The sequence below is a fragment of the Phalacrocorax carbo genome, chromosome 2 (genome assembly GCF_963921805.1).
Source record: "Phalacrocorax carbo chromosome 2, bPhaCar2.1, whole genome shotgun sequence".
Lineage (NCBI taxonomy): Eukaryota > Metazoa > Chordata > Aves > Suliformes > Phalacrocoracidae > Phalacrocorax > Phalacrocorax carbo.
The window spans coordinates 156,862,561-156,923,508 of record NC_087514.1 but is presented as its reverse complement, the minus strand read 5'-3'; the positions used below and the strand labels follow the sequence as shown (position 1 = coordinate 156,923,508).

The 60,948-nt window shown below is 38.2% G+C and overlaps 1 protein-coding gene across 3 annotated transcripts; it reads right to left on the bottom strand.

The window, feature by feature from the left end:
• Positions 1 to 1,940: 1,940 nt before the first annotated feature.
• On the bottom strand, positions 1,941 to 59,799 carry VIPR2 (vasoactive intestinal peptide receptor 2). 3 transcript variants are annotated; one of them, XM_064445009.1, is made up of 13 exons: positions 59,530 to 59,791; positions 55,877 to 55,979; positions 43,789 to 43,896; positions 39,973 to 40,070; positions 24,163 to 24,260; positions 19,284 to 19,425; positions 16,662 to 16,812; positions 15,669 to 15,729; positions 14,271 to 14,340; positions 8,207 to 8,298; positions 4,899 to 5,028; positions 4,771 to 4,812; positions 1,941 to 3,095 (listed from the first exon to the last, which is right to left on the bottom strand). In XM_064445009.1, the coding sequence occupies exons 1-13, from the start codon at positions 59,578 to 59,580 to the stop codon at positions 2,922 to 2,924; spliced, it is 1,320 nt and encodes a 439-aa protein (XP_064301079.1). In that variant the 5' UTR covers positions 59,581 to 59,791; the 3' UTR covers positions 1,941 to 2,921. The 3 variants fall into 3 exon arrangements, with proteins under 3 accessions (XP_064301079.1, XP_064301081.1, XP_064301080.1); XM_064445011.1 differs by having other exon boundaries at positions 19,284 to 19,365; XM_064445010.1 differs by lacking the exon at positions 4,771 to 4,812 and having other exon boundaries at positions 59,530 to 59,799.
• Positions 59,800 to 60,948: the final 1,149 nt, after the last annotated feature.

Here is a 60,948-nt window from a genome sequence, read left to right as displayed (position 1 = left end):
TATGATGTGTATCTGTGTGTGAAAAGGCAGCTGAAAGTCAACCAGGTGATGATGGGGTCGATGCTGTAACTTTCCATAAAATTATTTGGAAAACAAGAATTTTCTGGGAGTCAAAACAAGACAGCACAATGCCCTCTTGGCTTTTACTGACATCAGAATACTTGCACAAAGCATTATGAAGTTAAACTGTCTCACAGAAAACATATTTTCTGTATTTAGATTCTATGATTTTTAATAGAGGGATGGGGTTCTACAAGGTACTGCACTTTTCACTGGTTTGAAATAAAAATATGTGCAGCACCTCTCTCCCTTCTGTGCCATTCTTTGCATGCACACATAGTCCTTCACAAACTTTGTGATATCTTCTATGTTATCACTCTGGTGCAACTTCATTGTCTCAGATGGCATTACTCCCTACGTGAAAGTAGAATCAAGTCCAAATAAATCTGTTAAAGGAAACTATGCCGTTTCATTGCAACTTAAAATGTATTTTCTTATTTAAGCTTTTCTGTCTTATAATCCAGAAATCATTGAAATGTGGATTTTCACCATGCTTACCTAATTAGAACAAAGATACTTTTCTCTGGGATACAATAAACTATAAGCACGTACAATTCATGATGCATCATGCAGAACAGACTGATGGAACTGACTGCTTGAAATCTCTATTTCTATACCATCATTCTGTGAGTGTGCCAACACACTCAAGGAACCTCCTTTGAATGTAAAGATGAGTATGCTTGAGTGCTTGTCAAGTGTGCCTTTCTACCCTAGAAATTTGGGGAAAAAAGTACATCCTGCATGTCACATCCCAGGGAGCTTAGCAGTCCCAATGCTACTTCAGACAAAGCAGCCTAAAGTGCACAGATGTATTTAATTTAGGTATAGAAGCAGGCCCCAAAGCTCCAAAGTGTCTTCATATATTTGCAGCTAAGAGCTTGTTGATAAGGTTGTTCAGAGATCCAGGAATAATACCAAAGTTTAGCAGTGGTTTTGGAGTCTAAAGCCTTTAGGAATATATTTAGTGTAAGTACATGTGTAGGGGTGTATCTGTAGTCCCCATGGGACTATCACCGGGCAGCCTACTTCACTCCAGAATCTCATAGCTACCGAGAGACAGCAGAAAACACTCTGAATGACTGGAGGTGATCAGTAGCTTCTTTAAAGTCAAAGGTGACATAGTAACAATTCATCAGATGATTACTGTTTAACTCAAATGATACCTACTATGTAAAGCGTCGTGTCACGTAACATCACAGAGTTACCTGTTCTGCAGTTTGCATGTGACCCGTGGGGCCTTTTCTATCTTTGGTCTGACGTAACTTTGTACCACTCCAGGGTACTCCCAGTAAAATAAATTGTGTTTGACTGATGAATAGCTAAATTAAATCAGACGAAGAGGTGTATGGACACTTTGATGGCTGCCAACAATATACCCAGCACTGGTAGTATATTCAAGAACGTACATGTATGCCTGCCAAGACATGCCCTTGCTGCTGTTCCTCCATTCACATGGTGAAATTATGGACTTTGGATTCTGCTAGCTCCATACAATCTGTTATCTGAAATATTGGGGCAATTGCTTTTATGGATCAGAGGTACTTAGGCAAATAGATATTATTCACATTTGGAATTTAGAGTGGACATGGTTAAACGTGACATGGGAAGTAAACATCACTGGGTTTATTTGTTTTGAAGAGTGCAAACATTCTGTGTATGTTTAGAAGAATCTGTCAGTTCTATGTCTTTTTTTTTTTTTTACAAAGCGGCTACATAAGAGGCTTGGCACTGTTGAGAATTCCTTCAGTTTATGCCTTTTATGGTGATTTTTAGGGATTCTGTCTAATTTTTTTGAGTCAGGGCCAGGACTAAATTTTAAATCAGCTCAGATGGATACAGAATAGAATTAAGATAAAAGAAATTACATTATCCCTTAAATGGGAGTTGTAACTTTATTGCAATCTTCCTTGTTTTAGCTGCCAAGTATGTAGTTCTAGAGACATATTTCAATGAAAATATTATATAAAAATTATATTTTCAATGGCTAATATGCCATCCAAGGGTGTTTATCGTACATCAGCCTGTTCTAGCAATAAAGCACCTCTTCAGAAAATTGTTTAATAAAAGATCAACACAAATACCTGCTTTGAAACAGAAGAGAACAACTGGTGATTGCAATAGCACTATTGGAAAATACTGATGTTTTAATCAAAACCATTACAGTAGCCTTCTCTGTATGGACTGCAAAGGTAGCCCTACTTTCTGCACCTAAACATAAAACCAGGCACTTTTGAAAGGAACAACAGGATTGGAGTGAAACTCTGTAGAAGGTAATCTCTGAAATTTATACAATTAGCTGAGAAGTACTACCTTCTTCCCTCTGTATGAATAATGTTAATGATTTCCTGGACTGGCACACTAAGGTCTCAGTACGGTTAATTATAGTCTTACATTTCTTTATTTTTATTTTGTTTTCCATAATTAGGAAAGAATTTCCTAATCCTTAAGGAAAGAAATGTTTCCTTAAGTATAAATAAAGTGTAAAAAATTTTCTTGCTTCCCATCTTAACCTTTTCAACATACACCAAAGCAGTCTGCATTGAACAGGATACCATACATCTATCTTGTAGACATGTTGGAGGGTAAAGGACCATTATAGTATATGAGGGTTTAAACAATTATGGCTCGCAAATGGCAAGAGAACATCAGAATTAATATGAATACCATTTAAAAAAAAACCAGAAAGCATCCATGGGGCAGGTGTCTCTGTTATTAACTGGTTGGCTGCACAAACCAATTTCCCAAATACCAACATGTAGAAAAGCAAAGCACTGAACTGTACATTTTATAAAATATCACATCAAGCTGCATAATGAATGATATATCCCACAGGTTTTCATGTTTTGGGGGACCTAGCTGATTTATATCATGATGGTCTCTGTCTGCATAAATGACTGAGCCCTTGAATTCTGGTGGAGGTGAGAAATGCTTTCTGATCCATTTTGAGAAATCGAAGAGCTGTGTAGTCTATAATCTCTGCGTGCTGTCTGCTTCCAGCACAAACTCCGCCATTTTCTTTTCAGCTCCCCTTGCACCTGTGTTGAAAAGAAAATGCACAAGATGAGCTGAAAATGTACTTTTAAGTGAGGAACTTTTACATGTTTATTGGCTGTCAGATGGGGACCTCTAGGAATAGAATCACAGAATGGTTTGGGTTGGTAGGGACTTCTGAAGATCATCTAGTCCAAGCCCCCAGCCATGGGCGTGGACATCTTTCACTAGACCGGGTTGCTCAAAGCCCCATCCAACCTGGCCCTGAACACTTCTAATGATGGGGCATCCACAACTTCTCTGGGCAACCTGTTCCAGTGCCTCACCACCCTCACAGAAAAAATTTCTTCCTTAAATGCAGTCTAAATCTGCCCTCATTCAGTTTAAAACTGTTACCCCTTGTCCTGTCACTTCAGGCCTGCTAAAACGCCTTTCTTCATCTTCATTTTTAATCACCCCTTTCTTACACTGAAAGGCCACAGTAAGGTTTCCCCAAAGCCTTCTCTTCTCTAGGCTGAACAATCCCAACTCTCTCATCCTCTCTTCATAGCAGAGGTGTTCCAGCTCTCTGATAATTTTTGTGGCACTCATTTGGACTCACTCTAACAGGTCCATGCCATTCTCGTACTGAGGACAATCACCTCTCTTGACCTGCTGGCCATGCTTCTTTTGATGCAGGACACGATTGCCTTTCTCAGCTGCAAGCGCACATTACCTGGCCATATCCCATTTTTCATCCCCCAGTACCCCCAAGTCCTTCTCTGCCAGACTGCTCTCAATCCATTCATCCTCCAGTTTGTATTGATATTGGTGACTGCCACGAACCAGGTGCAGGACCTTGCACTTGGCCTTGTTGAATTTCATTAAGTTAGCATGGGCCCACTGCACAAGCCTGTCAAGGTCCCTCTGGACAGTACTCCTCCCCTCTAGAGTATCAAATCAGTTTTGACAAAGACTACAAAACTGAGGTGAAGACTGTGTCTACGCTGTCTGTGAGGAGACGCCCCAGGGCCACTTTCAAAATCAGTTTTGTATCACTTGTGCTGCAAGATTAGCTTTTGCTATCTAGCTATTAATCACATGTACTTAAAGCATAAAATCAAATTATAAGCCCCAAATCAGGTATCTCATGAATATTAAAGACCAGAATAGCACTCAGGAGACCTGCATGTCAATTCCCTGTGCAAGCAGATGTCTTCAGGCAGATTCCTCCTGTCAGAAACTGCATGCTGTTTAATGTGCATTCTACCTTAAAAAGTGGCTGACATCAAAAGGAATTCCTTGCATCTTCCTGAGTTGAGATTAGGAAAGCTGCTACATGCTGAGCACTTCTGAAAAATCTGCTGCTGTTCTGGGGGTTAGATTCTGTCAGAAGATTACTCCTAAATACTTACTAAATGGCGCTTCAAGTCTTGGATAAATTTCTAGACTTGTTGCACCTCACTTGCACAATCCACATCGCTTGTAACAGAACTAGGATTAGATCACATTAAACAACACAAGACACACTAACACCGCGGTTTGCAAGGAATTAGGTTTCAAACAGCTCTTAACTCACTAATTTCTGTTGTTGCACAGAAACTGCCACATATATATTCTACCAATAGGAATGCAAGCATTTTCTAAAACAGCTTCATGTATCACAGTGGAGTTATAGGGGCACTTATACATTTACTGAAAACGTTATTTAACATCCTCAGCAGGAAATGTGAGACTTACTTCACTGTTCAAAAAACAGTACAGGACTGCAACAATCAACCCCTGGAAAGAGACAATATTCCTTAGTTAGTAGGCAACACCAACCTAGGTCAATAAAACTGCTTTTGAATAAAAGCTTTAAAATTTACCTGAAAAGATCCCAAACACAACTCAAAGATTATTTTATAATTACTGGAACTGCGGTCAGGAAATAGAGCAAAGACTGTGTAGTGAACTCCAAATAACGGAATAAGCAACAGCGTGGATTTTGCAAGTCTCCTGGGTAAATAAAAGAGAAAAAGCTGGAGTTTAATGATAAGCTCTTGTTTTACTAAGATAAGAACCTGATGCAATGTCGTTTACATAAACCTCATATGACTTCAGATTTATAAACAGTCTTAATAAGAGCCATTTATTGCAAATTGTTTTCCTTCCAGGCTTGCTGTGAGATTAGTCACATAGTAACCTCATAAACTGATGTGTGCAATTCCATGTTAGACTTGATCTTGTTGACCTTGCAGTCTTCCAAAAGCTGGCAGAAGGCTGCAGGGCCTCTCTAAACCAGAAGACCCTTTTTCAGTTGCCCTCTGCTGTGTCTCTTTGACAGACGTTGAGCTCCCAGCCTGGTTTCATGGCACAGTTTTTGGGGGTGGGGTTTTACTGCATTATTCCACAGGACCACATTTGACAAAGTGTCACGAGCTGCCATTAGATCTCTCAAGATATTTTTTCCCTGGCACAAAGGGTTCAGAGTGGAAAGGAATAATGCCTTCCTGCAAAGCCACACTGACAGATTCTCTTGTGCGGAAGGTAACATCTCGCTCTTGAAATTAATTTATGTCAATTTCCTTTAAATGTGCGACTGTATGGTTAGTCTGTACATTGCACATACACAGTATGCAAACAGTACCTAGGAAATGTAATCCAGAACAATCTCAGTTGTGAGATTTTTCATGAGTAATTTCAGATTTACCCCCAAAACACTGAAATCTCATAACTATACTAGTGGTACTAAGCATACACCATTAACTAATTTTTAATGTGGTCAATTATATAATATATTTTAGCACAAAACACTACTGAAGTTAAGAAGGAGAACTTTAAATTATTAAGCAGAGCAGCTCTGACAAACTGCCCGTGAAACCACTGAAATGATGAGTTGCTAGTTACCCCTTATCTGCCACTTATTTCACTCTAATATCATCAGTTTTGTATACTATACAGGGCCAGTCATGCACGATTATGGATGTCTGATATCAGATAAAATTCAAGAAGTTATAATGTTGAGACCTATAATTCATCTCTGTCTTGATGAATATAATGTGATTCAACAATGAAAGGATGCTGTTGTGAATTCCCCTATTTTAACAGAAAAGTCAATGTACTTCACGCAGTTTTATTTTTTCTGTGTGAGCCTTCATGGCCTTTCTTTGTTCATAATGTCCCAGAGGCTGCATCCCTTTACATGGAGATAATCAGTTCTGACAGCAACATCCCTCAAGAATAGTAAAGCCCTCCCATCTAAAGATGATACCAGCAAGCGGGAAAAATAGGATTTCCTTAGCAGAAGAAATTCATTTACAACGGGAGTAGATGACGATGGCAGCAAATTTCCTGGTTTCCCAAATGAAACGGAAAACTGATTTTATTTGAACTTAACCTTATCCACTGCAAAAGTGAAATGAGCAACAAAAAGGATGGAACCAGGTACAAGCAAGTGGGACAGAGGAAGGGAAGAAAAATGGTGACTTGCATGAGTAGTATTCATTTTAGACTCACACTTCACTTCCACTCCATTTTTGTTTTAATAATTTTTGTCCAGCTGATGTTACTTTCTCTATACTGCACTTACATTTTAGTGAAGGGACAGACAGAATAGCCTTATTCTTCTCTGTATTTTAAAAAATGCATTTGCATTTTGAAAAATGAACCTTCCAGACCTGTAATTTGCTCTGTAGATGCAGTATTTCTTGCGGGGGCTAATCTACTGTTCCCATGGGTATCGGCTAAAGACCATCCAATCCAAACGTAATCAGGCAATCAAATGCTAAAAGCAAAGAATTCACAGGGCTGAATAATGAAGGACACGGTTGTTATTAATGAACATTTTATACTATGAAGTGCTACAGTGATCTGTGGAAAATGATGGGAGTGAAAGGAAGGGAATGCCTTGTTTCCATAATATAAATAAATACCACATGGAAACAAAGGAGAGTTCCTGTCACAAGAAGTAAACCAGAGGGGATTTCCTGCCCATAGGTGGGTCACTGTGCTAAACAATAATGTGGCAACTGCACAATTTCATCTAGGTGGATTTGGTTCTCCCACATGTTTAGTTAATTCAAGCAGCAAACACAAAAGAGCAAAGCCTTATGCCAATCTAGTTGTGTCACCTTTTCCACGGCGAATCAGAATTCTTCACTTTTTGCATCAAATGTGTCATGTTTACAAAACACATAAGGTTCTTTTGGCTTTAAAGATACGCTTTACTTTAGCACACCATGTTTTATCTGCTTTTAGGACAGGAATTCAGAATTTTTTTAAGTGAAGAGAAGGTGTCATCCAGGAACACACTTTCAAAGACCACTTGCGTGATTTTGCATTTTCAGTGTTCATGTTAGATGTTGTAATTGAAATATCATATCAACATCCTGAAGTGTCAAATTCAGTGCCTATATCTGGTCTTTAAAATAAAACCTGCTACAACAGACTCTTGATTCTGGATTACAGTATCCAGCAGCTATTACAGTAACAACTTATATGGCAATATAATAAAGAATAAATCCCATCTGAGCAATGTATTTAAATTGCTCGCCAACATTCCTTGATTCTAAAGCTGTGGAAACCATGGATGTTAGGATTTGATATTCAAACCAAAACACAAAAGAATGAAGCCTAAACAGAAACGAAGTTGATCTAAATCAGAAACGCTTGTTTTCCTCTAGAAAAACAAAGATGCGATTTTAAATCAACATAAAACATTATATTTAATTTTTTACTTTTTGGGAACAACATAACTTCTTTCCAGCTCTTAAAATGCATGTAAATATTAGAACAAAAAGTATTTTAGAAATTAAAAAAATTAAAGAGGTTGAACCAAAGTGTTTTGATTTTGAAACTTTTGTTATGTTGAAATGAAATATATATACATTAAAAGAAATATATTCTCTCCATATTTTTTGTATCAGCATATTCATTCATGGATTAAACTCAAATTCAAGAATAGCTTATTGGTCTTTTTGAAATCGCATGTTTTTTATTGAATTTAGTTTTTGACAAAAAAAAAAATATCTTCATCTCTATTTCAGCATAGTGAGATCTTCATTAAACCACATCTAAAAGTACTTCCAAATTAAAAGTAATTATAGTATGACAGCAATTTTCGGTAACAGGTTTCAGCAGAGGAAATCTTACAGAGATTTTTGTTATGCATATAATATCTAAAAATATGACTCACTTGTACTGTGACTGGTCATTTCCTCCAACATCTGCAGATCTTAACTTTTGCAGTAAGATTCTTATAATACTAATGAAAAGTATAAAATTCACCTGTAAAGAAAACAAATATAATGGTGATTTCTGACTTTTCCACTCAATACACAGCAAAAAGAAATGCTTATCAAGTCAGACAAGTCAATTCAGCAGTGGGTGTTGTGTACCTCCTGCCAGAACCCAATGAGCTCTACACCGTCAAACCTACTGTTGGTTTTCTGCCTTGCTAGGTTTGTTATGGCCAGTGTTCCTCTGCATGGCCATGACTTCTAGTCTGGCTGGCAAAAGCCTTTGAAAGCCCCAGTTGTCAGAAATGCCCTCCTTCCAAAGTCTCAGCTGAAGACAGGTTTCCTAGCAGGATGGGACATTGGCTGTGATTTGGTGCAGTCGACAATTGTCCTCAATTGTCATGTGGATTCACGACTGGAAGCCCAAAGGAAAATCTGAGCCCCATACACAGTTTTGACCCTCTCTTGCTGCTCGCCTTGACTTTTAGTATTTTGTCTGAATTAGGGGAAGAAGATTGTTGCACAGGTGATCTGTCCACTCCAGTCAAGTTCAAAAAAGGTCTCTCACAAGTATCTGTCTGTCTTGAGTATTGATGCAGACATTATAACTGGAGGAACTGAAACCTTGAAGTCTAATTCTCCTGACAGCCCTCTGAGATAAAGCAGTAGTATTATTCTATTTCATATTTTATTTCATAGAAAGGCACTTGCATAAAAAAAGTTATGATCAGATCCTGATCAATCTAGAAAATTGAAGTATAAAACTCAGTAGATCCTAGAGCCCCACTCCCATTATTTCTTCATCCTTGGCTTTTGGCATCCTGTGTTCACCAGCCCTTCTGGTGCTGGTTTGTTTGCTGCGGTCTAGAAAACCACACACTAAATATAACATGTCCGTATTAAAATGAGAGAACACTTGGAATCCATACCTTCACAGCAACAATGTGAGCTAAAAACTACAGCTACATAAACAGCCACATCAAATGCACACATTTTAGAAGAAATCAGCCTAGAGAAAAATTTCTATCACTGTGAAAGATGAGAATTTTATTGCTTTTAACTAACCCCATCCCAAAGCCCAAAAGCAGCAGGTTGGCTACTCAACCAGGCAGTGCCTGCCTCACTGCTATAAACCTTCAGTCTGCCTTGATGCATTGCTCATCTTTTTCCAGTCTTAACAATTTGGCTGTAGGCTTTTCAAGGTCAATGGATTTCTGTGTCTCTGACACACCCAGTACAGCTTGTGACATTAATAAATAAACTATGATCATAGCAACTGCATGTCCCTCTGTATTTCATATTTTGTTTGAAATGACAGGTGAAGGGAAGTGACAGGAAATGACAGGGATTAAATAAAAATTTAGGAAAATCAACTCTAATATTTTTGAAAAAAGAAGAATAAAAAAGAAATGTTAGAAAATATAGGCCTTTACTGAACTTAACATATATTTTTCAGGCAGATGATGACTTAGAAGTTTTCCTTGATGCAAGTCTCCTATAAAAGTACAGGCAGAAGCCTGTTATTGCTGATCGTATCTACAGACTTATCACAGCAGTGTACAGACCAAGGGATATACATTTAGTTTGCCAGCTGCACTGGAGCCAGTATTAGTGCACAAGGAGAGAGCTTACATTCCATTGTGTATTTGGTAGCCACAAAATAGGAGAAGGAAAAAAATCTTTATTCTGTATTTGCAAAGGGATTGGCATAATAAATTCCTGTTCTCCACAAGCTTCCCTAGTTTCTACCGTAGCAGAATAAACTGTCATCCATTTGGTTTCTGAAGCATCAAATCACCTGCATAACTATACTCGGGTGACTCACATTCTTGACTGACATTCAGGTATTACTTTTAAGTCTGTTTTCAAACACATACCTTTCTGTCTGTAAGCACAGTCTTGGATTAATGAAAAACATACATTCTTGTTTGGAGTTTGTAAGAGTCCTTGGCTCTGCTGAGCTTGTAAATCCAGCCAGCTGGAACTGGGTATTAAGATCTAAAGGTGGCAACTGCCACTGACTTACTACAGTGGAGGAAATTAATTTCTCTAAGATTATTATTGATAATTTCTTAAAATCCTTTAAAGTATATTTCTGATTTAGAATAGTACGTTTCAATAAAACATGAAACAACTAGTGCCCTGGAATTTTACTTCTAGTATTGTAGATGTTCAGTCCCACAAAATTGTTTGAACATAACGTCTTTAAACAAATAGGATAAGTTTACTGTTCAATGAACATCTAAGAACAGGAAAATGAGAAAATAATGTGAATGCAGCGAAACTGCAAGACAGTGATGACAAACGATACCTCTTTAGTGGAGTAACAGCAAGATGCTGCTGGGACCCTTTTCTACCAGTTGACTTCTGACAATTAGTTTTTGAGTCTAAACACGCTGCTTGTATCATTTAAACTGCAGCATGTATCATTTAAACTGTCTTCATGTCACTTCTGTCTTGCTATTTAGTCCCTTACAGTACCTGCAATGTGAGATAACTAGATAAACATTTCTCAATTACTTCGATGTGACCAAGTCCTGTTTCCTCACAAACATAACTCCTTCCCAAATCAGAGCAGTTTACGCAAGTGGAAGTATGGGGAAGGCAGCTGTGGAGGCATTTGCTAAATGAAGAATATGGGTAACACCACATTAACTGCTCAGAATGGCCACTCCAATTAGATAACTCTGAAATGTGTACAGCATGAAGTGTGGAAGCCTGCCAAATAATTTTTCTGAAGCCAAAATTGTCAGGAGAAGATGTCAGGGAAGGCTTCTGACACACTGAATTAACTGAAGCCATTCCCACTTTGAGAGATGACTTCAGAACCTGCTCTCACAATACTGTTTATTGTTGGATAATAACCTTATAGAAAGTATAACCTTCTAAGCAGTGAGAATGTTTGGAGTTAACACAGAAATCGATGGAAGAGATCGGATATGGTAGGAAAACTGAGCAGACTTCCTGTTAAATCTAATGCAGTTAAACCATTGTTCCTTAAAACCTTTGCTTGATTTACTCTGTCTTTCAAAAGTATATTCATGGTATCATCCTCACAATCAGGCTCTATTCTACTCTTCTTTTCTACACTCTCCATCTGCCTTTTAAAGGTTTTCAATATCAGACATACTCTCGGCTTTCTTTCATGCCATTATATAAAATCATAGAATGGTTTGGGTTGGAGGGGACCTTTAGAGGTCATCTAGTCCAACCCCCTGCAGTGAGCAGGGACACCTTCAACTAGATCAGGTTGCTCAGAGCCCCAGCCAGCCTGACCTTGAATGTTTCCAGAGATGGGGCATCAACCACCACCTCTCTGGGCAACCTGGGCCAGTGTTACCACTCTTATTGTAAAAAATTTATTTCTTATATCTAGTCTGAATCTACCCTCTTCTAGTTTAAAACCATTACACCTTGTCCTATTGCAACAGGCCCCAGCATAAAGTCCGTCCCCATCTTTCTTATAAGCCCCCTCTAAGTACTGAAAGGCCACAATAAGGAATCCCCAGAGCCTTCTCATCTTCAGGCTGCATAACCAATGAACCCCAACTCTCAGCCCTTCCTCATAGGTGAGGTGTTCCATCCCTTGGATCATTTCTGTGGCCATGTTCTGGACCTGCTCCAGGTCCATGTACTTCCTGTGCTGAGGACTTGAGCTGGACTCCAGGGTGGGTCTCACCAGAGCAGAGGGGCAGAATCACCTCGCTTGATCTGTTGGCCATACTGCTTTTGATGCAGCCCATACTTATATACATTTTTCCATTTTTGTCACACAGTAGTAACAGGTAGTTCTTCTGGGTATTTCAAAATGACATTCCTGCTCATCTGAATCAGTGCTTTCTAAATGTCGATGAGAGCTCTCAGCTTAGGTGTTCTGCTCTCCTTTATTTTCCTGAAACACAGCTTCTTTCAGAGTTTTCCTGTGTTCACCTCATTGACTACACAGACGTCCTTCCTACTGCTAAAGCCATTTGTTATTACTGGTCATCCTTGTCACCATTCTCTGTGAGTCTTCCAGTCTCTCTACATTCTTGAGCAGACTAAAGGCAATGATGTAAGTACATCATACTTTTACTGACAAACATCATGACTTTTTCACACCACCTATCCAAAAAACTTGCAATGATCTGTCTTCATTGCTGAATGGCAGGCAGCACTGACCTCATTATTCAAAGATCCGAATCTTCAACTTCTATTTTTTCTAGAAGGTAACAGGAAATGTTAAAGCTTATCATGGTGTATGTATACTGAAAATTATGTTCTCATGAATGTGGTGTTTTTCATTCATCAGTGACCAATTTTATATGACATCTCATTAGCTCCTCTTGCTCTATGAATGCACACTCTACTTTACACAGCAGTAAGTTTCCATAGCATCCTAGCTGCCACAATGAACGTGCTGGTTGTAGTTCAATGCTCCAACAAGATATGTTACTTATCGAGCAGGAAAGGGTGAGCATCACTGCTTTTATAGCTCCCTTTCACAGCCTAACTTCTCAAATGCAAACCACAGTTGATCAAACAGCTGAAGAATCATCTAATCAGAGAAGTAAGTGGCTTTATACAGTACACACTGCAGAATCACTTGGCCATCATTAGTTGCTCTCATCCTTAAAACATGCTGTTTAAGAGAAGAAACATATCTGGAAGGAGACAGCAGATCCTAAACATGTGCATCCAGCAAGCCAAAAAAGGTAATTTGAAAACTGTTTCCCTATGTCTTACATTTCCTTTCTATCAAATAGTAATAGAACCATTAAAAAAATAAAAGGAGAACAACTGTTCCTTTGCCTCGAACAGTGATTCTGGTCCACACTTTATGATATACTGGACTTCTGCTGACTGATTAGTACTCCATTTTCTTAACTCACAACTCATTTCCCAGTCTTTGCTAAGATCCAGCTGCAATTCAAGTCTGCCAATGAGCACTTGGATAAATTCTCTTTCCAGGTCTAGGACTTCTTTGGAGAAGCACTGCTTTCTGGCACATGAAGTCTCAGCTGTCTACCAGGTAGCTGTTTAAATTGAAGACCCAGAGAATAGACTTTAATCTTTCTGTAAACACCAGGTGGTTGGTTTGGTTATATGTTTCAGCGTATTTTCTTCACTCTGGACCGTCTCCTATTCTCCAGCTCCTTTGAGGTACACATGTTCTCTTCATGCTGTAGTTCTGTTGCATGCCCTTTTCTGTGAGTCCTTACCTTATGTCATTTCACACATATGCCTACTCCGCTTTCTCTTTAAATACTGTAGAATTCACTCTGATGAAGATTATAGGAAGTTCCCTCAAAATTATTTTCATCAGGCACAGATTGAAAGGCAAGCCCAAGCATAATGTGGACTCATGAAATCTTGTGTAATCTAATAATGCCCTATATTTTCTGGCTAAAATGTTATTTTTAACAAGTGTATCTGAAATGTGTTAATTTGCACTGTGACTGTTTTCAGAATTGGACATACGACCGTAATATATTATTCCAAACTTAATTACACAATCATCACAGTGAACAGGAATTTTATTATGCTACTCCACTAATTCTAATGAGTTCCACATAGGAGAAGCCCCATGAAACATTCTCAAATGGTATTCTTTCGCAAATACTTCATGTTCAATATATATTTCAGTTGACTACGAATTAAAGAAAGATATACACAGCCATAGTTTTTTACGGCTGCAGTAATATCAGATTCTCAACTGCAGGGCTATCTATTTACAGGCAAAATCAAATCTGCAATTAATTGAAAAGTATAATCAGATTTTTGCTTCCCCCAGGCTCATAAACAGGAGAGACGTTAAAGAAAGAACAACATACAAATAAAAACAACTGCTCATTTAATAGGAAGCAGATAAATTTTGATGGCAACAAATTTTAATGGTCTGTTTAACATTTCTCCTACAGCGCAATTTCTTTTCATTAAAACAGAATTCTTGCCTATCTGTAACTAGCAGTAAAGAATAATGACTATATGCACCGCACAATGCTGAACTGATCTATAATTCATGCTTCAAAGTTTACTTACTATAATAGAAATTAAAATTGGTATTCGTATAACCCACCAGGGACCACCATGCTCATTTGTATCCCAGCAACTATAAAAAAAAAAGAGGGGAAAATTATGCCGACATTAATATCTTCTGGCAAGCAAGACCTATGAGGAGAAGTATTTCTTATGTACAAGTCAAAGCACTCTAAAATAATGCCTGTTCTAGCCTAGAATTCAGCATTCAATCTTTTTTCTGCTTTTAATTTTACTTCCCTGGTTTTACTATGCATATTCAAAACATCTAAATCATCAGGTACACTAGACTGTACCATTAGACATCATGGAGGATGTTGGCCTTTAGGGAAACCAAACTTAGTTTCACTTTGTGTAAGGACACTTTTCCATTAAGCACCTAACACCAGCCTCTGGGTAGCAGGAAAACCTAAAGCAACTGACAGATACAATTGAAATGATGTAATTCCTTGTGGGGTATTTAGGTTACAGACGGCTGGATCTGTTTTAGGAAAATGTGAGACTGAACCTGAAACTTTGCCTGAAAAACTGAAAAATTAATTTTCACTGTGGGATCAGCACTTTTGGTCCAAATACTCTGAGAATAAGGTCTCTAAAAGATTAATTTTAAACAAGGGCAATACCCCTCCAAGTTCCTCTAACTCTGACAAAGGAAAGGAGTTAGTCTTCGGTTTACATGTTAGAGGTCTTGCAAAGAAAACTTAGAAATTATGTAGGACATGAATTCTCAGTTTAATTACAGAATCAATTGAAAAATGTTAGTCAGGTTGAAAAAAAAGGAGTGTGGAAACTCTTTGTCCCACTAGCTTGGAATGCTCTCCCATTCCTTGGGCCCAGCAGGAGCAGCAAGTCCATCTTCCTACAAAATTCTTACCTCAGTTCCCCTTCCCATGGCAGGAGCCAGGCCTAGCTCTAGTTAGTCATAGTTTTATTTGGCTCCGTATATCTTAACATATGTTTACATCACATTGCTTCACTTTTGGAAATGTAATTTAGATATACAAAAAGTTGGCTAGATTTCAATCTTTTGAGTTGCTAGTTAGCAAATTAGAATGCCCAGCATCTTACTGCACTGTATTGCAGCACTGAACCCAAGGACCTCTACCGCTATTTGAAGTATTATTTTGAATTCTAAGGCAGATAGCTCTCAATGGGGGTCTCATGGGGTAACCTTAATCATAACCTACCTCTGCCTTCTCCCTCACTTAGAGTTTTTCAAACAAACAGCTGCATAAACAGCAAGAGCTCCTAAACACCATATCAGCCATATCTGAAATTTCAGTTCTGTGCTCGTCCCCTTCAGAACAGCAAACCACCTTTGTGTGAACACCACCATTTCCAAGGCAAGGACTGCATTAGCACAGTTGGAGGCTTTAAACTTTCTCTCCCACACACACTTACCCAGTGTCCTCTAAAATGATCCGTGTCACTGTCCACGTAATAATGAATATGGTAGGAATTCCTGAAAAATCCCAAAGAGATTTAGAGGATGATAGCAAAAATATAAGTTAAAAAAAAAGAAAAAAGAAAACAAGTTCAGCCTGGTAGTAACCAATTATTCCCCAAATATACAACATATAGTAAACAGTTTAGTGAATGGAGGGAGAAGCCTACCTGCTGAGCTATGTGATGTAAGCAATGTATTACAAACAAAGACTGCAAAGAAGTAGGTTTATTTCTTTAAAAAAAAAATAATGCAGCCATAATGACTAATACACAAAGAACATGCCTTTCTTAGATTTCTTTCAAGCTGTCAGTGAGCTACAGGGAGACAGATACAGGTTATGCATTCCCAATGCACCTCCTAGGACTACAATATAAAACCAAAGTGTAAATCATTTCATAAGGAACCATTCCCACACACTGGTTTATTCACACTTCCCAGCAATACCTAAATGTTTTATGACCACCTATTACTGGAAGCTTTGAAGTGCTCTGTATAAATATAATCGGACTTTCTGGAAATGAAAGGAATACATGTATTTAAAACCAGATGGACAATATTACTGGGCTTTTCAAAAAGGCAAATAGCATAGCTGTGGCTGTGCAGCTAAACTTTCTTTTTCCTCCCAAGTCAGGACAGCCTGAATCATATGTTTTGTGGTGGCAGTCCTTGCACCATCCTATATCCTGAACAACCCCTGGGCATTGTGCAGATCGGCACAGGTCAGGGCCATGCCAAGGAGCAAGACAGCAGTTACGCTCAGCAGTTTTGTGCCCACTTTCTCCCATGGTACAGCAGCTGGAATCTATGCTGGAGCTGAACTGAGGAACTAGTGAGTCAGAGGAGTCATCCAACAGAAACAGCATGACTACCTTGTTATGAAATATTGAACCTAATACATGCATACATAGAGAAGAAAAAATATTATTGGAAGACATTTAAGTTCTTACCCCATCCAATAAGCAGGTAGACTGTGAAGTGTCTGTTGGGGGAGAATATTAGCACAAGGAGGATGTGGAGGTAAAGTCCTTCAACTAAAAGCCAGTAGAAGTTTGCCATAACACCATACTGAAAAAACACCAAAATAGCTTTGCAGCCCACCTGAAATATGAGAATAGGGATCAAAGTTGAAGAAAAGGTCGACTGGACTTTTAAAAACTATGTTTTCCCTTTAGAAAATACTTTAGTGTTTCTTAATTAACAAAACACATAAGCATGTATCACAAAATGAAGTCCCAAAATACTTATAGTCTGTGTGCTGCTCTTCAGAATTAATTTTCAGATGTCTGTGCTGCTGATGTTCCACAGTGCTAGCTGCTGCTACTTTGGTACTTCCCAGCAGGAATCTGAGATGTGAGAATTTAATGTAAAAATGTTTCTGCTGAGACTGAGCAGAGAAATGTGATGATATGGTGAATGTAACAGACTAAACAAAATGGACTAAATAAAACTAGTTTCTGCCTGCTTTATCCCTTCCCCTGGATTTTTAATCCTGGTTTAAATACCCTTCATACCTCCACTGTTTATGATAAAATTCCGAGTACACCAAATACTTAAGTAGGCAGCTTACTCATTTAGTGGTTGATTCCTCTGTCTAGACATCGGTGTCTATTATGAAGTGAGCAGGACCCCAGTCACCAGCTGCTAAGCCAGAAGGGCACAGACCTCCTCAAGATACTTCTTTGTATCCGTCAGTCCCTTCTGGTGTCTCAGATATCTCAGTGCATCCCAAGTAACATACATGTCTATATGTATGCCTGCATACATGCCTATATAGACAACTAAGTAAGAGCCCAAAGGCTTGAATTCATTTCACCTAATTTTTGCTACCTACAAACAAGGTTTCTGGTGAAAGCTAGCCACCTACTAGCCAACTACCTCCTTATACAACTCATGACGAGAGACAGGCATGTCCAGAAAAAGTCTTAAAGCAGATGATATAAACTGTCCAGTGAGAAAGAGACACAGTTTAGTCAATCCACCTCATTTGGTAGGGCTAATCTTACCTCTGGACTTTGTGTCCACTGAAGGGATATCCACTGCAGACCAGTAATAGGCCAGAAAATTTAACATGGAGAAAATTAAGCATTTTAAAATGCAAGTTGAAATTGGCTTTTTTGCTTATGACTACTTACAACCAGATCAGTAAAACCTAAATTGTTTGTAATCTCTTTTAAATACCATTATTCCCCTGTATTATATTACTGATTTACATACCAGAACCCCACATCAAATTATTTCCCCTTCCTCCTGCAGCTAATCCTGTACCAGGTATATTTCCAGATGCTGAACTGCGAAGGTATCTGTCAGTAAAGTTAGCCAAAATTATGGCTCTGTGTCATTCAGATCCGGGACCTAGTTAGACTGCATTTTGAAGTGTGTGCTTTTGGACATCTGTACATGCAGCAGAACTGTGGAACATCACACACACATGACAAAAGGGACAAACCCTGCATGCTGTTACGTAAGAAAGGTAACATCCAGCTAATGCAAGACAAAACCACCTTGCCCAGCTGGTGTCAGATCATCCCACATATAATGCAACAGAAATTACTCAACAGTCCACAAAACTGGACATATTCAAACAGGAATATATGAGGCTTTGCAGCCAAGAATAACTGGAGGATAAAAGCAATTGGAGAAATCAAGTAGTATTTTGAGAGACCATTGACTAATCTTTCAAGGACCTAAGAACTTTTGATTATCCCTGGCAGTCTGCCTACTAACTACTTTACCTACTTTGAGTCTACCAACTCAGAGCCTATTTGTCTTCATTAGAAATATCCCAGATTACGAATTTATACATATAGCTTGGTAGTCACTGCTAAGAGCTTTATGCTTTCGGACAGTACGGCTTCATCAATATAAAAATATCTTCCTTCCATTTTTTTCTCACAAGCTTAAACTGTAGTAAATTAAATTCAGAAGGTTTTCAGCAATATTTGTAGGCTTCTTCTGCAGCACTTTTGATTGAAACAACGGAGGCAGAGAATGGGGAATATCATGTGATGGTCAGTCTTTTAACAGCAAGACTTGACATTTTTTTAACCCCTGTGCATGAAAATGCAGTAAACGTATTAGCTTGCCAAGAGTGCACATGACAACACTTCTGTCATAGCCAGAAAGTACAGAGGAGTTAATACAGACAACTCCTGCAAATATTCAATTCCCTGATTCTTTTCCCTCACTCCATTGATATCTGTCCAATTCCTGGACCCCTGAAAAAGCTGCTGGAACAGCTCCAGATGAGCTGCCTTTAATCCTTCCTGGCTGATGGCAATCCTGTTTGTCTTAAACTCTCACAGCTGATTAATGCAGTGGCCATATTTATTCTGAGCCATAGCAGATGACATGTTGTCCCTTCATGGACATGCAAAACAACATTAATTTCTCTTACTTGTGCCACAACCTTCTTTTTCTGGCTACTTCTAATAGACCATTTTTCTAGTCGTTATATTCTCTACAGGATTGTCTACACTGACAGCTTGGTATTCCTAAATATTTAAAAGGATTATGGAGGAAAATTCAGTGATACAACAGTATTATACCAGGTAGCAAATGAGGTTTATTACCCATGAGGTTTGATCCTCTGGACAGTGAGCTGTGTTGGAACTGGAATAGAGAACATCATCCTTGACTAAAACAGAGATTGCTCTTAGAATGAAAGAGAGGAACAGGTTCAGATGGATGTAGTTCCGAGTACAATGAAGTTTTCTAAGAAGAGATTTAAAAACAGGCATTTTAGATTTCGAGACAGAAAGCTCTTAAACAGACTTTTATTACTCTCCAGTAGTTTCTTGGTTATATGAACCCTGAGTAAGAGCCTACCCTTTCCTCCTCTGTCATATTGTCAGTGCTGCCTTGCTGTATTCTTTTATCATCATCCTCCTCATCATCTTTATAGGCTGTCCAAAATATACAGGTAAAGTATCTCTTACTTCTTTTCAGTAGCACAGACTAAAGGATCCCAGTGGCATTTCTCCCACACTTTAACATAAGCTGACAATAAACATAGATTATCATATCCTCCTTTCTGTGCACTCATCCCAGTGTTTTTCTTGCAAATAAAACTTTGGTTATGCTGGGTATATTTCAGACCTGCTCTCACCTATTACTATCTGGTTTAAATTTTTAGCTCCTGCATTTCACTGTATAATGACTTTTCATCCTGTGATGTGAGTGTATGCAGGAACAATTTTAAAAAAGCATTCAGAACATTAGATCGCCTATTCTTTCTATTCAGTGAGATGTAAAACTTCTCTTTAGTCCAGCAGCCACATGGAAGTCTGACAAAGTGACAAATTAAATATCCCAAGTAAGTGAATGAGTGCTCAGGGGAAGCAAGTTATAAGTTGAGGGCTTTTCACTCAAAAGACATTCCCTTCGAGATCTTCCCATTTCACAGAATTTTTTAATAGCAAATGCCCAGAAACCAAACTGCTAAGAGGTCTTTTGGTCAAAATCAGCACCTCGAACTGCACCTGGAAATAAGCCAGAAGCCAGGGCATTTTAGCGAGTACGAGCAATGAAAGAATGAAGATCCAAAAGGATGCTATGGTGGTGTGCAGTGGCAGCTTCCAAGAAGTCTTCATGTTTTGATTTTTACCAAAGAACACTAAATAATCCATTCTGAAACATTAAAGCAAGGATAATTACAGTGAGTGTAGGGAAATAAATAAGAGATCCATCTTGCTAGCCCCCAGTTTGGCAAAGGACGTAATACCAGGCTGAACTTAAAGCAGTTGCCAAAAATCCAGTGATTTCTGTGGCTATGCATGTCCTTTGCTGAAACAGGTTCTGAGAAAAACTGAAATACTGCTATTACATTGGACTGCATCGTATGTTCCTATGGAATTCAGAGGTACATGCAAGCTGCAAACAGGATGAAAATATTTTTCTTGAGTAACTAATTTAGGTGATCAGTTCTCCACAGAATCACAGAATCCCAGATTGGAAGGGGCCTCAGGGATCATCTAGTCCAACCTTTCTAGGAAGAGCACAGTCTAAACAAGATGGCCCAGCACCCTGTCCAGACGACTCTTAAAGGTGTCCAACGTGGCCGAGTCAACCACTTCCCTGGGGAGATTATTCCAATGGGTGACTGTCCTCACTGTGAAAAATTTCTCTCTGGTGTCCAATCAGAATCTCCCCAAGAGCAAATTGTGTCCATTCCCCCTTGTCCTTTCCATGTGACCTCTCCATGTGACCTCTCCATGTGTCCTCTCCATGTGACTCCGTGTAAAAAGGGATTCTCCATCTTCTTTGTAACTACCCCTTAAGTACTGGTACATGGTGATGAGATCCCCTCTGAGCCTCCTTTTCTCAAGTTCAGTACTATTTCACTAGCTGAAATAGTAAATGTTGGACATATACAAGGCTTTCAAACCAACATTTTGGAGGTAGTGATCAAGGAAGTATTTCTATTTGGGATATGGATAACGATTCAGAATAACAAAGAAATCACGCTTATTCCTTTGATATGACTACCTCATGATACAAAACTATCCTGTGAGGGAACATTTACAGAGAGTTGATGCGCATGAGAGCACATCTTACAGAAATGATGGAGATTCAGATTTTTCTCCTTGGTAAGAAACACGTATCAGAGAAACTAGCATTTTTTTTTGGAAGGTTCTGTTATATATGAGTAACGCTGAACCAAGTGCAGTAAGATCTACAGTAAGATCGAGAATGTCAGTGTTATGTAGAAACATGCTGCTCTACAATTTATTTTCACTCTGAGTTGGATGGACCAACCTTTTTTAAAATAGTTGAAAAACACTATTTATTTTCAATCATTTTGATTTCCACTTTTCTAAAACATTATGATATATTAAAACCTAGACATTCAAAATGAAGAAAAAGAAACTTGCATTCTAAGAAGGCTAAAGCAACTTCTTTTGACTAAATGAAAATAATTAGCTTTGCTGTTTATAAATTAAGTTGCAGAAGCAAGAATATGCCTGACAAATTGGCAACCTCCAACAGGAAAATAGTGTGCCAGAAAGTTACCAATTAGCTTTAATTATAAGTACATAGAGTATTATGTGGAGGGTGGCACCACAGTAACTTGAAAAATGCTGTCAGCTTAGTCTGGCAAGGTATTTACATATATTCACATTTTATGCCTTTGTTTTGAGATAAAAAGATTAGCCAGATATAAAATCCTTTCCTTTACAATGCTTCTAAATGTGTCCTTTATTTATATTAATAATGGGAACCCATATAATATTTCTATAAGGATTAAAATCAAGTCCAGTTCTTTGGAAGAAATGCAAACCAGAATATTGCGTGGAAACACAGAAACAACTCTCCTTTCCCCGCCCAACAGTTCTGCTTTTCATGTGCTTATAGCTGATACTGTGAACAACTGCAAAGCCCTGAGGCTGCATCTGTTCTGCCAGACAGTATGTAACAATATATAATGGACTGTAGAAGTCAAGTCGTAATACTTAAAAAAGAATTTCCATTTCCTTGTCATGAACACATTACGTACAATTAAACTCCACATTATTCCATGTTTTCTTCCATTAAAAATACCGCACATATTCAGGATTAAAGGCAGTATAATTTGAAGCATACATATACAAACCCAGTAATGCACAATTTTAATAATCTTTTGTGTTGCTAATATCCAGACTTCAAATCCTAATCCTACTGCATTAGTAACTTCTTATTTTTAACTCACTGCTTAACTACCAAAGCTCCTTCAGATAGTTTCACTTAGAAGAGTCGTTCTTTGCTCTCTTTTTTAAACACAGCAAGGTGAAAGTTTGCTGGTTACATTCAAAGGTGAATGTGTTTCAGGGGTGAGTGACTGATCTTTATAAACAGTATATTGACATTCTCTATAAAGAACCCTGGGACCTTTTAGGGCAAAGTATGTTTCTTGGATCGGAGGTGTTACCAGCGACAAGTTAAAACTTCCAGAGATAAGCTTATTTTCCAAACTTGGTCCCTAAAAATGACCATAATGTAGAGGATGCCTTACAATATCTGAGGGGCAAACAGACACACAAACATAGCCATTTGTATTCACTTCTACTATGGATAATTTACAATTATTTCAGCTGCAGCCTTCCACAATAACTGGCTGCTTGCTACATGCTTGGGAAACTATATAGTGAACAGAGTATTTGTACAACTTATTTGGCTTCCTAATTCAACTCTTTATGTTAGCAGGCCCCTACATTCCCTGTAGACAACAGAGAGAAACAGGCTTCTTTAGGGGGAGTCTTAGAAGACCCTGTGTTCCCCCCCTGAAAAAAAGCCCGGGTCTGTCCACTGACTCACCAGAGACACTGGGGAGTTCTCAACTTGGATACTTAAACTGAATTTGAAGGTTTTAAGTACACCTCTGAAATTCTTGATCTGTTTGTTACAACTGACTTCTGGTGATGGACGACACTCAGATGTCTGTAACACACTGTCTTAAATGGGTTATTAGGTTTTAGCAGTTTTGAGAATGCACGAACTGCCTGTAGTGTTTGCTGGTGGAAAGAAGATAACCGTGAGTGACCCGATTCAGTTTGTTCAAAGATATTCCATAATATAATTATGGGTTATGTATCTACTCTGAATAGTCTCTGAATATTTAAATATTGAGAAAATTTGATGGCAGACTGAAAGGCTTACAGAACTCGCCATAGGAGTAGTTAATCAGAGGAATGAGGCTCTGACAAACAACACGCTGTCCTCTACATATTACACATACTTCTTTTCCACCAAATCTGAAAGATGCATTTTCTTGTTTTCCTTGGTACAGAGTGGAACAGAAAGGTTGTGTGAAGTTTATAATGGAGAATATAAAGGCTATTCTATTAGACAGTAAAAGTGATACATAAAGGCATGAAGACAGAGAGACTGAGAAAAGCTATGATACTGATAATACCGTCTTGCAATTTCTTTTACAAGTTGGAGATTGCTTTCAGTCTCAGAAAACTCACAGAAATTAGGCAAAACCAACAGACCTTTCCTAACACTTCCTACTAAAAACATTGCACACCCAGCATTATCCTTCAGCACAATTATCCATACCTTTACAACCCCACTTGGACAAATTAACGATTACCTTTGATAACAGTACCCCTGGAGACCACTCAGAAGCCTCTGCAAAATATGGCTGCTCACTTGTCCAGTGTTGAGCCCAGCATCCTACTAATTTTCAAGAGCAATTCAAGGTGTTGATTTTAATAATAAAATAGAAAAAGCTTTATGTAACCCATTCCTAAATGACTATTCTTTCGTACATGAGCTGTAATGTCTGTGAATCTGTAAAGTGCTTTGAAATTTTTTAATATGACTGGTGCTAGCAAAAGCCAAGTTAGCATTATTGTCAGCTGTTTAACTGAGAAAAGTGTAAAAACGATGCATTTTCTAAATATCTGAGCAATTAGACAACAGTTAAAACAGCCTTATTATTGTTCATATTTATTCATGAAAAATACGTACCTGAAAAGGCAAAGAATTATACTTCCCATTGTAAGAGCAATCAGAGATAAACTGTGTCCAAGGGTATAAATTGCCTTCACCCTTACATAGAAGTTAACCTGCACAGAAAAATATATATGCAGAAACCACTTACTGATATGTAAAATTGACTATGAGATTACCTAACTTTCCATTAAATAATTCTGAAGGCTAAATAAATAGCATTATTTTTACTCTTTGCTCTACAGTACGTGATGAAAATGTAATATCTTTATTCCAACACATTTTTGCAATGCAACATCTCAAGCCAATTGACCTCAGTAGAAAATTCAGCCTCAGGAACTCAAAACTTTGACACACAAACTGGTACAATTTCAGTGGATTATTCCATGTCAGTGAGGTCAAAGAAAATATCAGATTCATCAACTTCCATAAACACAATCAAACTGGAAAGAATGAGCCACAGTTTGAAAGAATGGATTATGTCTGAAAGAGAGAATCTCTCTCAGTCCTTCTGCTCCAGTGTACTTCATAACACATTTATACATTAGTGTAATTTTAAAGACGTTTTAAAGTCTCATTAAATTCCTAATCTAAATGCTCAAATACTTTATTAAATTGTGACCCAAACAACCCCTTCTGTCTTTTTTAAAGTTATTTGCTAAAACTTGGAAAGAAAATTTTTCAACAGAGGAAAAGCAGACTCAAGTGCACAGTCCACTGACTAACTGCAGTTATCTGTAAATTTACCAGCTACATATTACATTAAATCCTCTGAATGACATCAAGAAAAATAATGCTACACACTCTCGAAATTAAGCTGCTTCTTCATCTATGCCTACCACAAAGTCATTAGACTGACATTATTTTCCACTGAAGCTAGATAAAATATTAATATTGTAGTTTTTACTATGTAATGAAATTAAAGTTTTTAATAGCAGTGTACAATGTGCTACGTGTAACAGACAGATTTTCAATATTTAGTGCACATGGTTATATCACTCACTTTCTCAAACAATGTTTGTAAAAAGCTGCAAGGAAGCAATACTTTTAAATAAACTAAGATTGCAAAATGAAAAGCAAATCACTTAATATGTTTATTTTTATGTGAAAGGCCAAGTAAAGAGGTAACTTTTGCAATCCCAGTTCATGATGAAATTAATTGGACATTCACTTGGCAAGTATTATAGAAATATGGAAAAGACTAAATGAAATGTTAAAAAAAATGAAGAATCTTGAAACTACACTATCATAGATATGGTTAAATGGGAAAAATGAATGAACTATAACTGCCATAGACCTTAAGTTTATTCATAGCAACAGCCATGCTTGTTAGGTGCTAAAAGCAGTATACGAGGTGTCAAAGGAAACTGAAATCTCTTTTTTTAATCAGAGAAGTAAGCTGTGATGGCCTTATTGACAACAGTCCTGACATTTTAATGTTTTGTTTGCTTTATATAATATTCGTTTACTGCAGAGATAAAGAAGGAAAATACGGACTTAATGAAGTTTCCTGTGCCATTAGAATGACTGTAAGCAAGTTCCTCAGTTAAAACCCTGAGTAAATATTGCTTGGCTTTTTGTTTTCTTTTTGTTTTTAAATTGGCATCCCTGGGTGGTTAAAATTGTAAAACCTAAAGTATTACTTTACAGCTCTGCATATTTGGAAAGACCCATGCATTCCTAGGGACTCCATGTGGGCATAGATCATAGGCTCCATTCCACCTAGCATTAGGTGCCTACACTGCAGATATAAAAATCTAAGGCAACGTAGGGTCTCTTCACAGGGCCTTCTGGGAAGCACTTCTTGTATCCATGTAAGCAGTCAGTGTGGACTTCATTGGATATATTTCTACGGACAATGAAGAAGCTGCACAGTGACTCATTAAGGTGTAGCTACCCAGAGCGTACAACTGATTGCACTTAGACGGGTGCCTGAAAAGATCCTGGTTTTCCACACAAACCCTGTGTTTGCTAAATAGGACCCTACGTAGACCAATGTTTCTTGAACAATGTTTCTAAAACTGTTTCAAATACAACTCTAAAAATATTTTTTTCAAAATTAAGATAATTTAACATAAAATGAGTTCTGAAGAACTGCCATTCAATTCCCTGCTAGAATGGCAGAATTATACTCCCCAGTTTGGCTCATTTTTTGGACAGCTCTAAAAACTGTGCCTACAGACAAGCACTGCAGAGCACCCCTACGCTTCTTTAATTTGGCATCTGTCATAGCAAAAGGAATATCAGCCAGTTTCCAGGCAATTTTCTGAGAACAGAGCGATAAACAGTTTCTCAGCAGCAATTACAACAGCCCATGGCACCAAGAATACTGCAAATATTTTGGGCACTGTCCTTTCATTCAACGTGACCTCCTTTGCAAAATCATGGAAGAAGGATGCTCTGATAAATGATTTGACAATTTGGCAGTCTCACGTCCCCATCATCAGTATTCTGGAAGAAAATGAATTTTATTTCCTGACCTCGTGCACATCAGGAGTTGCAAATAGAGTGTAAAGTTTAGAAATGATGCAGAGGAGTTCCACAACATGTTCTATTTGTTATCAACATGTTGACATTTGCAGACCCCACTAAAACACATTTCTACTGAGTGTACAAATAGAAGCCTGGACGGTCTCTAAAGCAGAAAATCTCAACATCCACTGTGTAAATTTGAGGAATGATAAATGTCATTTGCAAAAGAAGTTGCAATGACAATGAATCTGCATTGTTTAAACACTGAGTAGAAGTTTTCCTGTTCACTTTCACAGAACAGTGATATTCAAAAACACACTACTGCAGACCAGGAACAGGAGTCTCCCCGGGTATGCTAAAGCCATGCACACAACATCTGGTAACAGTGCACACGGGGACAACTTTACATCACTTATCTTCTTATCCTGGAAACTACCAAGTAGCTTAATAAATCCCAACATGTTAAAGTAACCACTGATCTCCTTTAATTTGTATTTGTTAATAGTCTTCAAAAGGAAAGCACATAAACCAGGACTTCTGATGTAAATTGTGTCCTGGCCCTTCACAGTGCCCAGCTGAAATTATTTCCTCCCACCTGTTCAGGTTTCTTATTGTGCTACAAAATCTTAAAGCAGCTGTAAGGTTCCTTTCTGCTGCTGAGCAGCAAAAGTTGGTTATAAGATCTGATCCACAGGCAGTCTTAATTTTGCGTAAGGAGCAGAAATAACTTGGTGACGAGAAACATGAGTTTGACACATGTCAACTCATGCCTTTGCTGTTAAACAGATGACTAAACCGACCCAACTGTGTTCTTTTCTGTAAGTATCATGGTCTCTATACTCGGGACTTAAGATTAGCTCCCTCTGGCTAGACATTAAACTCCCTCCCATCCCCTCCTTGCTTCATTTAAAAACTCTCTTGTGCTGACTTTCTCACTGCTGACATTGGGGTTGGGCCTTTGCACTGGTTTTGGCTGGGACAGAATTGATTTTCTTCATAGCAGCTCGTAGGATTTGTGCTGAAAACAGTGTTGATAACAGAGGGATGTTTTAGCTATTGCTGAGCAGTGCTTACACAGTATCAATGGCTTCTCTGTTTTTCATGCTGCCCTGCCAGCGAGGATGCTGGGGGTGCACAAGGAGTTGGGAGGGGACACAGCTGGGACAGCTGACCCCAACTGACCAAAGGGATATTCCAAACTGTCTGACATCATGCTCAGCCTATAAAGCTAGGGGAAGGAGGAGGAAGAAGGGAAGTTCAGAGTGATGGCATTTGTTTTCCCAAATCACTCTTATGTGTGATGGAGCCCTGCTTTCCTGGAGATGGCTGAGCACCTGCCTGCCGATGGGAATCAGTGAATTAAGTTCTTGTTTTGCTTTGCTTGTGTGTGCAGCTTTTGCTTTACTTATTAAACTGTCTTTATCTCAACCCACAAGTTTTCTCACTTCTATTTCTTCTGATTCTCTCCCCATCTCACTATGGGGGAGTGAGTGAGTGGCTGTGTGGGGCTGAGCTGCTGGCTGGGGTTAACCCACAACAGCCTTTTCCTGCAGACCTTGTAAAGAACTCTGCACACATATGATACACAGGAATTAGTAGGAAGTTGACAGTACTAGAAACTTTGTTACTTTGATGCAAGGATCCTTAAGAATATTTGAGTTCATAAAATACATTTAGCTTACAACAAAGATATTAGCAGTTTTGATTATAGAATTCTGTCACTAGTAACTACTTATCCCATATTTACATGCATGTCTTCTTTCAACCATATAAAGTAGCTATTCCTGAACGCGTTTGACATTTTTTGAGAACTCATTACTCAAGTCCTTGTCTTCTACCTGCCACTGAATATAACATTAGTTTCTCAAAAATGAGTCACAACATCCTTTACTATTAATTAATCCAAAGGGGTTTTGTATTTACAGCAGGGAGTGGATTTCGAAGACTGTACTATGGCAATATGTCTTTTATGTTCTGAGTGACTAATCCAGGCTGCACAACATACACAAACACAAACGTACTACACATCTTACTATCACATAATACGATTCAGTTAAGCTGTATCAGCATCTTTATATTTAATGTCTTCAATGTCTTAAATCACAGTCAGTCAAAAGTGTGCATTCTGTTCATCAGGATAGAATACCTAAACTCACTGACATTCCCCCTCTTCTTTCAAATTCATAAAGGAAAACCAAATAGAGAATAACGTCATTCTAGCTACAAAATATCTAAGCAATAGAACCCCATTATCAAATTGCCTTGTTTTGCTGAACAGACTAAATAAAGTGAAGCTACAAACTAACTACACTGAAATGAACGTGCCAGATTTAGCACCAGCTGATTTCAGATCAGCATGTGAGGTAAGAACAGATTTGCTGGCTATCATGGCTGATAATTTATTACCAAGTAAGAGAGGACAGAGACCTGTTCCCATATTCCAAGATCCCACTTGCAACATTTTACATTACCAAAAGGTTTGCTCAACTTTTCTGACTTTTATAGCAACAGACATTGTAGCTGCCCTCCTTACACAGCCGGAGATACTGATTACAGATTCCAGACCAGAAAAAATGCAGTCAAAAGAGACATTCAGTTCACCCTTAAGTAGACATCACCATTTGGTCAAAACAAGTTCCACTGACATAATGAACAAGCCACACCTACTTGCCTAAATGTAATCATGTAGTACTACTTGATGCCCTAGAGTATCCAAGACACCTGCATGGCAGATATGGCAAAGCACCACTTGGCTGGAATGGCGGCAGCTAGTCAAATGGCACTAGATACCTCTATTTAAGCAATCACATCAAGCCCTGTTTCCACACACTAGTGATTAGACACCTACATCTCAAGTAATATCTAACTTCAGGAATTTTGATTTGCAACTTAAATTTCAGCTTTCCAGGATTTAAAATATGCAGCAAGTATGTGAATGAAAACAACTGGAAAATAATTTGATGTAGCTGACTGTGTTGGCACAGCCATCACTGAGAGACCCAAGAAATTTGTTCCAGCACCTGCTCTGATGTTCTGAACACAGCCGAGTCAGTGCCCACCAGATAAGAAAACCTGATGCATAAGGTGACAGGTTTCACATTTGGCTTCTCCTCTGAATGGGTAAGAACAAACCTCTTGTCTTCTGATCACTTATTCTGATACAATTATTTGCAATTCAACAAGTTCACTGCTTATGAAACAGTCACTGCTTGTGTTATCAGATAATTCTCTCATTTTTGTATTATATTTTTATGTTAATAATCCTTTAAAAGGCCCAAGCATACCAGATTCAGACAGAGGTTGTATATTGTCCTTAATCTTTGTCTTGCCTTGGAAGTTTTTGTTTAGGAAATATGTAAATTGTTTGGTGCCAAGTATATCAATTTTATATCTATGTTTAGTCTGCATTGTCTTTGCTCACTTTTTCCATATTTTTGCCCATCTTCATTTCAGAATGAATTGCACCGCTCCTACATTCTTTTCCTCCCCTCATTCCTGTCCTAGACACAGCACCCATCATACTTCTATAAATTAAGAGCACAGAATCAACTGATTTACAGACTCTAACAATCCATGGTCACTATATAGTCTTTAGATGGCATTCATTAAGGTTTTTATAAGAACGATTTTGGACCAGAAGTCATTATTGGGAAGTTGCAGTCAGACCAATATTCCCATGGGAAAGCCTTGATTCTGCTTATATGTTCTGCATTGCTTCAAGTCAAGAACAATTTGAACTCAACATACCTTTTACTTCCTCTTTTCTTGGAATCCATTACACTGAGTAACAACACTGAAATTTATCTGGTTTATGTAATTCAACTGAGTGCTTTTTCCATTTTTTGTGGAATAATTTTTTTTGGAGATCTCTATAAAATTGATTTTAGGATAAGCAATTTTGCCTTCCTGTAAATATTTTACCTACCCAGGAATGCACAGTCCCTGTCTACTTCCTCAAAACAAGTTAGAATAAAGTGCAGGACAGTACAGTAAAGAAACAGATGCACTAACAGCCACTGAATTTTGCAGGGATGAGGCCATCTGAGCTAGGTATAAAGATTCTCTTTATAACCAATGAATAGAAGCAGCAGAGTGCTATTCATGTCATCCTAAGACAGGTATCTAAAATAATTTAGGATAGTGAGGTAAAGCCAGCTACCTTTTCTTCATTAAATATAAATGGAACCTAGAGAGACTAGTGCGGATGAGGATGACAGATGTCTAAATTTAGACAAGATGACTCTGTCCCAGGAGTTTCTCCACTGATTTGGTCAGCTTTCCATTGGGCAGTAAAAGCATTACAAAACTTTGGTTTTTATTTCCATTAAGATTTTTTCCTTTATTCTTTTTTTCCATCTTGTTTTGAAGGCCAAAATTTGAAGTCTGGCATTTGTTTTTGCTTTTATTTGGAATTTTTCCAACTGAGGTCCAACTCTCATGGGATTCTCTGATACCACAAGTCTGTTTCCTAAGTAATAATATAATGAAATAAAAATATAACATATTCTTTTAAAACCTTTCAAATAACTACTGGTGAGTAGATGAAATGAATAAGGTAAGACTTGTTTAGCTTAATGCATGTAACTGTGGGATATAATCTTTTTAAAAGGTAGGCAACTCAACAGAATTAGTCTTTGTCTCCCAAGATGGGGGGAGAACACTCTTCTGCACTATGATTCATGTGCTTCATTGTGGTTGTAGCAATTCAAAGAAATTATGATTATATGATTTCCATCCAGACTCCAAAGACTAGACCTGCTTTGACTGTAGAGAAGGCATAGACTGTCTGGATTAAATGCAGATGAGTACATTGTATAACCTAGTCAGATGAAATTCATCTGACTTGTAATTCTAGTCACGCAAAAGTACATTTTTTTTGCTTACTGTTCAAAAATCTCAGTTTCATGATGTGTCTGTACATTAGCAGCCATCATACTATTACCGGTAACTGCACACAGTCCTAGTGATGCCAGCATCACATAACATAATAAGCATGTATGTCAAAGTTACTAAAGATTAATGAAAAAGAAACCAGTAGTGCTTGGTACAAAGAAATTACAGGGAAGTGAGAGAGGAGGCATTTTTGAAGGGTAATTTACTAAAAGGTCAGGTGTCAGAAGCTACTGATTAAGCTATGCTTTAAATACCGTTTTCCCATGGAAATATATAAAAGTTGTGGATTTTAATCTTGTCTTGCACCATTCTCACAATAGATAGGGGCTTTAATATGTAAATACAGCTATGTACACAGATGATGTATACTTTGAAAGTCAGCTAGAAATTAAGGTAATTCAAGTAAACCTAATTTAAACAAAATTAAATACAATGTTCATCAATTCAGCTTACTTCAAAACCACATAGTTAAACTGATTAGAGCCTTAGCCTTTTTAATTAATTTCTTCTGTTGTAATTTACATTCATTCAAAGCAAGACACTGGTCAAAAGGAGTTGTCATTCTCACCAGATCTAAAATGAGCACAGAGCACGTAGAAAGCACAGCTCCAATTCTAGCTGCTGTAAACTGCAGATGTTATTTTTCTTCAAAATATCCTGTGCTTTCCTCTTAAAGGATATCTTACAGAAGACAGTACTGCAGAATGATTTTATAGTATGTTAAAGAAAACCAGTATGTTAATTTCAAATCTGTTGTTTTTTAAATATCATCCCTATGTTGCATTTGTGAGGAAAAGTTTTGATAAAAACATTAGGAGTTAAATGCCCTTCTCTAACACATTTTTATCTTACAATCAAGGTCTTAGACCTATGACTCCTCTTAGTACCTCACGGTATAACTTGTACCCTCTCTTTCCTGAGATGTGAATCTAAACTTAAATAGGTAGAGGGAGAGAGAGAATATCACTGAAAGGTATTTTTTGCCTGATGGACTCCTTCCCTTATGAATAAAATACTACGTGCTGTTTTTACCAATAGAGTATCCTGAATGAAGTTCTTGACTGGCCTGTTCGTAATAATGCCTCCACAATGTCCTGGAGAGTTTATATCTAATTCATAACTCCTCAGGGCTCATGGCTGAATGGACAAATTGGTCCTTTCAGGTCTGCTCTTGACTGGCCAGGCTAGACTATGATCTGCCATCATGCTGCCAAGTTAACCAACTTTGGAGGCTGTCAGTTTGCAAAGGTATCAAATTAACAGACAAAAGGAATAACATCCAAAGGAAAAAACGAAGGATGTTATTTTTAAAAAAAACTGTTCCTAAAAAGTCAGAGAGAAGGAAAGCAGCTTAAATTGATTTGCAGGCAGTCTCAGAATTCAACACAAGTTTATCTAAGACCATATCTGAGATTATTTTTTATGTGTAAAGATTGAATTTCCAAAGCCAGTAGTAAAAGCATCTGCTAAAGGGAACAGTGAATGGTCTAGAAATCCCCTGAGGGCAATAAAGGATTCTCACTAGAGATATCCTTTACTCCAGTGCTGTCATGCTTCAGCTATTACCAACTTGCAACTGAGATGATCTCAGTCCTTAGAAAGCATCTAATGGCCAATTCAATAGCACTGGCAAGAAATAGAGGAGCCATTATATCTACATTCTCCCAAGAGTCATGCCCTCTCTATATAAGCCACGTGTAACCTCTTGAAGCAGATGGAACTATACCAGCTATATTCAGTTTGTTCACAGAATTGGAAGTTGAACGGTCCTTCACCTTATCAATTTTTGAAGACATCATAAAACCCCATTATTCAAGTAGGGAGCTGGACTATTGTCTAATAACTCCAACTGTGGATGTGGATGCATAAATTGCATTCAGCTGCATAAATTTACCAAAATTGTTGCTGTCTATAAACAAACTTGCATGGCAGGTGTTGATATTACAGAATTGAAAATATTACTTTAAATATTTTTCAACCATTAGACTATCTAATAAGAGAGTGTTTTGTACTTTGACATAAAGAAAGTAGCTGTGATTCAAACAGCATTGGGTTGATTGAAACAAGCCCAACAAAAATGGACTTGTTTCTTTTTTTTATCATTCCGTACCATCTTGAAGAAACGGCCGAGATTTTATTTCAGAAAATTTTCATTGACTGAATCTTCTGAAATTGGACTCGTCTTACTTGTCTCTGATTTTAGAATTCTTAAATGAAAGAAAAAAGGTGAAACCCCACAAGAACTTTCTAACAAAGAGTCAGTTGTCCAGCCACACTGATGTAACTGTGCCTCTAATTTAGCCTCTAGCTATGTACTCTGAGCTTGACAGTAACTGTCAGGCAGCCTGGATGTAAAATGACTCCAGTCACTTCTACCCACTAGGGAGAATAAAGGAGGTTGTCTTCCTCCAGAAAAACCACATTATTTAAAACAATGTTTCTGGAATTCTGTACACAAGCATGACCTCTACAACAAATAGTCTGACTAAAGTCAAAACAAGAATTCTTTGTGCTTTTAGTCCAGCACAATAGCTGTCAGTGTCTTAATTTGCCTGTAAGACATCTACAACTCCTAGTGACTCAACAAAAAATAATTGGCAAATGGTGTTCTGAAACTTTATGTTTATTAAATATACACACAACGCTCATAAAGACAAAGAGTTAAATTCTGCATTTTGTTGTGGTAGTTGAAAACAAGGGAATTACTTTAGATTAATATTGACTTAGTTATAGCTATTAAATATTTGTCACTACTTTTTACATAGTACCATTTAGAAACAAACTCTTTATATTGTATTGCTGCAAAAGAAACCGGCAAAGCAATACCAAATCTGACAGCACACAGAAATCATTCTTTTATGCAAGATGGTCATATCTTATTCCTTACTTACTATTCTGTGTGAACCATAATTAGCCAGTTCTCAGTTAAACGTTAGCTTTAACCTCTGAACTTAGTAAAAAATTTACAAGATTGGCAGGAGTAAAATGAGTGCAAAGAAGGTATGGATCGACCAAAACAGAATTTAAAACTAAATTATATTTTTATAAGATTTTAACACAGGATAAATATCAAAACCTGTTGAGATTTTGTAACTGTATTCAAAGCATAAACTGACTCGAGACGTGCATATGAAATTCAAATGCCATTATGAACTTGAAATGACATGAAATTTTCTGCATGTCTAACAAAAATCGCACTTTTGCTACAGGAGTAAAAACAGCTGGCTTCTGCAAAATATTCACAATTATCTAAGCAATACTGATTCCAAAGATGAAATCCAACAATTTACTTTTAAAATTTTGAAGAAAATATTCAAACTACAGTCACTAAACTAAACTCAATAGGTAGTTAGGCACAGCAAAAATCAGTAGCTTATGCTTTTCAGAACAATTTTATGGAAACTTTTTTCCTCTTATTTTTGTGGCCACCTAATGTTAACAGGTTTTAGAAGAGTACAAAAACCACACATATAAAAATAAATTGGATTAGTACAGGTTTGTGTGATTAGTGTTATGTTCAATACACTTTTTTGTAAATTCTATTCTTATGCATACTTGTGCTTTGTTTTGTTAGAACAGACTCCTTTTTCTGCTAATGTTTCCTTTAAAGTTAGTTTCATGTTATTTTTACTAAGTTCAGGAGACAGAAGTCTTCTGTTTATTTACAGAATAGACATAGCCCAGAAGCTTCCTAGGCAAAATTGAGTTACCCAGTGGATCTTTCAACCTCAGCCTTGGTCTGGAAGGACCTCTAGGGGTGCAAGGGTAATCTAGTGCTGAAGGACAAAATGCTCTAAAGAAAGTCTATGGCCTGATTCTTTGTCCAAAGGAGTTTTACAATTGACCAGATGTCATCCTTAATGTAAAGAAAAACTCACATCTCTGTTCTTTTAACAAAAAAACCATACTATTGCTAATACTAAACACTAATAACAATACTAAATACTAATAATACTAAAGTATTTATGATCATTAGCATCCCAGGTGACTCTTCATTTTGTTTATTCTGTGGGCTAGTATATTCATGCAATACTGTGTGTAAGAGAGTCTAGTATTCACAGGTAAGATTATTTACAAGTATATTAAAATTTGTTCTTCCATTTTCATGATACACGTGTCATAGTACATTCCATAATATCCAAATATTCATACTAGAAGAACAGATCAGAAAACCTTAAACTGTACAAATGCTGTAAAATCAGAATTGGGCCTAGCAAATGAGTTCTGTGCTTTAGAAACACTGAAATGAGCAAATGCAAATAGAAGTGGAATAAGGGCCCCTAGCTCTCTCCTGTTGCAAAATGAAATTCAACAACACAGTAGCAATTTCTAAAATCTTGTAGTTCTTACTTTTACAGGAATACATATACTGAGATAAAGAGATCGAGTACATGTTGTGGACAGTTTACTATTTTCTTATCAGGCACTTCCACACTTTTTACAATGGTGCAGTGCAAACCCGAATTTACTAAAAATTTATGTAACAAAACTGGTATTCGTCATGGTATTTAATAATCTTTATGCAAGTAGTTAATGATATCCCTTTTGACACATCTCTCCTTCAATTTACCTTAAGCCTAACCATCACCCAAAAAGACGAGATCAGCATTGCCTGAAGTATCTCTTAATAATAGCAGCATCATTAAGTAATGAAAAATACAGAATGTAATGTAAATAAATATAGCATGACTTCTAGGCACATAGAAAAAGCATTGGTAGATGGCTGCCCTGCATTACATTTTGTTGAGAGGGAGGGATTCAATTTAGTCTCAGTACAAACAATGCTTTAGTCCAGTACAATGAACCACTTCACAGACAGTAGTAACGCATCTGTTTTCTAAAGGTAGTTACAGACATTCAAGACAGTGTCTGTGTCAGTCCTGACCTCACTGCCTTGACTCCACTTGTCTTTGGTAATGTATCTGTATTGGGTAGTGGGTAGCTCACCCAGGATGTTATCTCTGGCAGCAGCCTACGAGTGAATGCTTCGGGAAACTGGCCGAATAGGGGAATACTTCTTCCATAGATAATGCTTCTACTTATGCATAAGCTTCAAGAGTGTCATCACATTTAACAGCCCTGAGGATCTTTCTCTCCATGGATTTGCCTTTGTATGACCCTATGCATTCAAATCACATAGCCTGTAACTTGTATATATTGTTTTTTTGTGTGATTCAATAAAACTTGGGCCAATTCACGCTAAGATTAGACAACACTGTATTAACTGACCCAGTCATTATTTTAAGTAAAGTGGACACATTTCAGTCCTTTACATTCACAAGGCATCTTGCCATATATTAATAATGTTGACAGAGATTTTAATACCCTCTGAGTACAGCTAGGAAACATCTCTAGCTTGTTCATTCTAGATAGAAGATGTCAAAATATGTCCACACGAAAGGAAAGATTGCAATGAGGCTTGGATTGGGTTAATACACCTTGACATGTGTTTCTAGCACGGTAAAATCATGCTATTCATTTTCGCATAGTGCTGCCATGACCTCACCAGAAACATAAAAGGGAAAAAAAGACACTTCATAAATCTAAAACTTTATCTTGAAGGTTAGCAGTAACTAGTTTACTTATAGGAAAGAGAATGGAAGTATATAATAAAGGTTTAGATCTACAATTTGATGTGATAACAACATACAGATGGTTTGTTCAGACACTGTCATACTTGTCAAATTGGCCCCTCTAAATATAGACAGGAGCACTAAAGAATACTACCAAAAATCTAACATAAAATAAAATATTCTATTTAAGGGTGATTATCAGGAACTTCTAGTTAATTTCAAAATGTTAAGCATATAGTTTTTTTACAGAACCTGCCAATATACCATTTGACATGGAATAAAATATGAACATTTTGAATGAGTAAAATCAATGCAAACTGTGGAAGCAGACAAGATCTTTCATACCCTGAACAATATCAGTGAACTTGGCAGATAAATAATAGATGACATGCTTACAGTATTTTTAAATAAGCTTTCTCATTTCAGTGCATTTTCAGCATAAAACTTCGGTACCTATTAATAAATCGCCTGTTCAATATTTGCTCACCAATCTCTATAATTTAAACCTTCTCTAGGGTATTCAAATCTGCCCAAATAGATGCATACCTGAAGATATATATATGTCTGTGTGTACGCATATATATAAATAAATATAAAATATGTATAGAAATAAGTCCCCTTTGAAGTATAGATACAAGTCCATATCCTAAAAGACAGGGAAAAAAATTTAATTGGATCTATAATGGAAATTCATTCAGCAATGAAGATACAGGCACCAAACAGACAACAAAGACTGTTTCTACCTACTCCGTTAACATTGTCTTCAGAGAACCCATACAGAAAAAAATTTAAGACTTACCACAAGAAACGTATTTTGCCACCTTCCCTAAAATATGATCTCCTTAGTTACCGTAACTTTGAGGGCAACCTCACACATCATTCAAAGCATATTGTTACATAATATTTTAGTTTCCAAAATATTTTGGATCCAAACACTTAGGATTTAATTTTGAGTTCTTTTTGTTGAAATTCTAGGTCAAATAAAAATTAACTATACTGATTGATGTCAAGTAAAGACTTTTTGGTTTGAGGTGCTACCAATGAGCACTAAAATCTGAATTCAAGAAAACATCTTTCTGTGTAACAGCTGGTGGATGCAGAACCTTAAATGCCTCCTGAAACCTCACAACTGCATGATACTTGCATTTTTATATTGTGTCCCATGAAGAGATGGATTTAAACATATGCTTTCTTGTTTCCCTTTTCAGATTTTATTCTGATAATTTTTGTCCTTCTTTAACTGCAAAGTATATAATATTTGCACAGGAACAGCTTACCTTCTCACAAGCCAGCACTATTGTATCCACTTTTTGACTTGTCACCTTTAAGGTTAGAAAAGAATTATTGTCTTGTCCCACTGAAATAATCAGTTTATGATCTTCACGCAAAGAATATTCCCTGAGTAATGACACTGGTACTTGAGAAAAAAGGATGCAGCCCTCGGGCCATGTTGCTTGAAATGCAATCAGTGCTTGCATTTCCCCTTTCCTTCACTGTAACATGCTATGCATTTATTCTGACTATCTACGTTAGATATCCACGATATTCTATCTATCTATTGTATTTTTCTTAATAATTTTTTCAGTACCTGCTTTAAACATCTCTCTTCTGATTTTTATCCTCTCTGGTTTATTATTTGTTCTTTTGTAATATTACTACTACTTCCTATTCCCATTTTCTCTGGGTTCATTTCTGCAAGTATAGTCAACTTGCATTTCATTCTTCTTCAAATTACTAATATGTCAAACACAAACTGCTTCTCTATGATACTAGTTCATTTGCTAATTAAGTGCTGCTCACTACTTGAAATGCTATCTTTTGTTAATTTGAATTTTTACCTCTTGACCCATTTTCACTCCACATGACAATGTCTGGGTGGAACAACCGTGTTTTCAAATGGCAGCAATGCGTGTGCATCCCCAAGCTGTCAGATGATAACAATGTTTTAGAATGTGTCTTCAGAAAAGTTGGGAAAACAACACACTCTTTCCATTTTCCTCTTCAACTATTCTCAACTACAGAAATGGCCGGGCTTTTAAATACAGAAAGAGATGGCAAGAACTGCATGTCTTAGCTAGAATGCCAGCACATCTCTGCAAACCAGACAGAACAGGTCTGCTGGAGCTATTCCACACATATTAGAGTCCAGAAAAATCCAACCAGTCAAGTATCTTTATTCAGGAGAGAGCTTCATCTCTTCATGATAACATAAGTTTTACAACGAACTCATCCTTGTTAAGAATATCCTTCTCTATTAGCCTCAGCAGAAAAACAGATAGAAAATAGGTAAAACGTGACAGAAAAAGTACTTCTTTCAACAAAAAGAACAAGAGATAGGATCTGCAAAGTGAACATATTTGTTTTTCCATTTATGCTGTATTTAAGATCTCTTGATATCTTTTTGAACTACTTCTAAGTTCTAACACAATTTAAAGTCCAACATAAATTTGCAATAAATCCAATGACTTAAATTAATTCTATTTTACTTATAACTTAAACACATACCAGCAATCAAGTGGTGCATTATTATTAACAGATTATTACAGTATTAGGATTTGTTATACTAGAAACTTCTAGAAATAACACAATGAAAAACATACTGTGCGTAAGCCCACTAACACCGCAGTATGAGAAATACAGATGCATTACTGCAATTACAGCCTGTTTATAGCCTTGAGTTTCAAACAGTTACTGAATTCTACATTCCTGATATCATCTTATGTGACATTTGCAATCAGCATACAGCATACAGCAATTGATGCTTCCAGAAATTACTACGGATTTCCATTAATTCTGACAAAGTAAAATGGGAATTATTTAGAAGCAGAATATACCTGATAGCTGTATTGAACACCAGCATCTAAATTAATAGAAAAAGTATTTTTCCTACCTTGTAATCATCCTCAAGGTCATTATATCCACAAGTACTGAAGATGTCAGGAAAAATGTCTGACCATCCATTACTTGTACAATTTTTGCTAATATTTCCTGTAAAGCAAAATTTGAGAGTTTAAATCAGAAAGACTCAGAGTTCTCCTCATCAACAAATCTTCAGACAACCTAACTTTGTAATTCTCTGTGAACATGCTGCATTTCCTAGCATTCCTGTTAAAGCAACCCAGCCGTTTCCTTTCATGTGCTCTTCATCCATATTACTTTGGCTTGTACTGTTCTGAGTTGCCTTTACACTAAAGGAAAATGAAAGGAATTCCAAGCTGTGGTAGCAGGCTTCTGCTTTGGTATAACAGCTATTTCTGTTACATCTGCAAAAGCCTGAAATATTTTGCTGTTTTATCTAAAGTATTCTGGAGGGAGCTCACTCTATAAAGGGGATAATTTGTAGGTAAAGTAATGTGACAGAAAAATAATGTAAGTAAGAGTTGTTCTAACCTCCTGTTTAAGCTTTTCTGAGAAGGTAATACCAAATGATCTATGGAAGAGCTATAAAAGCTCTCTAGATATTATGGTGATGAATTGCTGCTACAGCAAATGTTGGTAGAGTTGGTAATGCACTTTAAAGGCCAAATTATGTGATAGGCTGAAGAATGAGGAAATAAATATGCATGCTGGATATCACTCTCTGAAACAATCACTGAAACAATGTAGTCCAAGGAATGTACAGGAGATATGCAAGTATGGTTGGAAAGGAATTTTGAACATCTACTAATTTCAGAAAGGATTTTTTGGTTGGAACTGAAAGAAGTCAATGTTTCCCAGATGAAGTCACACAGGTGAGATGGGGGCAACCCATGATTCTACTTCTTAATCTAATTAATATGAACTAATGTTCAGACAATAAGGAACAGCTTCAATATGAGAAAACTGAAGAGTTTCATGTCACAATAAAGAATAGTCATTAAAATTACTATAACTTACTCTTACAATGTTAAATCATAAACAACTTACCTCACCCTTCTTATAGCAATTTTTATATCCATGATACTTGAAATCTATAATAATATACTGCTTTGGTTTGGAGTTTACCACTGGTCTTTGACTGACTTAAAGATGCCTAGTTTTCACCACACAAGAACAAATTTATGTGTCACAGATGAACTTTGGCCAAGAAAAACCAAATGTGTTTACATACGCTCCAAATTAAAGCTTTTGTGATTCTTATCTTGCTGATTGGTTACTGGAATTTCTTCCTTGCATAAAGTCTTCAGTGGAAAGTTGTAAATATCCTACAAATGATTGACCAACCAACAACCAAATCTTTCATGCTTATAACAAGGCCTTGACCTCAAACCACAGCATCTCCTCAAACAACAGGACGACTTCTACCATTTGGCATAGACATGGCATTTTTTAAAGAAAATGCAATCTGTTTATACATTCTGAAGAGTTAGATTCTCTAACCAGGCAGAGCAAAGGAATGTGTTAACAGAACCAGAAATTATGTCAAAGCCAGTTTTGCAAGAAAAAGACTCTGTGTACTCAAGATGCTGAAGTATTTTCTACTGTAGCTACTGTAAGGCCTTCTAATTTAAAGACAGGCAAAGTTCTATGGAAGACATTGTTTATTTCTACACCGTCATTCCATGCAATTAAATACTTCAGATGGCAACCTCATTTAAAACCTGTAACCTGACACATGCATTTGAATAAAAAATTCACAGAATAACTTTCTGATACTCATATATTTACATCATCACATACAATATAGAAAAAACTTTACAGGAAAATATGACTGTTTTTACAGTAAAAAGTAATTTAATATAAAGCTACTAATATTCAACAGAGAGTTAATTATGTGGTATGCTTAAACTATAACCTTGACCATCACAGAAGACATTAAGAGCCAGTTCTCCAAACACTGTAAAGGTGAGAAAACAACTACTTTTTTTAATTCACAATTTAAATTAAGAAATCCTTTAAAGAACTGATGGTATTTAAAAGCCTACTTATGACTTGGAATACTTCCATAAAAAATAAGGTAGTATAGTTCATCTTGTAGTAGAATTTTAATTCCTCTTAAACCTCGAAAAAATGAAAACGTACATTTCACAAATCTGGCTAAATAAAAAGAGCTAGATTTCTTGTTTAAAGATATTTTTATAATTTCCTGACATAAGAATGAAGTGAATTTGAAATGTGCTGTGTATGAATTAAATGTTATATATCCTTAGCGTAACCACGTTATAAAGGTGCTGAGATACTATGTTAGATCTTAATTGAATCAACCATGCAAGATGTTTGCTGTCTTCTTTCTCTGAAATTATAGAGACAAGATTTTAAAAATCCTGTTAATTGTACAGGTACCTCTAAGAAACCACCCTCTTTCCACAAGCAAGAAGTAAACAGGTAACTTTAAAAAAGCTGTACATGGGAAAATCAGAGCAAACTATAAAAAGGAAGTGATCTTTCAGTCTTGATGACTTGACGACACCATGCCCAAGTGAGACAGGGTTGTAATGCATGGTGAAGGTTTCAGAGTTAAATATTTATTGCAGTTTGCAATTGCAAATAGGCAAATTAAAATGTTATTGTAATGTAAGATAGTAACATTAGTAAAATATCAAACATCCAAACTCCAGAGAGAGTGTGCATGCTCTAGTTTTTGACAAATAGACAGAAGCAGTATGATTTAATTCAGATTTTGAATGTTGATATTTATTAGTTTGCCTTGTCTGATGACAACACCTTTATATAGTCATTTGAGTCATTTGAATACTTTTACAGATTTCACAAGATTTACTGAAGATTACGTACACTTTCCCCTTTATAAACTGTTTATAGACTATCCATGATAAACTAACCAAGCTTCACCAGCTCCAGGAATGAAAATATTTGCTCATCTGTAGACTGTTTTAGTTATCTATTTTTTTACTGGAACAAGACTTAATCAACAGTTGTGAGAATAAATGTATTTTAGCCATACCCCAAGTTAGCCTCTATGTTAAAAGTAATATTGTTAAAAAGCTCTCCACGGGGAGGAAAACGCAGAATTAAATCACTGTGATAAGTTTTGATCTTTCACCAGCTCTTCATGACAAAGGTTTCTCACCTGAGCAATGGGGAGAAGATTTTTCCTGATGCATTTTGAGATACACATGTGAAATGCTACATGTGCATAATCTATTTTTAAAATCCCACAGACAAGCCAAAGTGCAAAATTAAACTGCAGTATGATATATTGACAAGATGGTGCAGAAGATGATAGACTTAAAACAGTTAAATGTTTCAGCAGTCTGAGACACTGAAGACCTCTTTTCAAGTTGCATTAAAAAGCAGAATAGAAGGTTTCATAATAACCGCCTTAAATTGTAGTAGTGATAATTTTTAGGTATTCTGTGTTAATGTTGGCTCATGATTCTCATGAAGGCAAGGCAGAGCTCCTCTCCTAAGTACAGAAGGAATGACCTGCACATGATCTGCTGGCAACTGTTAAAGATGTCAGTCTAACATAAATAGGTCAAAAGAAGCAAACAATGTGTTCAGCCTTGATGAGTGTCACCACATCAGAATATATATATTTAGTGTCTGACTCAAAGAACACCATATGGACCACTAAGACAATTATTTGGTTTTTCCATGATGTACCATGAACAGCTCTGTTAAGAATCTATTATTTTAACTCCTTAAGAAGAAAATAAAAACTTTACACCGCAAACCCCGCCCCATTTTTAGCATATTATGTTTTTAGCATATTATGTTATAAAATACCAAAGAGAAGCCAGCAAAAATACACCTTGAAATTAAATACCTGGTTTTCCAGGAAAAAAGCTAAATAATTTTGGGCAAGGGACAGTGACAGTCTCTCCAATCTTCGCAGGACGCCAACAGGTGATGTTATCCCAAACTCCAACACATCCTGAAACAAAATCAGCAGTAACAGACTTGAAAGCTCAGTTTGGTCTGAATCACCCTACTGTATTTACCTTATAAAGATTTGGTGGAAGCTTTGGTTGGTAGTTCAAGAAAGACTAGAGGCTTTCAATAAAGTTGCAGAGGTGGTATTTTGTATGAAAATGTTAAGGGAATCATAACAGTCTGTTGATTAACCAGCTTATTTTTAGGTCAGTTAATACATTGTTTGCAAAATATCTCATTAAAACTATGTCATTTTGATGAGATCATGCTAAGAAAAGATACGAGAAAGTTAAGAAAAGTAAAAGTAGTTCACTGGACTCAGCATCACAAATACAATGGGAGCACATCATGACTGGAGAATTTTTGAAACAGTGGGCATGGACTAACAAAATCATTTCTCCTAAACTGTATAGCAGAGATGTGAACAAAGAATGCTTCTGTATATTTATTTCAGGAAAGGGGGATCATAAAACGTTATAGACATGTTTTATAGTAGTACTAGTAACAACTTGTTACTAGTAGATAGAAACTACTTGTTATGGTTTTGCCCATGCTGAAGCGAGCAATCAGACCACTCTTCACCAAGCTGAACAAACTTAGCTTTTGGTCAATCATTATATGCTGCATATTCTAGTCCATCTCCACGCTCTCTGCTGAGCTGATTAATAGCTTTCCTGTACACAGCATCCCAAAACTGGACACGGTACGCCACTGGGATGCACCCTCACAAGAGCCAGATAGAGACAGACAATTGCTTCTCTTGTTCCACCAGTTTGCCTATGTGGCACAGTATATGGTTAAGCATCATCTCCATAAGGGTGCACTGCTGACTCATGTTTAAATTAATGTATTTCTAAAGCAAACACCTAAAATGGGTCAGAAGAATTTCATCCTAAAAAATGCTTATTTCTTCCCAATAGAGCCTGAAGCTGTTAATTCAGTTGCAGAATCTGGACTGTAGATACCTGACTTTAATCAATCCCACCTTTATTTGCTTAATACTGTGTGACTAACCTCAGCTTGTCAAGTTCTCCAGTTACCTGAAGAGGGTTAATTATTTTGGTTCCTTTAGTAACTTTGACTCCTAGGCCAATGTATCGGATTCCTTCTTTTAGCCTTACCTTAGGGTAAGGGAGATTTACGTAGGACTAGGAACTGTGACAGTGGCATTCTTTTCATCTGTATTCCACAGTTGGCTGAGAAGTTTCTGTTCCCGTTGACAATTCACTATTTTCAGGTTTCTGGTCCTTACCTCTTCAATAAGTATTTTTAGCAACTGACTCAGAATGTAATACTCTTTGAATTCTGTAATCATTCCTTTTTTTCTCCTGATGATCATGCAGAGTTTGTCTTTCTCTAGCCTATCTGCCCTCACAGCTGCTTCATACATTCCTTTAAGAACTAACTCATGGGTTTTATCTATGCTCTGTTTTACCTGACTACCTTCTACTCCCTCCAGCACTTGTGGCTTTTCTTTTAGCATTAGTAATGGTATCTCTGACATAATGTTGACTTGGCCAAGGGTATATAACTTAAGAGGTTTACATCTGAGCAAGTTGTCTTTGTAACTTTTGAAGTCAATGGAATTTAAACATGCTTAGGTGCTTCCTGAGTTGCAGTACTGGATTAAAATCAAGTCCTACATCTCTGTGATGCAACACCATGGCTTATGCAGAGTAAAAGAATATTTACTTCAGCCAATTCAGGTCATGATTCCTTCCCAATTGATTTTAAGCCAGAAACAACATCAACAACATGACATACAAGAAAGACAAAGAAACTATTTTCTTCATCTGCCAGCACTCAGAACTAGAGTGACAAAATGCAACTCTTTTAGCTTTGATGGATGTAGTGCCTGAGCCAGCATAAACAAGCCCTGGAGTACACAAGAATAATTAGCATCTTGTCCGACTTCAGAGCTTTTTAGTTCATCCCCATTTCCACTAACAAGTGACAGCTGAGATGAGTCATGAAAGTGTTCATGCACACCCATCAAAGCTGATGACTTTCACAGATTTTCCCTTTTGTTCAGTACACTCTCTGTAAAATGGTGGATTTGCTACAGTAATCTGCAAACAGTTCAGAGGCCTTTATAAAATTTTGGTACACTGCTGTATGGACTGGTCTAAAAAGGCAGCTAAACAACAGGGACTTCAGAGATCCATTAGTACCTTTTCCACAAAAAAACACTAAACTCTTACTCAAGCTTCACTTATGTGAAATATTATACAGAAAAACAGGAGCCCAAGTCCTACTCCCACCAAAATTAATCAACACAATTTGTATCAGATCTCGAAGCTAGCTTGAAGGAAGGAAATCACTCTACAAATTTTTTACATTCAAAACGTTACAAGTCACTAACATGTGGTGTGGAATGCACTTTTTACCTCAGCTTTTCCTTAGTATTTTAGGACTTTACAGACATCTACAGCACAGGAGAGAAGGATACTTTTTCAGATTCCTTAAATGAAACAGATGAAAAAAAACACAAAAGATGTGTTTCCTACATCTATACTACATTCAGATGCATCAACAATCATGAGAGTGAAACTTAAGTGGCTGCCATCAGAATTCCAAGAACATTAAGCCTCAATTTATGCATATTTAGAGGCTTATTTATAATGGTACAGGAAATCTGAGAAAACTGCTAAAATGTCCTGGAGGCATTTATAGTCACTGCATGACTTCAGTGTGTTTCTAAAAACTGGTCCAGGGCTGAATGCTGAAACCTTGGTGTTACTTGTGCGCTGCTAGGGGCTGTTAAAAGAACAACAGTTAAACAACATGCACTTCTCTGGGCTTTCAACTCACAACTTTCCTCATTTCCCCCTCCTATTACTACAGATTTTTGACAATATTGCAACCATTTATCTTTTTCTTCTCTTAGAAAAACACATCCTTATGCAGAGGGGGGGATACAATTGACAAGTCCATTCTTACTGCACTTGCCTCAATTTGTCTCTTCCATCCCAACAACTTTTTTCTATTGTACAGCACAAGCTTAACTGTGCACAGCTGAAACTAGCAATTAATTTCCCACTGATCTTGGAAAGTCAAGATGTGGCACAACTGGAGATCTTGGTGAGTTTCACAGGTCTTCAAGCAGATATTGCTCTTTACCCACCATAGTATCCTTTTACTACCACAACATATGTAATATTGTCAGAGGGTGACAGAGCATGACTGACTTCATCCTAAAACACATGAAAACAGGCCAGATTAATTGCTCCCAGCAATTGCCTGTTTCTCCCCAGTGACTATAGAGCAGCCTACAGTGCTATAAATACCTATACTGCTGGAAAAATGAAGGTGCGATAAACGCTATGTTAAATGCTTCTCTTTCTGCACATAGAATATCTAGTTTGATCAAGCTTGATATTCTACTCTCTACTCTGTCCAGCCATTCATTCATTCAGTGTTAGGATTTAGGGACTGTCATCCATCACTGCTACATTTCATAAAATCATTATGTACGCTCTTATTCTCTGGAAATTTTACCCATCTCTTGCATATATAAGCCTGTTTCCTACTATCTCCAAAGGATATTAATCAATTAAGACACAAATAATATTTATTTGCAGCTTTAAATATGGTTTTAATTTTTAGTTCTAGTAACAATTCTACCAATAACTCTATAGAAAATATCTCACATTTTAAATAAAACTTAAATTGCTCCAACGTTTATCTTCATGTCTGCAATTTTCTTCATATTTTAAATTTTTTTCTAAGTACCCCAAAGTATTTTAATGTACATTTATACCCTTTTACATTCATTCATTGATTTAGTCCCTGTTTGCATCCATCTTCAATAAATCCTCAAGCCTTGAATGTTTTTGTCCTTTCACCCTGATATAAACATATATAAAATCAGTCCAGCTCTTGATCTGTCTTAGCTCCCCAACTTTTCCTGTGCAATTCTACTACTATACTCTTTACCTCTTTCTTTACCTATTAATAAAGCTAGCGAAGTAAAAAAAAAAAAAGGTTCTTCATCTTTATTTTCATGGTGTCTAGAAGAACTCCCTTGCACCCTACATGTACCAATCTCTTTTCAACCTCTTCATTTCTTCATTTGCATCATTTATTTCTCTGGTGTGTCACTCGCAGCATATCCAAGGAAACAACCAATCTTCCCAGAAAACCTTCACTCAATGACTTGCTCAGAACTGTGGCCACGCTGTCACTCCTCTACTGCTCTTCCCTCCCGTTCTTCCAAATGATACTGCAGATGGTATTCTTAGTTAGTTGCAATGAGATCACTTACTTTATTTGGATGTTTGGTCTTTATGCTTGTGATGCATTTGCAGATACTTTATAATGATAGGAAATGTAACAGACTATAAACTACATTTTGTTTCTGACTTTTTTCAGCTTATGTAAGTACTGCCACCACATTCCTCATCCTGCTATCTGAAACCCAGTCTTTGAGGAACAAGTTGCCTTATCTACATGTGCTGCTTCATCTATAAAAACGTGTAACGCTGAGTTTGTACTGGAAAGTGTTGTTTATATATACATTTTATCCACATATTAACCACTAGGTGGCACTTCGCATTTGGATTTAAAAAAATTGCCAATTCAAAGAGAGGTTTAGCATTTTTTAAACTGTCTAGGCACGCATGATACATGAAACAAAGAGAAAGTGCTTTGAAAATCAGCCAGAAAGTTGTCAGCTAGTCCAGGGATTATTTTTTGAGCAGGGAAACGTTTTGATTTTTGTGCTTAACTTGACAAAGCAGAAGCAATCTCACCTCTTATGGGCAATGTTTTCTAGGCTGTAGGTCTGAACACCTCAGCATGTAATTTAGGCCGCATGAGGATTTATGAACATATATGGACTGAAATTCTTTCTGCATTTTCACACAAGTAATAAGAAAGAAAGGAAAAGGAGGTGCTAGAGAAATAGTGAGCTAGCAAACTGGAGGCAAAGTAAACATACAGCAGAACTGCTTACAGCAGTATAATAGGAAGAAGATAGTAGAAAAAATACTGTTGCTCCAAGCTACTTTACTGACGTTTTTTGCTCTCTACTTTTGTCAGGGTCCTGAGTGCTCTAATAGGTCTTAATGGCCCTGATCATCCTCACACCCCGGCCCAGGGTCGCATCAAAGCTCAGGTCTGGGCCTTCAGTGATGCTGTGGGTGCACCTGACTTCAGCTTTGTCACAGCAGTGCCTGTGCTTGCTTCAGCCTGAGCCCTGGCCCACCACTACGGCCCTGCCTGGCCATCCCAGGGCTGTGCCTGACCCTGGTTCCCAGCACCAGGCCAGATCCTGACCCCCCACCTGCAGGCTAAAGTCCCCAGCTACCCCTGCCCCAGGGAGGTGCCCAATGGCCGGGGCTGGGGCTGCCCCTGGCTGCCTTGGCTGGGGGTGAGACCCTGCCTGCCCTGGGGCACCCAGTCCCCTTCCGCAAGGAGCTGCTGGCCTGCCATCCTCTAAAAATGAAAACACAGGCTGAAGGACAGTCAAGAAGCAGCTCCAATATGCCTACGAAGAACTAAAGCACTGTTGTGAAATTGTTGAGTGCATAGAAGCTCTGCTTATTCAGAAATACTGAGTAAATGCGAATGAAAACCTTTTACATTACTGGTCAACAAAAACTACTCATACACAGCAAGCAGAATTTGGTAGGTCTACAGTATACTCCACATTTAACTACTTAAACAAAATGACTAAACCAGTAGCGTTTATCTCATATTCACCGAAAATGTTTGCAGTTTATAGGTTTTCAAGAGCCAGTCCTATTACCGGGAATGGCAAAAATACTGTTACTGAGATTTCTAGGAGATTACGGGCTTTTCACTGAATGAAACATTTCAGAAGAAACACCTTATTTCCTTTCTGAAGAACAGTTTCCCATCAGAGAATCAAAAATCTGTAAGTCTATTTTTTATTGTAATTTACATTTTTTTAGGGTACTGTAAGGAAATACAGAAATTGCCAGCTAAAAACTTTGAAAAACACTCTCTGAGAAAGAAAACACATTTCATCCAAATTTTCTACCAAGTAAATCCTGCTTTCCAATTGCTTAAACTGTTCTTTGGAGACAACAGCATTTATTTTTGTATGACTGGACAGCACTCTAATCTTACCACTTTCTATTATACTGAAAAGACACTCATGGATTTATAGTCAAAGCTGTAAGAGATGCCTTCATCTTTGTGTTGCCCCAATTTATGCATGCTGCACATCCTTCAAAAAATATCATTAAAGATCCATCTCTGGTTCATATAAACCCCACCGCAAAATTAAAGTCTCTGTAAAGTATTCGGACCATATAATTCTGTTAGTTTGGATTATGTCTAACACACGTGCTATTTGTTGTATCAGTTGGAGCTTTTTTACTGCTTTGGTATTCAAGATTGCTTCCTTGTGGTATTAGAGCTTTGGATGTCATAGGAGTAGACTGCCACGGCCACAGCTGTCTTTATCAGGACTCAAGTGCAAAACTATGTGGGGCAGTATTTCTCTCAGAATCATCTGAAAAACACAATAAAAACAATTATGGCTGTGCACTTTTGTTTTTCAGGGCTCCAAATGCCATTTATTAATGTCTACTGCTCAATTCCTATTTACATTTTGGGGGGGTAGAAATTTCAGACTTTCAAAATTGTTGAATGTATCTGTGGCCACATTTTGTCTCTCTCCTTTCCAAAAAGGTTTGTTATTGTTACTCTTAGTAACCTTTATTATGTGAGAGTTTTGAATAAGGCTGATCAGGACATTTTCTTGGTCTTCACCGTTTATTTCCTGTTGGTTATTTTTCAGTAGGCAACTCCTTTCATTCAAGGCTTTTTCTCACGTATCACCCAGACTCCTCAAAAGATGAACCAGCTCTGCCTCTCTTCTGCCCTCAAATGGTTAAGTATACCTTCCACAAAGTCCAGACATTGTCAACACCATAAGGATGATCAGTTTTATGTAGTGTCATTGATGATGACACTTCAATTAACAGAAGCCAAAATAGACAAACATTCAAACCAATGCCTTGTGCTCCCCTCATTAAAAAAAAAAAAAAGTATGAACCAAAAAGTAACAGCGTGTCTATACTATAGTTAAAAAATCAGCAGCACAGAGATTCAAGAAAGGTAAAGTTGTCCTGCCAAGAACTACTGGTGCTGCTTGAAGGGAGGTTCCATAATCCCACTATCTTATTTAACTCTACCTTTAATGCTACCTCAGATAACTCTAAGCAACACTGCAGTCTGAACTACTGACTTATTTTAAAGAAAAAATAGCTGCAAAACCAAAAACTGATGGAAGACCTTGACGAGATTGGGAAGATTAAGAAAGAGGAAACCTTGAGGAGACTCATTTTCACATGGCAAAAGAAAGGCCTCATCAGGCTTTGTGTAAGCCTCCTATTTACCGATGCAGAGGCGAGAGTGATCATCAGGTCAGGTTTGTTGCGCCCACAGTCAGTCCTCCTGTGCAATACAGAGGGGTGTGTGTGTACATGGGGATTTGGAATGCAAAATAGGCACCTTTCTTACCCATGAAATAACCTTAAGAGCAGAGGTTCATTAGATAAATTAACCTTTGGACAAGTTGCCATGGGTCCAATATCTGAATATTCATCCCACTGTTCTGAAGAGCTTTCAGAAAGATGTGCTCTGTTTCATCCACAACGTCATGAGCTCAGTGCTGGAATCACTGAGTGAAATTCTACTGGCAGTATAATTTGGGAGATTAGATTACATAGTGACATTGGTCCCTCTTTCTTCAAATATATGAATAAATGAGAGTATAATTTTGGTAGTCCTGTCTGTTTTAATTTCCCATTACCAGCTGCATTATGAAGCCTCTCTTTGAGAGGTTTATGAAATTCTTTCCAAAGCCATTTCTCTTTCCGTCTACATCCCTTCCTCAAAGTTAAGATGCCATATCTAAAATTAAAAATGTTGTCTGGCATATGGATCTCACAAAAACACATTTTGGAAAGCAAGAGACAAAAAGACTCATTTAACTATGCAGCCACTTGGTCCAAAATGAACAGAAAACAAATCCAGACTTCGTCTTTTTCATAATGAGATCTTTTTAGAACTTTTTATTGTAGAACCCTGTTATAAAGCCTAATCACTGAATTTTAATATTTTTGACCATAAGATTTCACTTTTCATTTAAAGGTGAAGGGAAATGAATCAATTACTTTATAAGGTAAAATTCTAAATACTGAATAAAGACAGAAAATTGCAGTTGGCCACTTTTTAACTTTTTATTTTTGAACACTTTACAGGGCACTTTCTGGTTTTTTAAGAAGAGAATCCATGGGTTGCAGGTAAAAGATAAATTGATGTTTTTCCACATGGACCTCAAACACTGGAGCTAGTTTGAGCTATTTAGAATGGGATTAATCTGCCCTCCAAAAATGAGAGTCAAAAAATAAAAAAAATTCTCTCCTAGGTTTCCTGCTAAGGTGCATCCATACCTCAGGTGTCAAATTATAGAAGGAAAGAAGAAAGCAAATGCAGATGGAAGCTAATGCAGTCTTCATAAAATAAACAACTAGATTTGCCGCAGAGCACTACAGAGAGGAGGGCACTGCCACTGATCTTTGGAGAGTGACTTTCTTCCCTAAATGGAGTGTAATGCTCTCTACTAATGGAAGAGTATGTGTTAGTGCCTGAAAAATCTCCCAAAGGGCGCAAAGCAGGAGGTCCAAACATCTAACAGTTTGGCGCTGGCAAATGAGCAGAATTTAGACAAACTGGGTCCTGTGGTTTTAATATTTGCATTGTTCAGAGGATAGTTACACAGAATTTATAGTGTTTCCTTGCAAAACACACTATTGCTTTATTAAGCCATGAAGTAAGCAAGTCCTTCATAGTCAATTATTTTAGGTGCACTACAAAAATTACTCAGTGAAGTTCTTTAGCCCATGTTACAAGGCAGCTCAGGTAGGATGACAATAATGTCATTTTATTATGTTAAAATAAAATTACCACAATTGCCTTTAAATCTTTCCTTTATGTCTCCCCCACTGGAAGCTGAGTAGATAAGGTATTCCAAGCACAACTGCCATCTAGGCCAAAGTAGAAACTGCTTGTCCCATAAATTTGGATCCTCCAAAATTCAGTAGATGTGCACACCACCCAGATTCTGAGGCGTGTTACACAGAGCTGTGACGGCTTCTCAGGTGCCCAAGAAGTTAATGAAAAAATTTGCACTGAATTTGATAATGGAGGACCAAGCCTCCTGTGGAAAATCTCAGCAAACCTTTATGTCCAAATTCTAGACAGGACCTTCCACTAGATTTCAATATAGCTTTTGTGAGGAAGGTAGCACATGCTAAAGGTAGAAAAGGGTCACAACAGCTGTATAACCATCTTTTCCATTCAGGAAACACTGAAATAAGTTTTGTGAATTTATTAGAATGAATTATGTTTCAAGTGTACTACAAGTTTTAGGGGTGGAGCTAGGATTTGGACTAGTTCCAGCTTGCCAATTTTCATTAGTAATTCTTATCAGTGGTCAGAGTATCACTGTGACAATATGCAAGTCTCTGTTCAAAGTATTCCTTACATCTTTTCATGAATATAGAGAATTTATTAGGAAAATAAGGACACATAGGAAATGAATATTTTTGGAAATGCAAACGCATATATTTAACATAGGCTCTTTTGAACAGGTTCTTGGTAAATGTATCTATAACATGAAGCACAGGATAAATTTTCCTATAACATTAAACATATAGTTTTTCATGGTTCACTACCACAGGGGCTTTATCCCAGTCTCCTACAAAACAGAACATTCCCTTAGTTTCAATTAAATGTATAAATCCTTCCACTGCTGTTTTACCACTACCTGCAGGGCTGAATCAACACGATCAGACACACTGTCGCCTTCCAAGACATGAAGTTCTTACACAGCAGTTTGCCTTCAGGAGGCACCCCTCTTCCTGTGAAGAAAATATTGACAGAAAACTTCTTTCTTCCCCTAGGGAGCCCAAAATAATTGGTGTGCAAAAAAACCCAACCAACTGGCGTGCATCACAAGGATACCCTTGGAGCAGCACAGCATCTGGATCACAAAAGTGGATCTTAAAGAAAGCTTGACTTTCAAAACTGAAAAAAGCTAATACTGAATTTATTAATTCAAGATTTAATTCATTAAGCTGTGCTAGTAATTATTTCTCCATCTGGCTTCACACTAGTTATATTTATGTAACAGCCATCTCTCTTCACCACTCATAAATTAAAAAATCTAAATGTAGATCAATTATTCCAGTAAGATTTTGCTTGGAAGAGATATCCATGTAAACTATTCACTGTTATTATAATTTTTCTAATTACTACTCTGGATTATTCAAAAGGAAAAATTATAGTAAAATACAAACTGTTGATGATGCTTTTAATTATTTTATTGTATACAAATTGGTATTAGAATATGCGCTGAGGGAGTTACACATTCAAATCAAGAAGAGAGGTGGATAAAGCATCATGAGTTGGGACTCATGTTTATGCTCAAAGGGCACTGCAGATGGCAGGTCCCTGAGGTATCATAATAATCTTCACAGTGCATTCAAAAAGGACTGAATATGAAAAAAAAACAAATACGCTATGTATCACCTAGTTCGGCCAAAGGAAAACAACCACACTACAAGAGCTGAAGTGTTCCAAGGAGCCTAGTTATTCAGAGATGATACATACCTCAACTAGCGTACCACAAGGCAGGACACCAATGAGGCTTAGGGCTTTGTAGAACTAATTTGAAATTAAATACCCTCAGCCACTAAAAGATCATTTAACAACAGAAATTTAATTATTAGTTTTAGATGTGACATTACTTTGTAAAAATCAAAATTGTATTTTGGACTGAAAAGTGTTCAGTTGTCTTTAGATCTAAAATGTCTTTCCTCTTTTTCTAAATCGCACTGAAAGCCCATCCCGCCCTTCAATATTTTACATGTTACCAGAGGAGTGCTGGGCAGGTAACGTATGCAAATAAAGCACTCCAAGAAGCACTTTTGCCTTTTCATGAGTAGGTACATAGAGACTGCTTACTGCTCACAAGTTCTGGGACAGAGTTTACAAAAGATAACTGATCATAAAACGTTAATACTTTTGTCATTAAAAAAATAAAATTCATAAATACACACTTCTGACTTCCCTAAAAAGCAAAAAACTTTTAATCAAGTTCTGCCCTAGCTACTTTAATGTTACAGATTTGCTTTTCATTTGGCTGTCTGGATTCATCTGTCGCCTTCTTATTTGGTTTGCTGAACAAATGGCTTTATCAGCAGTTCCGACTTACGCCAAAAATGCCATTTTTTTCATAATCTCATGTTCTTATGTTCTACTCACATGAAAATGTAGCAAGGAAATGCAATAAATTCTAAAATTAAAAAACAATAAACTACATCTCCTCTTCCATCTTTCTTCTATTAAATTACAATTGGCCATATCTGTATCTAGATATTTATCTTTCTATGTGAAGAGAAAAAAAAAAACAATAAAGTAACAGAATTTGTTTTTTTGAATGTAACACTACTGTCCAGTTTTTCCTTTGCATGACTCTGTAGTACTCTAGGTGTGAATTTGATCTTCTGTCTAAAACATCTTCTGCCTGGGAAACCCAAAGATCATTCCTGCCACTAGTACTTTGCTGTCAACAATAGCTAGAGATGCTTGAATCCAAGGCTTTCAGCTTTTTCTCAGACTTGTTCTTTCTGCTGATCCTGGCATCACCAGCCTGCAGCTTCTCTGCCAGTCAGAAAATACTCTCAGCAACAGCTTAAGACATGAGAATGTATTTGCTCCCATCTAGTGTCCCACCCAGTGCGTGCCTAGTGCCTGGCACACCTCTCACATGCTTGCTGGAGCTGATCCTTAACGCAAAATCTGCATAAATTCTAAAATACATAAAATTATAAGCATAGTACAGACAAATATTGTAACTGCAACCAGAACAGCAAAGAAGGTAGAGGGAGAAAATCTTGAATACTACTGTTGTCCCTACATTACAGCTTAACTTTTCTTACCTTTGTAGTCCACTGGCTTTGCATTCTTTAGAAGTTCCATGCACCTTGTCTCCTCCTTGTGAATCTCCAGCCGAAATCCGCATTCTGGATGGACACCATTCACCTATATCAAATTAACAGGCCAGGGTCTTGAAACACGAATTAAAATGCTTTATGAAGGATGCAACTACCAATAATGAAATCCGCAGCTTTAACTGGCACTGGTTTTGCCCAAGCATGTACTAGGCATTTTGCAGACACAGCCATTGCCCATTTCAGCTTCTCACACACCAACTTTTCAAAACAAAATGTTAAAATAATCTACTAGAGCATTCACTGGCTCCTTCCTGTAGGATTTCAAGGCCAACTGTCACTTAAAACAAAATATTTAACTTTCAAGTGCATTCACCAATGTTGTTTCATGAGACTTTTTCCTCCAGAAAAACTGCAGGTTAAACTGAAACAGAAAAGTAAACACATTTGCGTTTTCTGCTTTTGAATTAAGTTAGGAAGCTGCAAGTTTAATAAGAATCACTGAACATGAAAACCAATCAAATCGCATTCTCTTTGACATGGTACATTTTGCTTTTCTTCCCTTTCCCACTATGTATATTTTACCTCCTGAAGGCCCCAGAGCATGATTATTTGATTCAAGCAAGTGCTACACAGGAAGAAAATCCCACTCCTTTAGAAATGAAAGCACTATTGCCTTTACTCATTTATAGCCCTGTCCCCAGTTCCTTGGTTTTCAGAAAGTTAATATTTATGTCCATGTGAAGAGACAGGGATGTAGCAGTATTGGGGAGAGAAATAAGGCACCAGGAAGTTGTGCTGAAGTCAGTTGAATTCACAGAGGCAGACAGAGCCTAAAAGAGAAACACGCAGAGTCCGTAAGAGGCTGCATGGGAGAAGTGACTGTAGTAGGCGACAAATGGGAAAACAAGGATCTCCACTGGAGCTGAATGGACTGCGAGATTAGCTCAAATGGAATAACATCGTAATGAAATAAAACGTGGCTGCGCTGTACTTCAGTCATCCTCATACTTGTAGTACCAAGGAAAGGGTGGTCTCTCTCCAAGTTTCTTTCTCCCGTTTTCTCTCTCTTACTTTTTCTAGGAGACATTTAATAACAGAATCCGGTAATAGCATCTGATTCATGGGACACTATTTTTTAAATAACAATACTTAACTAATTAAGCTGTGATCATGGACCCAAAACCTAGGTGCCAGAGTTAGGACTGAAAACCTGGTCATTCTTGCAGTCTCCTTGTGGGCAAGCCACTTGCGCAACTTCTAAAAATACAGCATAATAGCCATAAGAATAACAGCAGGAGCTGTTATGAAAACTCAGGAAAATCTGTCTCTTCTCCAAATGTCTCATTTCACCAGCTACAACATCAGAATCTTACTTCCTTTTCCCCATCTTTTCTCTATACTGACTATTGAAATTATATGTTTTCAGGGCAGATTTTTTTTCTTTTTAAAGCGAATTGTAAAGATCCTTAACATAAATTTGGATTTCTAGTGCTTGCAGTAGAAGGTTCAGCATTATACTGAAAATATCTGTGTTTTATTAGGTATTATCTACTTTCCAGATAGCTCCCATGTAAAATAAAGTCCCATGTATACCTAATGTTTTTAACTGCATTTTCCTTTCATGCAACAGATTTTTAATATTATTTTTTCCAATTGCAAGCATTTGGTAACTGAGAGTAGATCTCCCATGCATCAAAAAGCATTATAATTACTGGGTCTTAGAAAGGTAGGTTCCAGTAAACGGAAACGTTAACTAAATGAGGGGAAAAATCAAAGCAGCTATTGAATTAAGAAACCTGCCGAAGGAGTGACTTGTCTCTCTCATACTTACGAAAGACCTGCAAGTTTCTTACTATCAGTTTCTTAGTATCTAATAGTGAAGGTTACTTTCAGAACATAAATTTGTGAGTACCCAAAGGTAACACATTACTTTTCAAACTCGGGATGCACGGCAAACTGCAATATACTTTGTTCTAATACGTACACCAGTTTCATTCATATTTACTTCACAGAGCTAGAGAGATTTAGGGTTCAAGACAATGTGGCATCGACCACGTCCCGAAACACATCAAGAACCCCAAAATGGGTTTTGAGGGCACTCACCACCTTTCAGGGCTGGTGCTCATCCATCTTTCCCTCTGCTTTACCAAGGGTCGGTTATCTTTTGCGACCACCGAATACAGAACCGTGTGCGCTGTGCTGCACATCGTAAAGGTACACAGCTGGAAATCCAGCCAAGGACTCTCTCTGTGTTTTAGTGGCTTAACAATTTTTAAGGCATCCAGAACAGCAGTTTGACTGGAAAAACATTCCTTATGACAAGCTGCTTCCATTTACCTTCAGCATGGTTTCCCCAGCTTTTGGTGGAAAAGATCCGTTATTTTAAATTTACAGTAAAAACTGGAAAGATTTAGAGGGAAATTTTTAATTATTTTTTTTAATAAATCGTGTTTCCAGCAACGTTATAGACTTTTACAAACAACTGAAGAAATGCTTAAAAATACAAAGATGTTAAAAGGAGACGCCCTAAATTTGAAGACTTTAATATTCTGAATGTTTTGTACATTGTTAGCTGGTAAAATGTATTAAAGAGAAATTAATCATGTGGGGTTTCCCCCCACATTGTCATAGACTCATAGAATGATTTCGGTTGGAAAAGACCTTTAAGATCATCAAGCCCAACCGTAAACCTAGCACTGCCAAGCCCGCCACTAACCCATGTCCCTAAGCACCTACATGTTTTTAAATACCTCCAGGGATGGTGACCCCATCACTTCCCTGGGCAGCCTGGTCCGATGCTTGACAACCCTTTTGGTGAAGGAACTTTTCCTAATGTCCAATCTAAACCTCCCCTGGTGCAACTTGAGGCCTTTTCCTCTTGCCCTCTCGCTTGTTACTTGGCAGAAGACACCAACACCCACCTCGCTACAACCCTCTTTCAGGTAGTTGTAGGGAGCAATAAGGTCTGCCCTCAGCCTCCTCTTCTCCAGGCTATAATTAAGATTGCCAGCGTCCCTCCAGACCGTACCAGGGCAGCGCTCTCTGAAAACTCTTCGCAAACTAGTGGTGGCCACCGGCTGCCGGGGAAAATAGCGGGGAGCAAGTCTCCCGGCGCCAGCCCGCCCCAGCGCCGCTCCGCCGGGGATGGGGACGGGTCCCGGGCTCGGCCCGCGCTGCCCCGCCGGGGCGGAGCAGCCCCAGCCCCCGCGGAGCGCCCGGGGGTGCGGGGCGGCGCCCCCCGCCTCCGGCCCGGCCCGCCGCTGCCTGCGCGGCCAGGGAGCCCGTCCGCGGGGGCGGCCAGAGGGGGAGATGGGCGATAAGCGCCGGGGGTCCCGGCGGGGCAGGAGCCCCCTCCCCTGCGAGGTCCCCGCCGGGGGGCACCCGGTAAGGGCGAGCGGCGGGAGGCACTCCTCTCCCGAAGCGAGTGCGGTGGGGCCGAATTCTCCGCACCTGCTACGGCTGAGCTCCCTCCCCGCTCCGGAGAGCGGGGGAAGCTGTGAGGGAGCCGCCAGCCCGCGGGGGTCCGCAAGGGCACCTCAGGGACGGGGGCGGCGGGAAGAGCCGTAGGGGTCACCCCGTCCGCGGTCTGGAGGGACGAGCCACCCCCCGGGGCCGGGAGTGAGCGCGGGGTGACTTACCCGCCCCAGGCTCCAGCAGAGAGAGAGGAGGAGGATCGGCAGGGTCCTCATGCCAGCCAAGTGCCGGGGCCGGCGGGCTCCGCTGCCCCGCGCCGCTCCGCGGGCCCCCTTCGAAGGTGGCGAGCAGAAGGCGGTTCCCGCCGCAGCACCATAGGGCCCGGGGGCTGCCGCTGCCGGCCGCCGAGCCGAGCCCCCCACCCCGCGGGCGGCCGCCGCCCTGCGGCTGTAGGCGGCTCCCGCACCTGCCCCCGGCCGCCTCCCGCCCGCCCGCCCGCCGCTCCGGCGGCCGTCAGCTGCCTGCCCGACTGAGTCCCTGCCCGCCGCCGCCTCTCTGCGCTCAGCTCCTCCTCTAGACCCCGGCTCCCTTCCCTCCCGCTTCTCCTCAGCCCCTCTCCTCGGCTTCCTTTTCTCCTCCTCCCTCTCCCCGCCGCCGTTGCTCCCCCCGTGAGAGGTGCGAGTCGTTCCCCTCAGCCCGGACGCCGCCCGCCCATCCCGGCCGCCCGCAGGTGCTCCCCCGCCATCCCGGGACGGCATTTACCTGGCTCTGCCTGCCTGGAGGGGTTGGGGCGCCCTCTCTCCTCATGCGAACACATCGGGGGCCTGGGCGCCCGTCCCCACAGCAGCACTGGGGTGCCTTTTGCCCGTGAAACCGTTGAGATAACGGAGGACCGGCTTCCCCCCAAGCCAGACACACAGGAAAGCCCCCCCTCCCCCCCCCAGATGTGGGGTAAGGGAAGTGATCCCTGGCACGGTCAGCCTTACCACTGGGCAGATCAGCAACTGTATTAAAAAATCTTTCTTCCCCCAAGCCGCTATTTTCAAGGTCTCGACAGAGGACCAACAGTTTAAGGCAACTCCGTGTTAACTGCCTGGCGTTTTACACCAGGCATGGATCTTGGTTTTGCCTCACAAGGCATATAAAATATATAATTAAGTGACATTTAGGGTACCCATGCCTTTTGTTATACAAAAAGCAGAGCTTACATGCTGGCTTTTAGCTGAGAATGAGAATAAATAAGAGTTGTCTTTCCACTGTCTTATATGTGCTGTAATTTAAGTGCTGTGTATTAAAAGGAACTGAGCGGGCAACATAATATACTCTCCTAAATATCCTTATGCCACACAAAATAACCAGCTATAAACAAACCAAGGACACATCTAGGAAAAAACTGAAGGGAAATTTCATTTTTAAAATACATTTGCAAAAATTCTTTCATATATTGAGAAGAAAGACCTGATTATAACCTTTGTTGTATCATTAGAAAGAAACGCTACAAACCGTATTGAGCAGTGTTATAAACTGCATGCTGAGAGCAGAGGGAAACATTAATGTAGAAAGAAAAACTTTCTGTACGATGGCATATGGTCAAGTAATGAAAGTATTTTCATTGTAATAGAAGATAGCACCCCTTTGGATTG

Bases quoted from the DNA above. Each gene is read 5' to 3' on its own strand.
- VIPR2 (XM_064445009.1), bottom strand. From the start codon at position 59,580: ATGAGGACCCTGCCGATCCTCCTCCTCTCTCTCTGCTGGAGCCTGGGG. The intron at 43,897-55,876 runs GTAAGAAAAGTT...ATTTTGTTTCAG, and splicing joins AAAGCCAGTGGACTACAAAG to GATGTGTTGGAGTTTGGGAT. The intron at 15,730-16,661 runs GTAAGAACTTAA...GGGATTTTTCAG, and splicing joins CTACCTGCTTATTGGATGGG to GAATTCCTACCATATTCATT.